Raw genomic sequence first — 72,089 nt, 5'->3', positions numbered from 1 at the left:
AATTCACTAAAATAACATAAAAGATAGGGAAAACGAGAGAAACTTAAACGATAATGAACATGAGGTTAACGTCAAGGGAAATGCGGAACAGAATTAACGTTAATTAACATTTATTACAAATAACTAGCGATGCTAGTTCAGAATTGCTCTCAGCTATTAAAAAGAAATATAACTAAAGGCAAGACTCCGCCCAATTATGGCTTACTGCAGACTAGACGAATTTAACAGAATATCCAACTTGTACGAAAGAAAGAAAAATCCTAAACTATTACTATGTTCACCGCGTAGACGCAAGAATAATTTGTTGCAAGTGTTATTAACATTAGTAGTAGTAGTAGTAGTAGTAGTAGTAGTAGTAGTAGTAGTAGTAGTAGTAGTAGTAGTAGTAGTAGAAGTAGTAGTACTTAGGAGTGATGGCAGTGGTACTAGTATTGGTATACCTTATTTTATTACAAGGAGTGCAGTTCGGTGGCTTATTTGAACACCGAACTGCACTCCTTGTAATAAATTAAGGTATAGCGATAGTAGGCCTATTAGTGCCGGTGATAGTAACAGTAATAGTACTGGTGATAATAATAGTAGTAATACTGATGGTAGTAATACTAGTACTGGTGGTAGTAGTATTATTACTGTTGGTACTGGTAATATTATTAGTACTAGTTTTAGCAGAAGTAGCAATAGTATCTCGCCTGCCTTAGGAGGTTAGGTACAGCTTAGAGCAGTAAAATGTTGGGAAATATTTAATATTTTATTCCTCCATTATTGTACCTAGTACAATAATGAAAATTAGTATGTGTAAAACACTGTCCTTCTGCTATATGAAAAAAATATTTTTACGATTAAAAAAATTATTTGTTTACAGATTTTTTTTTTTTCAAAATTCAAAATGTGCAGTTCTCTGTGCAGTGATGAAGCATTTCTCTCGTAAGTCATAAACTTGTTACTTTTTTCATGTTGTCTCTCTTTTATTTTTGAAACTTATGTTTATAATATGATGCTCTTTCAACTACATTCCTTAATAAATAATATATATTTTTTTTAATTTTGTGTTAGAAGAAAATACTGATAATTGACCATTTTGTAAAATGAATTTATTTTTTATCAGACAATGTATCAAAGGTAGAGAAGTGATCTTGCATCATATTATGCATCATACGATATGCATTAATACAAACAAGAAATTTCATCACAGAATGTTGGATAGTTTTTAAGTTATGTGGGAAACGCTTCATCACTGCACAGTGAACTGAATTTTGAAAAAAAAAGTATGTATTTTTTTTAAATCGTATTTTTTTTTTTTTTCATATAGCAGAAGGACAGTGCTTTACACATACTAACTTTCATTATTGTACAAGATACAGTAATGGAGGAAAAAATGTTGAATATTTCCAAAATTTTACTGCTGTAAGCTATATCTAACCCCTTAACACAAAGAAAACAATGTAAGATAGAGACATAAATCTATAGACTGAGATAAATGTAGGACTTTTTGCCAAAATGCTGGAGTAGTAGTAGTAGTAGTAGTAGTAGTAGTAGTAGTAGTAGTAGTAGTAGTAGTAGTAGTAGTAATAGTAGTAGTAGTAGTAATAGTAGTAGTAGTAGTAGTAGTAGTAGTAGTAGTAGTAGTAGTAGTAATAGTAGTAGTAGTAGTAGTAGTAGTAGTAATGGCATTATTAGTAATAAAGTATTAATAGTAGTATGAATGAGTTATTATTGCTTGCAGACTCTCCATCAATCCTAAACAGATGGAAAAACTATTTTGCGCAACTACTAAATATACATAGGCCACATAGAAATGATCGGGACGAAATTGAAACACAAACTGCTGAGCCATTTATACCCGAACCCACGCTTTCAGAAGTCGAAATTGCGATAGAAAATCTGAAAAAGTACAAGTCTCCAAGTATCGATCAAATTCCAGCAGAATTAATACAAGAGGGTGGAAGTGCATTATATAGCGAAATTTATAAACTTGTACTTGCTATTTGGGAAAAGGAAATTGTACCAGAACAATGGAAGGAGTCCATAATTGTACCTATTTTTAAAAAGGGGACAAAACCAACTGTGGTAACTTTCGAGGAATATCACTTTTGTTGACGTCGTACAAAATTTTATCGAATATTCTTTTGAGAAGATTAACTCCGTACGTAGATTAAATTATTGGGGATCATCAGTGCGGTTTTCGGCGTAATAGATCGACTATAGACCAGATTTTTTCTATTCGACAGATAATGGAGAAAAAATGGGAGTATAAGGGTACAGTACATCAGTTATTCATAGATTTCAAAAAGGCATATGACTCGGTTAAGAGGGAAGTATTATATGATATTCTTATTGAATTTGGTATTCCCAAGAAACTAGTTCGATTAATTAAAATGTGCCTCAGTGAAACCTACAGCAGAGTCCGTATAGGTGAGTTTCTATCTGATGCTTTTCCAATTCACTGCGGGCTAAAGCAGGGAGATGCACTATCACCTTTACTTTTTAACTTCGCTCTAGAATATGCCATTAGGAAAGTTCAGTATAACAGGCAGGGTTTGGAATTGAACGGGTTACATCAGCTTCTTGCCATGCAGATGCCGTGAACGTGTTAGGAGAAAATATACAAACGATTAGGGAAAAGACGGAAATTTTACTTGAAGCAAGTAAAGCGATCGGTTTGGAAGTAAATCCCGAAAAGACAAAGTATATGATTATGTCTCGTGACCAGAATATTGTACGAAATGGAAATATAAAAATTGGAGATTTATCCTTCGAAGGGGTGGAAAAATTCAAATATCTTGGAGCAACAGTAACAAATATAAATGACACTCGGGAGGAAATTAAACGCAGAATAAATATGGGAAATGCGTGTTATTATTCGGTTGAAAAGCTCTTATCATCCAGTCTGCTGTCCAAAAATCTGAACGTTGGAATTTATAAAACAGTTATATTACCGGTTGTTCTATATGGTTGTGAAACTTGGACTCTCACTTTGAGAGAGGAACATAGGTTAAGGGTGTTTGAGAATAAGGTGCTTAGGAAAATATTTGGGGCTAAGCGGGATGAAGTTACAGGAGAATGGAGAAAGTTCCACAACACAGAACTGCACGCATTGTATTCTTCACCTAACATAATTAGGAACTTAAAATGCAGACGTTTGAGATAGGCAGGGCATGTAGCACGTATGGGCGAATCCAGAAATGCATGTAGAGTGTTAGTTGGGACACCGGAGGGAAAAAGACCTTTAGGGAGGCCGAGACGTAGCTGGGAGGATAATATTATAATGGATTTGAGGGAGGTGGGGTGTGATGATAGAGACTGGATTAATCTTGCACAGTATAGGGACCGATGGCGGGCTTATGTGAGGGCGGCAATGAACCTTCGGGTTCCTTAAAAACCATTTGTAAGTAAGTAAGGAAGTATGAATGAGTTATTATTACTAACAGTAGTAATTCAATAATGCTTTCACTTCCATATGTGATTTTAGTCGGTTACTTAACGAGGTTTATCAATTACTCAATGAAATTGATAATATCGAGATGTTATTTCGCGATTCGATGCCCAAAATTCGCCTTAACCTCAGTTGACACTTGTCTTACAGTCGGAGAAAACCTCGCAAAATTTAACCATGCAATTTTATTAAAGTAATAAGCCCAAATGGGAATCAAACCCATTCCCGCGCGCATCTCCGGATAAGCAGGCAAAGACGCCTGCCGCCTGAGCTACGCGGGTGCTCTGCAGATGTTGTTCAGCATTCAAAGTTCGCGAGGAATGACCTACGAGTTTTGCTTGAAGCCCCTTAACAGGAATAACGTTCTTCTACGTGTCGTAAATCTATTACAGGAGCCCGTAACTTTTCTTGCTACCCAAAATGTATTCTACCCGTAGCAAGGTAACCAATACTCCGCCTAGTACCGGTGTTAGTAGGAAAAAGCAAGCATTTAATAAAGATCACGTTTCTTACGACATCATTAGGCCTATATTAGAATATCTGTTTCATACTCCTAAAACGATGCATCGATTACGCTTAAACGTCCGTCTCCTAGGCCGATTTCGAATCCGTAAGCTAAGCGTTCGTTCTAACAGTAACTACAGTAACTACATGTTATCATTTCAATTTTGTTGTATAACATCTTGTACAAATAGATTAAAGAAGATTAATGGCCTTGTAGCAGTGATTGAACCACATTATGCAATTTGTAAGTTAGGAAAATGTGACATGTTTTCAGAAACCTTACAAAATGCAAAGTCATTTGACTTTGTTTAAGATTTAGACTATCTCTTACAGTATTGTAACGACATCTCCGAGATAAAAGGCTATCTAAACATCCAGCCTCAGAAATTGTATTCTTGGGTAGGAAGGAAACACAAAACAAGTGAAATTGGATAAACGTTCTGCCATTTTCTTTACCATTCTCTTTTTCCAACAACTTCGTTATATCAGTTTTGCTTTCTTCATTTCTTTACAGACCCGACAGTTAAAAGAGACATTGAGGGAATGGTAACGACTTTTTTCTGAACTATGTATGACACTATAGTAAAAATATTTACCGTTTCTTACGAAAGAAAATAATATTAAATAATATGGAAATATCTGGCTGTGATTTGTAAATGGCCCTTATTTATCACAATTTATAGTACCAGTCAGATCTGAGACATTTCAAGTATATTGAATAGATTTCATCTGTTCTGCGAGGTAGCTACTTTTAATTAAAAAGTAAAACATTATGTAATGAAAATTCGGTTCTTTTGAAGCAGTAATAGGATTAAATGAACAACCATCGACTGAATGACTAAACGGCTTATTGACTGGATAGAAGACTAATCGATTGCATAACGACTAACAGACCAACTACAGTCCGCGTCACCGTTTTTGGTGTGTGAAATAAGTAATGGCAACGTTAAGTGCTAGTGTCTTATCTTTACCGTAGTCAGTCTGGGAACTGTGTTTGGCAAATGGCTGATGTGACGTGTATAGCAAGTGGTACCATTCTCAGCTGCACTAGCAACTTGCTCACTAACTGGCAACTATACCCCAGGACACACGCCAAAAACGCTGGCCCCAGCTGTAACTCAGGGACTGAAATTTCCTACTTAGTTGGTTAGCGAACAAGTGACTGCCTTAACAATGATAGGCAGAATTAATGACAGCTTGCATAACAGACTGACAGCCATGGCTGACACAATAATGGCTAATTATCTGGCTGGCTAACTATCTTGATGACTTAACTGATTAGATAACTCACATAATGTCTGATCATCTGCCTGGCTGATGAATATAATGACTGACTACTTTATGCCTGAGTAACATAATGACTGTTTCGCTGAGTGACACAATAAATGATCACCTGTGTGGCTGAATGACAATTATTGAATACTTAGCTGACAGGCTGGTACAATGAGTGACTACTTGGCTAACTGACTGTCATAACAATGACTACTTAGCTAGCTAACACAATGAATGTCTGAGTACCACAATGACAAGACTGCCTGACTGGCTGTTTGACAGACTGAGTGAATGATACAATAACCGACTATTTGGATGGTGGACAGAATGAGAAAATGACTCACCGATAGAATGGCGGATGTCCGATTACACTGAACAACAAAACTTTTGCTCATATTTAAAACAATGTATCCCTTACATTTTGGTGTGCGCTGAAGCGGAAAATGCATCTCTTTTCTTCATATCGCGTAAGGTTTTTAAGATATACTATGATTTCACTTTTCGATAAGCGCTTCCCAGGAAACATCTGTCGCGAGTTGTAGGTTCTAAAACCAAAACAAAAGCTAATGCATTTTATGAGTTTATGACTTATTTCCGGTTTCTTATGGTTTTTGGCATATTCTTTTGTCCTTTTAATAAATAAACAGATATTAGTCCCTTCTATTCAGTAAATCGGATAACAGTTCAAAGTGAGGTCTACGCAATGGAAAAACAAGGGTGTGGTTTTCAGTATTTAAAAGAAAAGTTTACCAGTTTGAGTGAAGGAAAATTAAAAGAGGCCATTTTCATCGGTCAACAAATTCACAAAGTTATGACTGACTCTTTGTTTGAGGAAAAACTTTCCCTTACAGAAAAAAGGCATGGCGCGCTTTCAAAGATGTTTACTCAAATTTCCTTGGAAATTCTATGTCAGACAACTGCATAGAACTTGTTGTGGAAACCAAGCCAAATGCATATGGAAAAATGGGGTGTAATATGTCTCTCAAAATACACTTTTTATGTTCTCATTTGCATTTCTTTCCTCCTAACCTTGGAGCGGTAAGCGACGAGAATAGGAAAAAATTTCATCAAGAAATATCTGAAATGGAAAGGTGATATAAAGGAAAGTCATCATACAGCATGCTTGTAGACTATTGTTAGTTCCTTGTAAAAGACAGTCCGGGGTCTAGTTATAAACAGAAGTTATCCAGAAAATTCTTTTAAATGGAAGTTCAATTTTTGAGATTTTTCTCATTATACGCATGAAATATTTTTATTGCTGTGTTTTGAATAATGTAACATAATTTTTGTATCCAATAGACATTTTTCAAGTTTTATGAGGCATTCTGAATCCCTAGTGTATTGTAATTTTATCAGAAGCAGTAAAAAAAACATTAAAAGAGCATAAAAATTTCAATTCATTTTCCCCGGAGCAATTTGGATTTTAAATTCAGATTTAGGGACACATATTAGTAATAATCATCTATTTTTATTTTGGAGCAAGACAAATGTAAATATGTAAATATTGTTCACTGTTTTGTGGCTGGCTGATTAGTACAATGACTGGCTAACCGATGACTACTGACTGGTAGGCTCTTTGTCATGAGTGACTGATTATTGGCTGGTTGACTACCAACCTGCCTATCTGGCTGGCAAACTAATAAAAGAAAATGTATCACACGCCATGGAGTCGCATGGTGGATATGTATGTATTCATGGACTGATTAACCGACCATCTGGCTGGCTTAATTTTATTACTCGCACAATAACCGGGTACTCGTGAGGCTGACTGATATGTTGACTGCCTTGCTGGCTGAATGACTAATTAACAGATTGACTGGATGACGAAATTGCTGAGTGCTTACCAGAATAACTTACTGGCTGCTTATTTGACTAATTATAAGCCAATTTTATTGATTACTTGGCTCAGTGACCGACTAGGCCTACCTAATTGGCTAACAGGCTGGTTGGTTTGGTTAATTACGTAACTCCCTCATTTATCGGCTGGCTGCTTGTCCCGAAGGATTATTTTGCTCAGTAGCGCGACTTAGGGATCTTCCCCGCTCGTTCTCGGTGATCTTTGAGGTGGTGATATTCATACTGGTGGTAGTAGTAATATTTGTGGTAATAATAGTATAGTAGTAGTAGTAGTAGTAGTAGTAGTAGTATTAGCGGTAGTAGTAGTGTTAGCAGTAGTATTAGTAGTATTAGCAGTAGTAGTAGTAGTAGTAGTAGTAGTAGCAGTAGTATTAGCAGTAGTAGAAGTAGTAGCAGTAGTAGTATTAGCAGTAGTAGTATTAGCAGTAGTAGTAGTAGTGGTGGTAGTATTAGCAGTAGTAGTAGTAGTGGTGGTAGTATTAGCAGTAGTAGTAGTAGCAGTAGTATTAGCAGTAGTAGTAGTAGCAGTAGTATTAGCAGTAGTAGTATTAGTAGTAGTAGCAGTAGTAGTATTATTAGCAGCAGTATTAGTAGTAGTATTAGCAGTATTAGTAGTTTTAGCAGCAGCAGTAGTAGTAGTATTAGCAATAATAATAATAATAATATTATTATTATTATTATTATTATTATTATTAATAGTAGTAGTAGTAGCAGCAGTAGTAGTACTAACAGTAGTAGTAGTATTAGCAGTAACAGTAGTAGTAGTAGCAGTAGTAGTAGTATTAGCAGTAGTAGTAGTATTATTAGCAGTACTAGTAGTAGTAGTAGTAGTAGTAGCAGTAGTAGTAGCATTAGCAGTAGTAGTAGTACTAGTAGTAGTAGTAATAGTAGTAGTAATAGTAGTAGTAGTAGTAGTAGTAGTAGTAGTAGTAGTAGTAGTAGTAGTAGCAGCAGCTGCTGTAGTCATTCCATAACTATGTTATATCTTTCGAATAACAAGAAAATGTGGTTAGTTCAGTACGTTTGGAAACCTATTGTACACTGTATGAGATGACACCGCGAGATTGCATTTGTGTACATTGGTGGCCAGTTGACAACACACCCAAAAGTTAGTATGCTAGAGACTGTGCTCCAAGATGGATGTAAGTAAAGTTGAACAGCAGTCATACATAAAAATTGCAGTTCTTCATGGCAGGAATGCTCGTCAGTGTCATTCTGAGCTACGAGAAGCAATAAATGAAAGATGCCTCTGCGTGCGAAGGAGTTTGCAAACAGGCAGGTCATCGTAACAGCGTTTCGATGAGAGGTGCTATTCACAGAAGAATCGCACGCAGCCGATGGTATTCAACGCCTGCTGGGGAAAGCCTTGGGGAATTATTATGAAGAGTGTTAGCTGTGAGTAATGTACCTTTCTCCTTTTGTCCCGACCGGAATTCGAAACCGGGCCACCTGGTTTTGTGATTAGACGCGCTAACCGTTACGACCAGAGCATGGTATTGGATGGGACAGAAAAATGGATTTAACGACGAAGTTAAGAGAAACAACTAGAAGCATTTAAAGTGTGGATATGGAGAAGAATGGAGTATACAAAATGGACAAACAAAATAAGAAATGAAGCTGTGCCAGAAATAGTGGGAAAGAAAGAATAATGCCGGATCTGATCAGGAAGAGGAAAAGGAATTAGTTGGGTCACTGGCTAAGAAGAAACAGCCTACTAAACGACACACTTGAAGGAGTGGTGAACATGAAAAATGTTCGGGGCAGAAGAAAATAGATAGACAGATGGATTTATTGAGTAATATTATACATACTGATTTTATATTATCATACTTTTCTCTAAAATCCAATGCACGGGTCTTCTGACCGTACGTGCTTTGTACCTAAAACAAGTCCTACTTTGTAGGTCCTCCCCCCCCCCCACACCTTTAATTATATCCAGCTACTCTCTAAAAGAACACACACATTAAAATGAAAATGGCACAACAAAACAAATTATATAATATATCCTAACCTAAAACAGACATAAAAGTGTATAGTTGGGTAGATACTATTATCCCTTCCTCAGTTCGTGTCACAAACTTCAACAGCTGAAGTTCTAATCTCTCTCGCCTTCAAGAGAAACAATCCAGTCTTTTGTTCCCATTCTCTATTCCCCATGAGGAAAGGCATGCAAGCGAACTCCTATTCTGACTTAGCATCGAGGGTGGTACATATATTCTCCCTACATGTTTCAATTCGACACACTGTAATAAAATATGTTTATAGGACTCCTTTTCTCTGCAAAGCGGACAAAAGCGCTCTCCTTTTTCGTTGACAATTTTATTAACCTTCCATGCCCCCAATCTTAGCCACGCTGAACCTGCTCTGCTGTCTTTGTTACAAGAATTTATGTAGTCACACCTCCCCCAGTTAAGCATGAGATCTGATTGTAAATGTAGTGAGGACTTTTCCGAACATTGGAGCTCAATCTCTTGCCTCTCGATATCAATTAAACGTATCTTCACATTACGCCATACACTCCTTCTGTTACTCTCTCCTTTCTCCCACACCCATCCCATTCCTATATTCAGATAGTAGGCAACATTAAGATATATGGCTCGTACGCGAAGACTAAGAGGAAGACGGAAAACAGGGAGGATGCCTGGATTTGTTGTGAGGGATCTGTCCTTGGACATAAAACTATGAATGAGCTAATGTCTAAGTATGATAATCTGCTTCATACATAGAAAGAAATAGCAGTCCTCGTGTTATGTTTTCATTTTTAATCTGACATGGTTTGTGCTATACATTAGTTCGCTAATCTGAGACACTTTTAAGGGGACTGGGTAGTGATTCCTGTACGATTAAAAAATTACAGTACAAAAGTTTAGTTCAATATTTCTAGGCTTTTAGTGCTCAGAGTGGAATCAAAATTTCCACGCTTATACAATCATACTGCAGTGGTATAAAAGACAACTACAATAATTAGTTTCGTATCCAAGTGCAAAAGAAAGGCCCCAACTGATAAACTGTCATCCCACTTTGATAAGTGTACCTCATTCTTCAGGTGCGCATTACTTGCTACAATCTTCATTCATATACCTTGTATTTTTTTAAGTTATCTAATAATGTATATTGTAAATTTTAAAGCAAAATTTAATTAAATATTTCACTCCTAGTGAATTAATATTGAACTATAACAATTTTGCAATTCTTATTTTTCCTCGTATTATGTATGTGATATTCCTAAACCCGTAGGTCTACTATGTACAGGGACATAATTTTATTTTTGCTTCAATTTTTATTGTAGGACTGAGTTTTTGAATGTACTTCACTCCCACCCTTTCTACTAATGAAGTTCAACCGTCCTCCACACAGAACCAAGGCCGCATATACAGTCATAGTAGCTTTACGGTCATAGTAAACAGTACGTTCCAAAAATATGTTCTCGTTTTCCAGTGACGCAAGAGCTCTCAATATTGAATCATTTTCCATTTGCCTACGCTGTATCCCGGTTTCCCCTACCTGCTTCTATTTGACTCTCTGTAAATGCTAGTTCTGGGCTGTCTTAACTGTTTTCTGGGAACATTAATTTCTGTTAGGAATTGGACGTCTACGTAATATTACACCCATACAATTGTTTAAAATAACTAAAAAAAAGGTCTCGTTAAGTAATTAACTGTCACGTGATTTCCTCCCTTTCTACGACGCTGCGACGTAACAACTGGGACGGACAGTAGATAGCATGTCTGAGTAATTTTATCTTTTCGGATCGTGCAGAAGTGAAGATTTAATTTACAGTACGTAAGGTCTCTTTTATAGAGTAGGTACAGAATTATTTCAACATGAGTTACTGATACGAAGTACGAGCCTGGTAATTGGAATTACGTACACTAGTCTATAGTGCGATAATATGCAAATTAGAACTGAAGCCTGTAACGAAATGAAAGGCCATCATTTTCAAAAATGTGTTTAAATATCCATATTATGATTATTTTTCAATTCAACTTCATTCTCTATACTGTACGCTAATGTGCTGTAGACAGTATAATATACACTGCATAATGAATACGTTAGCATGGACAGCTCAATTCGCGAGTAAAAACACTTATTTTTAATACCGTACTTTATTTTGATTAAACAAAGACCTAATGAAGATGATCAAACTCAAACTTGCTATATTTCCTAGTTTACGTAAATGCATGAACTACTTTTCTTCCCGCCTATACCTAATAAAGTGATTTCTTTGTATATTACGCCAGTATCATCGAACTCCAGTCGTGGAAGGGGGTAGCAAACGGTGTTTCCGGTTCTTAATCGTTGATCCAAAGGTATAGCCAGATTAATATTAGAAATGTTGGTAAAAATAACATGATGTCCCTGTAGAACACAGACTGCAGAAAACACTGTAAAATTTTATGTAAATTTATTCAGTAGTTTCGGAGAAAATGCACTTAAATATGAAAAATGTCAACTTAAGGAAAACTGCATTTAAAAAAAGAAGAATGTATGAATTACATACACCGCCAAATTTAAAGAGCCTGTTTAAAGGGCGTATCGGCAGAAATACCCACCACAATATTTATATTGTTTTAAAGAGCAAGTTTTGTACTTTTCTTTAAACACAAAATAAAAGAATCGGATTTTAAACCCCTAATCACTACCTGGTCACTTAATATCACGTGCAGTTTTACAAACAGAACTTCGCAACGAATCGGCTGAAACGAGGTACTGATTACTTCAGGCGACTAGGCTGCAGGGACCTGAGTGTATGAATGGTGTGCTAATTATGAGAATGGATTATGAAAGCGACAATGACGTTGCCTATGTGACAGCGGAGAGTGAAGGCCACACTTTAGTGCTAATAAATAAAAAGTTGCAGGAATCGATGTAAAGTCTTCATTCGCCAGTGAGGCCATGGACGCGAGCAGTTGCAGGAAGTGGGTGCGCCCGGCAAGCGTGCCGTTCCCAACAGTCTGGAGACGATCTACAGGGAGAACGAAGATGGAAGACGGGAAGTTACCCAAGTTTAGGATTCAAGATCTACCTGAGGAATTGGAAGAAGAACTTTTGGATTTGATGTGTAATGTATTCCTAAGAGATGAGCAGATCTGTGCACGATGCAGAGTGTATGAAGATCCTGTTTCATTGAAGGAGTTTCGAGAAGAGTGGAGGGAAATAATAAATCAGAAAATGACACTCGTGGCTGTAGTGGACGAAGATGGTGCAGCTAAACCCCGTATCGCGGGGGCAAACATTTTAGGAGTGACGCTTATAACAGATCCGCCGAACGATGGAAATAAGGTTAGTCTTAATTATAAGTCAGTCTGTTTAATAAATAAGAGATGATACCCTGTATCATTCAATAAACACCTTGGATTGAAAAATATGTATTATTTCTTATCCTCCTCATACAATTAGATCTATGCAAAATATAGTACATATAAGGTCCCTGAGCCAAATAACGCCATGTATACCTTTAACGCCATCCTATTAAAATTTGTTAACGACACAAGTTTTCGGTAGTGCACTACTGTAGCCTGCATTCGCTTGCAATATAGTGACGAAATGAGTTACTAGCTGTCCGCTGACATTTACGAATGACATTATATTCCATCATTTTCCTGTTGTGTGTTGATAGTCAATGGCTGTTCTTATATCAAGGTAAGAGGCAATATTTTATTTTGTGTGTTGAGCAAATAATAACTATATTAAACTATATATTTTCGTGATCCTTAAACATTCTTCTATGTCTAGAAAGTATTTGCTATCTATAAAATTTGAAAATGTTAGAGAAACATGCATGTCATGTTAACAAGTACTCAGTAGCGCTTTAACGCCATGTGGCGTTAAAGGTCTACAGACAAAATTTTAGGTTATGTTAGTACTAAGGCTGACAGTACAGCATTAGTGTGAAAACATCAGGAAAATCACTAAGCTTTCAACTTACAAATGTTCAGAATGTGCAGTGATGATATTGCTTCAATTGCTTATCGAACTCTTAATTTTTTATTTTATTTTACATAACTTAATTTTTTTGTTTTACTTATTGGAAAACATTCATATTAAACTAAGGTAAATGCTTTTGTGTTTAATAACTTTCTACTGTGTCACATTGTCTCTTTTTTTTTAAGTAAGGAGTCACTGGAAAACATATTTTCCTAATCCATCTGGTGTTTCAGTTTCAGATCAAGAATCTTTCATTAGTATTGAGTGATTTTGTATCTTTTATTAACAGAAACTCAAATTTAGTCGCTTAGTTCTATTTGTGTTGCTTAGGAAAAATAATTCACTAACAATTATAAGTGTATAGGTTACTAGAAAATAGGTGGCGTTAATTGGACAACCTGTTCCTAACGCCACTTTACAAAGTTTTCCTATTTGAGTTCTAATTCTTGTTCGGTATATAATATATCCATTTTCATTCTGGTATTTTGTAAAGATAAGATTCCAGTTTCTATTTCATAATTTGCGTGTTTGTACATAACTTATTTCCAGAGCAAAAGTGACTGAAGTGTTAAGGTGGCGTTATTTGGTACGTGTACCTTATCAATACCTTAAAAACAATATACTTTGCATACTTTCATTCGGTAATGAGTTTTGGAATAATATTCTGGGGAAATTCCACAGATAGTAACAACATATTCCTATTACAAAAATGAGTAATTAGAATAGTAGTAGGAGCCAAATCTAGGGAATCTAGTTAGGACTATTTTCAAAAAACTACAAATAATGCCCATGGCTTGTCAGTATATCTTTTCATTAATAATCTTCCTCTTATATAATCGTGAAAACGTTGTAAATAATTCAACAGTTCATAGTATAAATACACGTCCAAAAAATGACTTTCCTACTCCATCGGCAAGTCTATCATGCTATCAAAAAGAAGTGCGTTATATGGCAGTAAAAATTTTTAATAGCCTCCCTATCGACATAAAAAAATGAAACTCAAAACATAAGATTATTTAGGGCCAAATTAAAGACGTACCTAATTTCTCACGCCTTCTATTCTGTAGGTGAATTCATGACATTCAATAACGCTTCATGAAATTGATACTAAAACATTGTGTTGTACTAGTAGACTATATTGTAAATCTCGTCTGTATATATTTCATCTAGACTGTGAATATAAATTAAGACTTTATAATAGTATTAAGTTTTTTTACTTATTCCATATTCTAGCTGTGAAGCAATGTACGAATACCATGGAATGTTAATAAATATAATACAATACAAAGGAAAGAAATCAATTTACAACTGAAATTAAGAAAGAGACGTATAAGTTTCCAATAAAATTCTATATTGTAAATGAAGTGTAATTAAAACATTTATATCTCAGTATCTTTCACTCATGGTGAAATAAATTTTGTAAACTTGCAACATCTATATTCATTCTACTTTGTTATGCGTTTTAAATATTTTTATTGAAACTACGATTTCGCTACACACTACACATCTCATTTGAGTTGCGTTTCTTCACTGATTGCGAGATGAAATAACTTCACAAATATAAGCGCGGCATAAATTAAGTCAATATGTCACGTTTTATACATTACATTTCCACAATTCCACACAATAAACATTTAACACATTTATATTTCATTCCGTTACATACCTGAATTACAGTCGTAAGTATATCCAGCAAAAGACTGGACATAACAATACTGCCAATATCTGAAAAGGAAAATAAGCGATCAGTGACAGGTTGCTGTTGTTTATTGTTAGTATTGTTGTTTATATTGTTGTTTATTGTTAGTAAAATAGTATGTACAAAAATAGTCTTAATTTTTCCAAGAAGGAGTAAAAACTCATGCTCAGGGAGTTATCTAAACACATACTTAACACAAACAAAGATAATTATTTGACACAAAGAATAAATTAACTTTAAAAATACAATTTCAGTTTTAACAATTTAAATCATACAAATACATACACATATTAAATTAATATATATTCTTTAACAATTAAATTCCTAACGCTATTTTTTAAATTACTGATACTAAAATTTTCCAAATTTGGGTATTTTTCAATTATTTTATTATATAACCTTAGACCAAAGTAGGTACCATGGCTAAGAGCTGTGCTTATGAAACACTTTAGTTCCTTTAATCGTATAAAATCGGATCTTTTAGTTCCATATGATACAATTTGAATTTATTACGATTTTTATGTATTAAGTTTAATAAGGCAATATAATAAATCTGTTTAATTTTCAAAATATTAGAATCAGTGAACAAAAGCTCGGATGAGTAATCAATTGGTTTATTAAGGCATATTTTAATTATTCTTTTCTGAATAAGTATTAGTGGAGTGAGATTAGAATTACAAGCATTTCCCCATCCTAAAATTCCATATTGGAGAATGGATTGAAATAAAGCTAAATAAATGAGACGTAAAATATTAACTGGTAAATATGACCGAAGTATAACAAAGATATAAATTGTTTTACGTAAACTATTGCATAAATATATAATATATTTTTTTAGGTTTGGTTTGTCTAGGTCAGAGGTCATCAACTGATTTGCACTGTGCCTCTCCCTAGCTCGTTCGCTTGCTAAGGCCAACAAAGTGTGTGGTAAGGGAGCAGAGATTCCTGAAGTGGCGGTGTCTATGTTTTTTAATGAGCAGACATTGAACATTATTTCAATGAAGGAGCATTAACTTTATTATTGCATTAGAATATTTATATATCACATATACAAACAGCATCAAGTGTTCATGCATATTGCGAAGAAAATGTGCTGGTGTGCCATCATGCATGAACCACATCTGTAGTCTTTGCTGACAAGGCACATACTCCAGCAAGGTAGGTAATACGTTAATAAGAAATTCCTGATAATTAGCCCCAGTTAATCTCTGTGGTAGCACGTATGGCCCTTAATCTGTCGCCAAGAACTCCTGCTCATACTTTGATTGAGAATCGGTGCTGATGTTTTATTTCTTCAACTGTTGTTTACGAAAATTCACAACGCCATCTCTGTTGAACCCCGCTCATATCCGCAAAGAAACTTTTGTTTTCAGTATTCCTTGTTACGTATCAGTATTCCATCAACTACGGTATGATTATCCGGTAGTCTGATGTACTGTAGGACAGAAAACTGCATTGCCATAAATGGACGTCACATTGAGCACCTCCTATGAACAAGTGTTCATATCTCAGAAAGTATGTGTTGTAGGACCCATGTTTATTAAACACTTTTTCTTGTTTTCTTGTTTCCTAAAATACTGGCTACTTTTTTTTAACAACCAGTATATAGTACGGGCTATTCCATATGAAATCAACAACGAAATACCATGACATGTTAGAATTGTCTGAAAATTCGTACAGAGGTTTAGTGTGTGGGGACTGGAAAATTTACAAATTTTGACTTACTTTAGCTCAGAAGTTTTTCAGATAAAATTCCTTGAAATTTAGCGTATTTTGTATTTTATTCTTACTTTCAACGCGTACTACTGAGTCTGACTTCGAAATAAAAACTTAAGCTACAGCCAATTTTGTACTGCACATTTAAGTGTATCAATGGAGTATAACACATATATTTTATTGTTTGTGGAAATTATGGATATATAGTTTTTTTTGTGATTTATAACATGTTACCACCAAAAAAGTATGGATATAAAATATTATTGTTGAGACAAAAATCATACAATTTTTAAAAAAAGCTATTTTAAATGAAAAGCCTTAAAATAAATATTTAAAATCTCGCTATAGAAATACGCGCTCCCTGCACCGTCATGCGGAGAAGTGAGAGGCGCCAGAATATTCTTATCAGCTGGCCTTGAGTGGTCTTGAAACAGCTGGTGTGTTACAACACAAGGAATGAGACGATTACGTGACCCACCAGCCAATCTTCTGTGAGTAGTATTACAAGGTGACAGTGGTTATTGAATTCCAATAGGTGTCATAATATATAATAAAACGTAGTTTACAGATCCAGCAAACTAAAAATGCTGCTATATTAAGGTTAGATAGTGATTACCAGGGAACGGATTTATATGGACTAAAAATATATGAAATATGTAAATATATATGTAGTTATTTTTACCAAAATATGGAATTAAATATGGATTTTTACCAAAATATGGAATTAAATATGGACTTAAAATTATAAAAAAAATGACTATGTACGTTAAATATTGGTACATTTTAATCAAACTAAACAAAAAATATAATGGACGTACCTTATCTTCCAATGTAGTTTCAACAAAACACAATTTTTATTGTCTGTTACCATAACAATAGGTTACAAACATTTCTTTCAAGTGCTGAAAAGTGAATCTTCTTCTATTGTCTCTGAGGATAGATTTATACTGACTAAAAGAGCGTTCGACGTCACAAGAAGTAACTGGTACATAATTCAATTTCACAATGTCTGCTGGGGATAAGTCCAAGTTAATCTTCACTGTTGATTCACCACTCATCACAGCAACAACCTTTTGTAGTTCTTCATATCCAGGGTTTTTTGAAAGTACAGTGTCCACCTTAGCTCTTACTGCATCTGCAACTTTACCTCTACCACGATTCAGTTGTTCCACAGTACTATTTATAATTTCAAAACTTTCAGATAGTGAAAGGTGCCTATTTTGGAGACTTTTGAGCGTTTTTATGATGCATGAAAATGTATGCTGAATGTGAGCTAAGTCATTCTTCACACTTATGTCACAGGTAACTGTTTTCGCAGTATCAATTGAGACTGCATCTTCAGAGTCCAATGCAAGGAGAACATTGTTAATAGAATCTATATGTTCGGCATAATATTCAACTGCTTCTAGCCATGTACCCCATCTAGTTAAAATTGGCTTTGGTGGCAATGGAATTTCAGGGTACATTTCTTTCAACACGTTAACTCTACTGGGAGCTTTGAGAAATACTTTTTTCACTGATGAAATCAACAAATCTACTTTAGGGAAATTGTCTCTGACCACTTCTGCCACACGATGAAATGCATGCGCCACACAAGTAAAATGAGTCAATTTAGGATATACAACAGATAATGCTTGTCCAGCTTTGACCATATAAGGGGCAGCATCGCTAATAAAGAATAACACATTATCGTACATAATACCCTTTGGCCACAGGATACCCATAGCTTCGTTGAACAGTTTAACTATAGTTTTGTTATTGCACTTTTCTAGAACATCACAATGTAAAAGAATTCGTTCAGAATATTGTTCACTTAACAAACCGATAACTACATTACCAACAAGTCTACCTTCTTTGTCGGGAGTCTCATCAATGGAAACCCAAATTGAACTATCTTTAATTTCATCTCTTATCTTCTGTATTGTCTCATCGTAGATGGATGGAGCATACGTCTTCCTAAGTGTTGACTCATCCGGGATTGTATGTTGAGTATATTTTTCAAGGAATTCCCTGAAGACCTTATTCTTTAGTTTGTAGAGAGGAATATCAGCAGAGATGAGAGAACGGCACAGGTCGATGTTAAACTCAGATCTTACATTCGATGTTGTTGGTTGTGTTAAAAACAATTGTCTCTGCTTGGAATTTAGTTGTTTGTTGGCCTGATGTTTACTAGTTGTAATGTGTTGTTGCACCAGGAACTTTTGTGTAGATGATACTGCACACTGACACAAATTACAAAATAATATTTTATTGTCAGTTGATAAACCATCTTCTTTAAATTCTGAAATGTAACTTGTTAGTTTTGATTTTAAATTGACTGAATGACGTACTTTTGGCATATTTACCGTCTTTATAGTATGATTTACAAAACTGAACCTATGTGTACTCTGACTGGCATTTAACTGTTGAGCTGCACAACTGAAGTCTGTTAAAAATTTTAAATTAAATTAATACAGTTTTGTAACTTACTTTCCCATTGTTGATAGGACTGCTAATTTTCAAATAACTCTGATGTTAAAGGGATTACTGAACATGTGTTTAAATCTCTACTGTTGAAATGTATTTTTAAAAGTTAATGGAATTTTGTTTTGTTTTATTGTTAAACCTAATATAATATGGACTGTTTTATATGAAATATGGAAAATATATGGAAATTAACGAAAATATGTACTAAACTCTAAAATATGGAAAAATATGGAAAATAAAAGTAGGATTTTTCAACCCTACACATTGTGAAACATAAAGATAATGCAAAATATAAATTATATTAGCTTTATAAGTAAATATGTATTTACATATAAATCCTTTCCCTGGTGATTACGTATAGTCTTAAAAGCAAGAATTATACCAATCGTAACCATCATAACAGTAACGGTTAGTGTAGTGATTATGTAATATCTGTATAAAATCATTTTAGTATTCAGAAATAGGCTACATCTTTCATTTCGAGTTGTTTTACCATGGCGTGAACTGCTCGCATGACGGAACTTACGAGCTGCTAGCGTTGGCCAACTACGCGCACGCTCAGCTGGCTGTGGGATGGAGCCGCGAGGAGAAGAAATCCACAATGAGAATTCTTTTCTTTATTTTATTTTCCACCCTTACCCAAACAAAATTTCGAATCTGTAAACTGTGTTTTATTCTATATTAAGTCACCCATATTGCTTATTTTTATTTTTTAGCTATTTCGTCAAGGAAAAAAGTAATATAAATAAATCTGCCTAGTCAAGTGAATAAGAATATAAAAAAGTCCCTCCAAAGTTATTATATTACTCTCTGATTCTGCTTTAAAAAGAGACGCCGTTGAAAATCCTAACAATAAATGTCTCTGAGCAATGTTTTCCCAAAACTAAGAATTTGACGAGAGTACGACAAATTTGACGCTCTACAAAATGAAAAGTAATACTAATTAGGGATATTTTAACCCACCATTAGGCTTATCCAGTGAAGGCCTTTCAATGACAGGAGCACCTTTTTTTTTAAATTGCGAGGTCAAATTTTATGAAATTTTGTCCGATTTCATATGGAACAGCCCTTACGCCTTTTCTGCCCTGGTCCATAGCGAAGAAAGAATTGAAGGTGTATTGGGTTGTGTATATAATTATCTGACAAAAATTACCACTTTGGTACATAAGAAACGAAGCCATTTTGGAGGGCTGTGTCGTTTATAGCTTTCGCAGTGGTATGTCGTGTCTGTAGGGTGGGCTGCTGGAATTTTAGGTTACCTTCAATAATTCAATTACGTTTTTTCTTCTTGTTTGGTGTTTAGCGGGATGGAAGCATTACCTATTTACAAAGCACTCCTTTTAATTAACCTTATCTTTTGGATGAAAATTGTGCTATTATTATGCATTTCCTTGATATTTTCCAAAAAAAAAATAATAACGATTCTTATTTTCTAATGTTTCCATTAACTGCATGAACAACAAACTGACAAATATTTTTTTCTCAAATTTTTGTACAAAACATTATTTTAAATTTTCAAAAACAATACTATTTTTAAAATATAAATAATAAATGCTAGAACTAAGATTATAGTTTATGTTCGTTCACTCCTATGTTTTCTGCGTAGTGGGCAATGTATTCATAGTTGACCTCTTTGCAGAGTCTACATAAAGATAACTAAAAAATTAATACGGAATGCTGATATGTGGGCGGCAGCATGCTCAGGCCGCTTTTTAAGCCAAAATAATACTCCAAAATCTATTTTGTGCGAGATCGTGCGTATTTGCTTGGTTAGTATTCCCAACCTAACACACATAGTCTAACAATTTCCCTCTTCTTACCGCTTAAGTGACATATTGATTTTACTGCTTTAGGCTTTTAACATATTATATTTAGAGACGTTCAATATAGTAATAATTATAAATTGGAAACTTACCACTGCAATTTCACCTACATTGCACTGCTAATTATTGTTTTTAAATATTTGCAAAAATTAAGTAAACTCTATAACTCCACTGTAGTTACTGCATTCGTGATGCAAGTAACATTAAGGAAACCGTGAAAAAATCAACAAGATTCCAGACTCATCATAGACTGGGGGAAAAAAAAAGACAGACGTATATCACGGCCTGCTGGAGTATAGTAAACTCAGAAAACATTTTAAAGCAACAATGATGAAGATATATATTTTTGTTTTGCAAATTTGCCGTCATTGAACAGAAACCAAGATGGAGATTTCATTGCAACTAATTAGAAATTCCTCTTTCAGGTATGTAATAAATGATCTTCGCACAAAATAATGTAATATACACGAGCGGTATGTTTTCTTTCAATTCTCGGAAATTAAAAAAGCTCAACTGCGTTTCGCTTTTTCAAACTTTTCCTCGAACATGAAAACTTCAACATACCGCTCTTGTAACACATATTACTATTATAGCAGATTTTATAAAAGCGCGAGTAGTATAAAACTCAGAAACAAAATACGCTTCTACCTGCAGTTGAACGCGATACTGGAAGACACCAATTAGTTGCCTCGTGTGAACTATATACAAGAACAGTAATTGGTGTAATTGGAAGATTTTAACCTTCTGTGGTGATGTGAGTGGATTACACGCTCAGTCACCACGGTCAACAAGTTACAGGTCTACAATCAATTAGTTCCCCTTCGTCTGATTTCTTTCTGAAAGGACACTTTTAAACTTCCTACTCACTTTTTCCACGTTCTCTCAATTAGAGTTCAATGATGCTATGTCAACTATTCAGTTACTAGAGATTAACAAAACTAACTGCCGCTCTCGCTCGCTATGTTCGTTGTACAGGAACATCATTTTATTTTTACTTCAATTTGTATTGTACCTGAGTTTTTTAATGTACTTCACTCCCAACCCTTCTACTAATGAAGTTCCAATTGTCCTCCAAACAGAAGCAACGCAGCATATAGTAAACAGCACTGAATTAGTGAGTATAGTACGTTTCAGAAATATGTTCGCGTTTTCCAGCGACGAAAGAGCTTTCAATATTGAATCATATTTTCGCACAGGTACTGTCCGTTTGCCTACGTCGCATCCCGGTTTCCTCCACCCGCTTCTGTTCGCCCCTCTATAAAAGCTGGGCTGTCTTAGCTCTTTTCTGAAAACATTAATTTCTGTTAGGAATTGGACGTTTACGTAATATTATACACCTGTTTAAAATAACTGAAATAAAAGGGCCTCGTTAAGTAATTAACTGTCACGTGTTTTATCCCCTTTCTACGATCCTGCGGCATAACCACTTGGACTGACAGTAGATAGCATGTCTGAGTAATTTTATCTGTGTGGATCGGGCAGAATTGAAGATTGAATTTACAGTACGTAACGTACTCTTTTATAGAGTAGGCACACAATTATTTCAACATGAGTTACTGGTATGAAGGACGAAACTGGCAATTGGAATTAGATGCAATAGTCTATAGTGCGATAATATGTACGAAAGAACTTAAGCTTGTAACGAAATGAACGGCCACCATTTTAAAAAATGTGCTTAAATATCCATATTATGATTATTTTTCAATTTAACTTCTTTATCTATACTGTACTCTAATGTGCTGTAAACAGTATAATATACACTGCATAATAAATACGTTCGCATGGATAACTCAGTTCGTGAGTAAAAACAATTATTGTTAATACAGTACTATATTTTGATTAAACAAAAACCTAATGAAAATTATCGAACTCAAAATCGCGATATTTCCTAGTTTACGCAAATGGATGAACTACTTTTCTTCCCTCCTATACCTAGTAGAGTGATTTGTTTGTGTTTTACGCCAGTATCATCGAACTACAGTCGTGGAAGGGGATAGCAAACTGTGTTTCCGGTCCTCCAAAGATATAGCCAGGTTAATATTAAAAATATTAGTAAAAATAAAATGATGTCTCTTTACTTGTCTTTCGAATCTCGACTCGTAACTCTCGTGCGCTTTGAGACTCACCATTCTCGAAATAGCATTTCCAGAAATTCTTCTCTTCCAGCCAAATACCTATTCTTTTAGCCCGGGAACCCGGGCCACCTGGTCAGACGCGCTGACCGTTACTCCACAAGGTTACCCTCCGTCCGGCAAAAGGAGGACATGTCTTCTTTTTTAATCATTTTGTCCTGTCCGGCAGGCATTTAAAAAAATTGAAATGTCCGGTATTTCGCAATTCAACTAGAATTAATATGATTATTGAATAATGTGCGATATTATGCTTAGAATATCTAAAAAAATGGTGAAAACTTATAAAAAAATTAACTGCTTTCAATGGTTGAAGCTGGAGCACATAAAATTAATAAAATATGATGACCTATTGACATGCATTGAATTCTTACACTCTAAAAATGTCACTATTCATAATTCTAAGCTTTTTATCAATTTTATTCTGCAATGTACAAAGATATACCAATCAAGTTAATTTTGACAAAAAGATTTAAGTTTAGATAAACACTGGTGCAAATTCTTCAATTCCAGTAGTTCTGCGAGCAATGAACCTTTCTCAGAACTCTTAAAATATGTCAATTTTATTTATTTATCCCAAGTCACAATGGAAGTGTTGAAAGATTATTTTCCCTAATATCTGCTCAATGAACAAAAGAACTAAATCGCATGCTAACGGAGACAGTCAGAGGTATCATCATGGTGAAATATCATTTCAGTGACATGTCCTGTGAACAGTTCTATAGTTATTTGTTACAAGATATGTCTGTCTGTTCAGGCTCTTGTGCACAAAGTGGACTCCACCGATAAGTAGAATACAGATGTAATACTGATCCAGCAACTACTGAGAAAACTGACTAAGATGAGTCATTGCTTTTATCTTTAATTTTGTTCCTGCCAATTTTTAAAAGTCCTCCTTTCTTCAGTAATGTCCTCTTATTTTAGATTCCATATCCTCCTAGAGTGTCTTCTCATGGTAATACCACAGTCTATTATATACAGCCACGAAGCTTGGGTTGATATTTTGCATTTCTCGCGATAGTTGCTAGCCGCTTGGAGCGCTGTGAGTACTAGGAACAATAGACTGTGCCACTGCCATAGTGATCTAATACAGGCCGTGAGGCAGATCATGTGACTCGCTTAAATCGATCACGAAGGGCGGCGTTTCAATCATATAAATTAATTGGAATGCATAAAGAGTAACATATATTTCTCTAAAATGTAGTGTAATTGCATTAATAAAATTTAAAACAATGATTAGGAGACACTTCAGACATAATTCCTTGCGAGTTAAGGTGTAATATTATTTCTGGTGTGAAAATTACGTTGTTCGTATGTGTAATAGACCTATCTGCCTTTATTTCGATTAAATATTACGAAATTCTTGTACATTAATTTATGCACGATTCAGTAATTTTCAGTTGCACCGCACGAATATTTAGATACGTTGAAATTATAGGTTATGTTTACTGTACCAGTTGCCCATTTCTGTCTAATTTTAGTGGTCTCCAATGCTCTGCCACTACATAATTATGTATGTTATGTTATATGGAAATTATAGGTTATGTTTACTATATATAACTTATATTCCTATATACGCAATTATATACTATAATTAAACATAACTTCATGTATGACACCCGTCACATTCTATTTGTCTGTATTTTAATACTACAATTGAGTACTGAATTATTGTATTTATCTACTACCTAAGAGACGAAGTAACACAGTCGTACATACATTAATTTCATAGGAGTGGTAGGTCTATGGTAAATTTTGTGTCTACAATTAAGGAAGGTAGATGTGCTAAATTAAAATCACAATATAAATTCGTTTTTATTCAACCTCAAAATATCTTCCATTCTGAACTTAAAATGTTGATGCGAACAGATTATGTTAACACGTAAAATTCGCTTCACATTAAAATAACACAGTTTCGTAATTATTTCTGCAACATCTTATGCAACAAGAAGTAAACGGGACTTATGGACACATTACACTAAATAAAACTTAGCAATGATACGCAATAAAGTTATAATATAATATTTGACTGAGCTACATACACTGAAACAAAAAACCCGAACATACATTACGGCCTGGTCTAGATCGAAAAGGCATTGACTTTGCCGTATTTCGGTTTGTTGTGAAAAGTTGTGTAAACTGTGAAATGTTCGTTATCGGTTGTAATGACTGTAAATGGCTAAAATACAATAATTCGAATAATAATATGGGACAAGAAGACGTTTGTGGTGGTATAAATATTGTAAGAAAAAGAGGTCAGAGTTATCCTTCTTCCGAAAGATCCAGAAAAGTGAGTTTATAAAATATAATATATACTTTATGAAAATAATATGTAAATCTTATATATTTCATATTTCAATTGTGGCAGGAAGGTGTTAATTTTTTCAAAAGAATATGATGTCGAAAGTACAATACATTTTATCGTCTGCTGGGGAAAGGGTCTGTGATGAGGCGAAAGTAGCGATCCTGGTGATTAGCAACTATGTATGGATGCATATTTCAACTGTCTATGTATGCATATTTAGTAAGTATCGAGCTTCGTGACTGTATATACTAGACTGTGGTAATACTAAAGAGAAAGGATGCCTGGGTTTGCAGTGAGGAACCTGCCCTTGGTCACAAAACTATGAATGAATTAATGTCTAAGTAAGACAATTTGCTTCAGACATAGAAAGAAATAGCAGTCCTCCTGTTATGTTTTCATTTTTAATTTGACGTAGTTTGTAGATCAATTCGTTGTTCTGAGACACTTGCAACATCACGTGCAGTCTTACAAACTGATCTTCACAACGAATCGGCTGAAACGAGATACAGATTACTTCGCGCAGCGATCTGAATGTGCGAATGTTGTGCTAAAGTATGAGAAATGAGATATGAAAGCGACAATGACGTTGCCTATGTGACGGGGGAGATTAAAGTCCACACTCTAGTGCTGATTTAAAGTTACAGAAATCATTGTAACAGCTTCATTCGGCATTGAGGCCATGGACGCGAGCAGTTGCAGGAAGTGGGTGCGCCCAGCAAGCGTGCCGTTCCCAACAGTCTGGAGACGATCTACAGGGAGAACGAAGATGGAAGACGGGAAGATACCTAATTTTAGGATTCAAGATCTACCTGAGGAACTGGAAGAAGAACTTTTAGATTTGATGTGTAATATATTTGTAAGAGATGAGCAGATCAGTGCACGATGCAAAATGTGTGAAGATCCTGTTTCAGTGCAGGAAAGTCGAGAAGCCTGGAGGAAAGCAATAAATCAGAAAATGACACTCGTGGCTATAGTGGACGAGGATGGTGCAGCTAAACCCCGTATCGCGGGGGCAAACATTTTAGGAGTGACCCTTAAATCCGATCCACCGAATGATGAAAATAAGGTTAGTCTTAATTATATTAAGTTAATAAGTTATAAGAGATGATATTCTGAAAAGACTCGTTGGACTGAAAAATATGTATCATTTCCTATGCTGTGTATATACTAAGGGAAATAAATCAATTAAGGACTTTACTTAAATTGAGAGGAAAACTTATACGTTTGCAATAAAATTGAATATTATAAATTAAGCGTAATTAGTACATTTAGCCTACATCGCAGTACCTTTCTCTCCTGGTGAAATAAATTTTGCAAATTTTCAATAGGTAAGCCTACATTCACAAAGTATATAATTATGTCTCGTGACGAGAATTTTTACGAAATGGAAATATAAAAATTGGAAATTTATCTTTTCAAGAGGTGGAAAAATTCAAATACCTGGGAACAAAAGTAACAAATATAAATGATACTAGGGAGAAAATTAAACACAGAATAAATATAGGAAATGCCTGTTATTATTCGGTTGAGAAACTTTTATAATCCAGTCTGCTGTCGAAAAATCTGAAAGTTTGAATTTATAAAACTGTTATATTACCGGTTGTTCTTTATGGGTGTGAAACTTGGACTCTGACTTTGAGAAAGAAACATAGGTTAAGGGTGTTTGAGAATAAGGTGCTTAGGAAAATATTTGGGGCTAAGTGGGATGAAGTTAGAGGAGAATAGAGAAAGTTGCACAACACAGAACTGCACGCATTGTATTCTTCACCTGACATAATTAGGAACATTAAATCCAGACGTTTGAGATGGGCAGGGTATGTAGCACGTATGGCGAATCCATAAATGCATATAAAGTGTTATTTGGGAGGCCAGAGGGATAAAGACCTTTGGGGAGGCCGAGACGTAGCTGGGACAATAATATTAAATGGATTTGGGGGAGGTGGGGTATGATGATAGAGAATGGATTAATCTTGCTCAGAATAGGGACCAATGGCGGGCTTGTGTGAGGGCGGCAATGAACCTCCGGATTCCTTAAAAGCCAGTAAGTAAGTAACTAAGTAAGTAAGATATTCTGAAAAGACTCGGTCTGAAAAATATTTATCATTTCTTATCCTGCTCATATACTAAGGGAAAGAAATCAATTAAGGACTTTACTTAAATTAAGAGGGAAACTTATACGTTTGCAATAAAATTGAATATTATAAATTAAGTGTAATTAGTACATTTAGCCTACATCGCAGCATCGTTCTCTCCTGGTGAAATAAATTTGGCAAATTTGCAATAGCTACATTCACTCTGCTTGGTTCGGTCTTTCAAATATTTGTATTGAAACTACGATTTCGCTACACACCATTTTTTCATTTGCGTCGCGTTTCTTCAGCGACTGCGAGATGAGATAATCTCACAAATATACGCGCGACATACATTAAGTAATGCACCACAGTTCCACACAATAAACATATCACACATCCATATTTCAGATCGTTACATATCTGAGTGATAGTTGTGATTATATCCAGCAGAGGGCCTCTGTAATGGAAATAGCAGTGCTGCCAATATCTGGAAAGAAAAATAAGCGATCAGTGACAGGTAGAGGTCTGGTTTGTCTAGGTCAAAGGCTGTCTGGTGGGCAGGAATCAGGCATGCCTTGGGTTAGATGGGCAAGTGGATGTGTGGAAGGGCTTCAGAGAAAGTCACATATGAATTAACATGTATGTCAGTATGTCTTTTCAAATTAGAGAGTTATATTTATAATATATCTACATTACCTACACAACTAAATGTTTTCATTTTCTTTCATGTTTTTGACAATAATATTTAATTACATCAAATCAATTTTTGTGGTGAAATTAGAGAGTTATTTTTACAATATATTTACATTATGTACATAATAAAATGTGATGATTAAGCTGCGGATTTATGCCTATATGCCTATTTTAATCCTTAACCTGAAGGCGGAAGATTTTAGGTTACATATTCATTTTAAGACATCGTGATTATTATATGCGAATTCTATAGTGCCTATAATTGAGGAGTTGAATCAAAAATGGGCGTAACCCAGAAATTGAAATTTTGAGGAAAAGATCTTTGAATTATTTGCGTAGCTGTATAAATAAACATTTTTAGTCAGAGTAAACAACAGACATTCACGCTGTTATTCAATATTTTATTAATTTAAAAAACATTTTAGTTGTGATAAAAGTGAATACAGTAAGGAATAAATAGTCGTTATAAAATATCGTTGCAATTGTACTTATTCCATTCAATGGCCTTTCTTCCGTTCAATTGTCCTATGCATGGAAAAACGACAGAACAAATTTCCTTCTGCGATTTCTTGTTGAGGATTAAATGAAGAGGATTACACAAGGAATATGAACACACAATTTATACTGTTTTAAGGACAACATTGTGTTTCATCATATTTTAAAATTCGTGAGAAATGATTACAAGTAAAATGCTTTCTTTTTTGTAAACACAACCATATTTTCAGAACAATATTAAAGATTCCACTTGTGTAAAAAAAAGAAAATATGAGGAAATTAAGAAACAAAAGTACTAGATACAACAAAAGTCAAGTAAATTGATGACACTTAGCAAAGACTAGTTCAAATTTCCTAAGTGTTCTGTTCTTTTGACAGGAATACGTACAGACTCCTTACATCATTTTCCTTCCTCGATTCCACAGGGTTTGATCCTATGACATGCATAAATACACACAAAAAGTTTAATCACAGAATGTTGGATAGTTTTTGAGTCATGTGGAGAGTGGCTGGATGATTTACTGGTTGGATAACTGATATAATGACTTTTAGTTTACTATCTGGCTAGCAGAGTGGCTGGATGATTTACTGATTGGATGATTGATATAATGACGAACTAGTTTACTACTGGCTAGCAGAGTGGCTGGATGATTTACTGATTGGATGATTGATATAATGACGAACTAGTTTACTACTGGCTAGCAGAGTGGCTGGATGATTTACTGATTGGATGACTGGCATAATGACTTACTAGTTTTCTACCTGGCTAGCAGAGTGGCTGGATGATTTACTGATTGGATGACTGACATGATGACTTACTAGTTTACTACTTGGCTAGCAGAGTCGCTGGATGATTTACTGATTGGATGACTGACATAATGACTTACTAGTTTACTACCTGGCTAGCAGAGTGGCTGGATGATTTACTGATTGGATGACTGACATAATGACTTACTAGTTTACTACTTGGCTAGCAGAGTCGCTGGATGATTTACTGATTGGATGACTGACATAATGACTTACTAGTTTACTACCAGGCTAGCAGAGTGACTGGATGATTAACTGATTGGATGACTGATATAATGACTTACTAGTTTACTACCTGACTAGCAGAGTGGCTGAATGATTTACTGGTTGGATGACTGACATAATGACTTACTAGTTTACTACCTGGCTAGCAGAGTGGCTGGATGATTTACTGGTTGGATGACTGACATAGTGACTTAATAGTTTACTACCTGGCTAGCAGAGTGGCTGGATTATTTACTGATTGGATGACGACATAGTGACTTACTAGTTTACTACATGGCTAGCAGAGTGGCTGGATGATTTACTGATAGGATAACTGACATAATGACTTACTAGTTTACTACCAGGCTAGCAGAGTGACTGGATGATTAACTCATTGGATGACTGATATAATGACTTACTAGTTTAATACCTGACTAGCAGAGTGGCTGAATGATTTACTGGTTGGATGACTGACATAATGACTTACTAGTTTACTACCTGGCTAGCAGAGTGGCTGGATGATTTACTGGTTGGATGACGACATAGTGACTTACTAGTTTACTGCCTGGCTAGCAGAGTGGCTGAATGATTTACTGGTTGGATGGCTGACATAATGACTTACTAGTTTACTACCAGGCTAGCAGAGTGGCTGGATGATTTACTGGTTGGATGGCTGACATGATGACTTACTAGTTTACTACCTGGCTAGCAGAGTGGCTGGATGATTTACTGGTTGGATGGCTGACATAATGACTTACTAGTTTACTACCTGGCTAGCAGAGTGGCTGGATGGTTTACTGTTTGGATGGCTGACATAATAACTTACTATTTTACTACCTGGCTAGCAGAATGGCTGGATGATTTACTGGTTGGATGACTGACATAATGACTTACTAGTTTACTACCTGGCTATCAGAGTGGCTGGATGATTTACTGATAGGATAACTGACATAATGACTTACTTCCTGGGTAGCTGGACTTACTGATTGGAACGTAGTAGTAGTAGGGTTTAAGAAGGGCGCGTCAGCTACTATGGCTATTTGCGCCCTTATCTAAAATTCTTAATGTAACAAATACATAAATAATATAATAATCAGAGTGCTAAAAGAACTAAAAAGCGTTGTCACGATAAAACGAGGCACACAAATGCAGTATACATAAGGTGATTTCTACAGAATCATAAAAGTGAGCAATTCTACCACACTAGGTGGTATTCAAGACGAACAAATAAAACAATAAAACTAAGGCCACCGAGGATAACTTGTCAATCATATTTTAAAACCATAAAATTTTATAAAATATTCGGATGTATAAAGTCCGAAATGTCAACAATGTAAAATCAAATATAAAACAACAAATGTAACCTCCGGATGTAAAGGGTCCGGAGGATGAGTAAAACGTACTGATTGGATGACTAACATAATGACTTACTACCTGGGTAGCAGAGTGGCTGAATGATTTACTGGTTGGATTACTGATATAAAGATTTACTTCCTGGGTAGCTGGCTGGCTGGATGACTTACTGATTCGATGACTGTCATAAAGACTTACTACCTGGCTATCAGAGTGGCTGGATGATTTACTGGTTGGATAACTGACATAATGACTTAAACTTGGCTATCTGATTGGCTAGGTGATTTACTGGTTGTATAACTGACATAATTAATTACATCTTGGGTAGCTGACTGGCTGAATTACTTACTGTTTGGATGACTGACATAATGACTTACTTCTTGGGTAGCTGACTGGCTGGATGACTTAATGATTGGATGACGGACATAATGACTTACTAGTTTACTACCTGGCTAGCAGAGTGGCTGGATGATTTACTGGTTGGATAACTGACATAATAAATTACATCCTTGTTAGCTGACTAAGTGAATGATTTACTGATTGGATGACTGACATAATGACTTTCTTCTTGGGTAGCTGACTGGCTGGATGACTTAATGATTGGATGACTGACATAATGACTTACTACCTGGCTAGCAGAGTGGCTGTATGATTTACTGGTTGGATAACTGACATAATAAATTACATCCTGGTTAGCTGACTAAGTGAATGATTTACTGATTGGATGACTGACATAATGACTTACTTCTTGGGTAGCTGACTGGCTGAATGACTTACTGATTGGATGACAGACATAATGACTTACTTCTTGGGTAGCTGACTGGCTGGATGACTTAATGATTGGATGACTGACTTAATGACTTACTACTTAGCTAGCAGAGTGGCTGGATGATTTACATAAACGCTGACATTAACCTTCCCTTTAGACGTTAACATGAAAGTTTTCAAACTCCAAACTTTCATGCTTATGCTTACGTGATTTCCAAACAGTACACAATCGTGGAGTGCTGAAGTATACGAAAGAGTATGAGGAAATTACGTCGTTGTTATGTTTACATGGTTACCAAGTATCTTTGTGTTTATGTTTAGGTTCCCATCGTGAATTTTCTTGATTTTACCGTAACGCTTACATTTTAAAGTTAACGCTTACGTTATGTTTAATTTTCATTGTGAATGAGCCTTAAGACCCAGTAGCAGACTGAGTTCAACCCAGGGCCGTTCTGCAAGTTTTTGATAAGAGAAAAATTCCACCATTCTCTTAGACTAAACACGGGACCATTAAGTCCGTCACCATTTACACTACTAGCTGAAGTAACTCATATAAAGACAGAATATCTGAGAGGAAGAATAATGCCGGAAATGATCAGGACGAGGGAAAGGAATTGGCTGGGTCAATGGCCAAGAAGAAACAGCCTACTGAAGGACACATGGAAGAAGTGGTGAACGGGAAAAATGTTCGGGCCAGAAGAAAATATCAGATAATAGGCAACATTTAAGATATAGTCTATGGCTTGTACGTGAAGAATAAGAGGAAGATGGAAAAGAGGAAGGATGCATGGGTTTGCAGTGAGGAATCTGCCCTTGGGCATGAAACTATGAATGAATTAATGTCTACATAAGATAATTTGCTTCATACACAGACAGAAACAGCATTTCTCGTGTCATCTTTTTATTTTTCATTTGACTTCGTTTGTACTGTACATCAATGCGCTGTTCTGAGACACTTTCAACATCACGTGCAATTTTACAAACTGACCTTCGCAACGAATCGGCTGAAACGAGGTACAGATTACTTCAAGCGACTAGGCTGGAGTGACCTCAATGTGCGAATGGTGTGCAAAGTATGAGAATGAAATACGAAAGCGACAATGACGTTGCCTATGTAACAACGGAGAGTGAAGGCCACACTCTAGAGCTAATTTAAAGTTGCAGGAATCGTTGTAACAGCTCCATTCAGCAGTGAGGCCATGGACGCGAGCAGTTGCAGGAAGTGGGTGCGCCCAGCAAGTGTACCGTTCCCAACAGTCTGGAGACGATCTACAGGGAGAACGAAGATGGAAGACGGGAAGTTATCCAAGTTTAGGATTCAAGATCTACCTGAGGAATTGGAAGAAGAACTTTTAGATTTGATGTGTAATATATTCGTAAGAGATGAGCAGATCTGTGCACGATGCAAAGTGTATGAAGATCCTGTTTCAGTGAAGGAGTTTCGAGAAGAGTGGAGGGAAATAATAAATCAGAAAATGACACTCGTGGCTATAGTGGACGAAGATGCAGCTATACCCCGTATCGCGGGGGCAAATATTTTAGGAGTGACGCTTCAATCCGATCCACCGGACGATGGAAGTAAGGTTAGTCTTAACGAGTCTGTTCAATAAATAAGAGATGATACTCTCTATCATTCAATAGACTCCTTGTGTTGAAATTATGTATTATTTATTAACCTTCTCGTATAAGGGAAATAAATTAAGGGGAGAGGATGGTATTTTTTTTTTACTTTTTTCCTATTTGGTGTAAAATATTAATTTTTTGTATGTAGAGAGCTCATAGCTGTGGCAACTCAACCAAATAAAAATATTTTGAAAAAAAAAAATTATTTGGGGGCCCAAATTAAAAATATATATACCCAATGCAGGATTGTACTAAAACCGATATATCTAAACCGTTTTTAAAGATAGATTCAAACAGGTTTTTGCAATGTATTTGCAAAAGCATGTTCTACAAACTGTCTGTAACAGATTTTTGATATTAGTCCCTTACTTACTTACTTACAAATGGCTTTTAAGGAACCCGAAGGTTCATTGCCGCCCTCACATAAGCCCGCCAGCGGTCCCTATCCTGTGCAAGATTAATCCAGTCTCTATCATCATACCCCACCTCCCTCAAATCCATTTTAATATTATCCTCCCATCTACGTCTCGGCCTCCCTAAAGGTCTTTTTCCCTCCGGTCGATATTAGTCCCTACGTTTGTAAAATAAACAATTAAAATTTAATAACAATTTTTTTATTTCTTTTCTTGCAAACAAACGGACGTATTTTTAAAATGAAATCAATTAACAAAATTCTATTACAGAGAAAAGTTTCCTCATAGTCCAAAGAGCTGGCCTTCTATGCCCAAGGTTGCGGGTTCGATCCCGGGCCAGGTCGATGGCATTTAAGTGTGCTTAAATGTGACAGGCTCATGTCAGTAGATTTACTGGCATGTAAAAGAACTCCTGCGGGACAAAATTCCGGCACATCCGGCGACGCTGATATAACCACTGCAGTTGCGAGCGTCGTTAAATAAAACATAACATTAGTCCAAAGAATGTGTTTTCTAAATTTCATGCATTTATCTTTAATAGTTCAGAAATTATATCCATTTTTGTCTGGCAATGTAGCAAAATAAAATGAAGTTACGGGAAACCGATAAAAGCGGGCGTGTGATTTAAAAATCCATAGCGCAGGAAGTTTAAAAATGAATCTCAATAACCGATAAGGGCACTAGTACCCACAAAATGTCACGCAATGCATTCCACACATATCAAAGGGTATTTTAAAGAAAAAAAAATTGAAAATTTAATTTACCAGAAACAACAATAAAAGTGGGCGTGTGATTTAAAAATCCATAACGCAGGAAGTTTAAAAATGGCGACTCAACATCCGATAAGGGCACAAATACCCACAAAATGTTATGCTATGCATTCCACACATATCAAAGGGTATTTTAAAGAAAAAAAAATTGAAAATGTAATTTACCAGAAACAACAATAAAAGTGGGCGTGTGATTTAAAAATCCATAACGCAGGAAGTTTAAAAATGGCGACTCAACATCCGATAAGGGCACAAATACCCACAAAATGTTATGCTATGCATTCCACACATATCAAAGGGTATTTTAAAGAAAAAAAAAATTGAAAATTTAATTTACCAGAAACAACAATAAAAGTGGGCGTATGATTTAAAAATCCATAACGCAGGAAGTTTAAAAATGGCGACTCAACATCCGATAAGGGCACAAATACCCACAAAATGTTATGCTATGCATTCCACACATATCAAAGGGTATTTTAAAGAAAAAAAAAATTGAAAATTTAATTTACCAGAAACAACAATAAAAGTGGGCGTGTGATTTAAAAATCCATAACGCAGGAAGTTTAAAAATGGCGACTCAACATCCGATAAGGGCACAAATACCCACAAAATGTTATGCTATGCATTCCACACATATCAAAGGGTATTTTAAAGAAAAAAAAAATTGAAAATTTAATTTACCAGAAACAACAATAAAAGTGGGCGTGTGATTTAAAAATCCATAACGCAGGAAGTTTAAAAATGGCGACTCAACATCCGATAAGGGCACAAATACCCACAAAATGTTATGCTATGCATTCCACACATATCAAAGGGTATTTTAAAGAAAAAAAAATTTGAAAATTTAATTTACCAGAAACAACAATAAAAGTGGGCGTGTGATTTAAAAATCCATAACGCAGGAAGTTTAAAAATGGCGACTCAACATCCGATAAGGGCACAAATACCCACAAAATGTTATGCTATGCATTCCACACATATCAAAGGGTATTTTAAAGAAAAAAAAAAATTGAAAATTTAATTTACCAGAAACAACAATAAAAGTGGGCGTGTGATTTAAAAATCCATAACGCAGGAAGTTTAAAAATGGCGACTCAACATCCGATAAGGGCACAAATACCCACAAAATGTTATGCTATGCATTCCACACATATCAAAGGGTATTTTAAAGAAAAAAAAAATTGAAAATTTAATTTACCAGAAACAACAATAAAAGTGGGCGTGTGATTTAAAAATCCATAACGCAGGAAGTTTAAAAATGGCGACTCAACATCCGATAAGGGCACAAATACCCACAAAATGTTATGCTATGCATTCCACACATATCAAAGGGTATTTTAAAGAAAAAAAAAATTGAAAATTTAATTTACCAGAAACAACAATAAAAGTGGGCGTGTGATTTAAAAATCCATAACGCAGGAAGTTTAAAAATGGCGACTCAACATCCGATAAGGGCACAAATACCCACAAAATGTTATGCTATGCATTCCACACATTATCACAAAGTATTTGAAAGAATTTTTTTTTTAATTTACTCATTTTTCACCAAAAAAATACCATCCTCTCCACTTAATTTGCAACTGAAATTACGTATACGTGTCCAATAAAATTCTACATTATAAATGAAGTATAGGCCTAATTAAAACATTTATATCTCAGCATATTTCACTCTTGGTGAAATAAATTTTGTAAACTTTCAATAGCTACATGCATTCTGCTTGTTTCTGCATTTTAAATATTTTTATTGAACCTACGATCCCACTACACACCACACTTCTCAACTGCGTCGCGTTTCTTGACTGACTACGAGATGAAATAACTTCACAAATATCAGTGCGGCGTACATTAAGTAAATGTGCCACGTTTAGTGGACTACATTTCCACAATTCCACTCAATAAAAATTTCACACATTCATATTTCAATTCGTTACATACTTTAGTTAAAGTTTTTATTTATTTAAACTTCACCACCAACTGAAGCAAGCTTCCAATTAAAGATGGCTTACATTGACATTATATACAAAATATATAAAAAGAAAAAACAAAACAAGCAACACGAACGAAAGGAAAAAAGAAATGAGGAACAAAAGAAAGAAAGAAAAATAGATGCCAGAATATAATATTGCAGTTAATATTAGTGTCAAATGTCAATATAATAATGCAAAATTATTTCAAAATTAGAGTAAAAAATATTACAATACACTTATTCCTAATTTAAATATCTAAGGAAATATTGTTGTTTTATAATACTGTATGAAATTTTTTAACTGATAAACTGAAATCTAATTAAGAATCACAGTTTAAAGACAAAGAGTTGTAGGCTTATTACACATAACAAACAATGGAGAGTTCTTGAAGAAAACAGTTCTGGAATTGAAATACCAGAAGGTTACTATGACGTAATTCTGTTCTTTTTATATTGAACTAAGGGAATTTAGGAAAATCACAGTTATTCAATATACCGTTAACAGTCTTATAGAGTATAGACCCCACGATACGTTTTGAAGTAGAATTTCATCAGTCAGCCGAGGTCCACCTTGAGAAGTCGATCTATGAGCCTACAGTTAACTATTTCAAGCTGAAATATGCCTTAATGTTGAGATATTCGGCTTGCTCATAGGTGCTCGAGGGACTATACCAGCTTTTTTCGAAGAATTTCGACGGCAGTTTGCTCTGCCAACATCTCTGAGGGATGACATTGTGATAATTGTGGTAAAAAAATTCTGCCAAATCCTAATTAATCACATGATGTCACATTAATAGCAATTATAATTTTTCACGCCCTTTTCTTTGTTTCCCTTCTTTCAAATTTAATATTATGTTTACATATGTGTATTAATTTTTATTGAGGATATACTGAGTCCGTAAGGGCTACCCCCAATGGGAGACAGTTCAATATTATTATTATTATTATTATTATTAATATTATTATTATTATTATTATTATTATTATTCACTTCATGGTATGGGCAATTGCCCGTTCCGGCTTCAAAGGTCGGTCCATCTTTTCATCGGTCGTCCCTGATCTCTTCGTCCTTTTGCTTTATAATTTATTGCTTTCTTGGGAAGTCTGTAGTCGTCCATTCTCTCTACATGTAATTTCCAATCTTGTCTGTAATTGTCTATTTTACCAATAAGTGGGTATACTCCTAGTTCCTGCCTAATATCTTCATTTCTAATTCTATCCAATCTCGTGCATCCTTTTACTTTTCGCAAGAATCTCATCTCTGCCGCTTGTATTTTACTAACTTCAGGTTTTGTTGTAACCCAACTTTCACTTCCATATAAAAGAGTAGGGACTGCCATTACATTGTAGAATTATTATTATTATTATTATTATTATTATTATTATTATTATTATTATTATTATTAAGTTTATAATTAAATTCAAAAAGTAATTGATTATATGAAATTTGCTTTTCATAAGACGATACATGATGTTTTTTTTTAATATAAGTAACGTAAAAACCTTTTCTGTATCCTTTCTATTTACATCTGATGGGACTGGAACTGAGGCGACCATTGCATTGCTATTTTTCTAAGTATTAGAGTGAACGAAAGTAAGTATGAACAAATGTTATAATCTGTGTAAAAACTGCAGTATAAAATCACAAAAAATTAAACTTTTTCTGCTGCAACAGACATTTTTTTGGAATATGTATTATATGTCTTTCTCGTGTTAAATTTTACCGTACATTTTTTTGTTATCAGGGTTTAAAGGAATGAAGTAATATTGATGTTTAGATTATCAAAATCAATAAATGTTAGTTTATTACTCCGTGTATAAAACAGTTTTCTACATTACGTATTTTACATGTAAATTAAAGTAAAATACGTATAGGTAATTTACTCGCCCAACCTTGATGCTACCTAATGATGCCGGATAAGGCGAAAATACTTGTAGCCGCTACTTGGTTTTACATGCTATTCACTTATGGAGTGATTCATAATGAACAGACGGTCAAATGAAGGCTCTTTGTATCATTATTTACTTGTTTAATGTTGTGCAGTGTACAATGTGCACGAAATCAACGTCGAACAGACATGAAAGAATGGTGTTCTCGTAAAATTCCTTTCACAAAACGCAGGTTATTCACCAGTGAGCAATCTAATGTTAGTGACTTTCCAAGGCCGCTTCTACCACTGGAATGTTACCGCAAACCCACCGTTACGTAACAACAAAAACGCATTACTTGCCATTTCTTGTCATTCCATGGTATTCACAATTCGTTTATTTACAAGGTTAAAATATACAAGATGGCTACGAAACCAAAAACTATATCTACTAATATTTTATTCATTCGTAGTGTTCTTACATTGGGCAGGTCTTTCACTGCAAACTCAGCATTCTTCAGTTCTTCTATTTTCTGCCTTCCTCTTAGCCTCCGCATGTCTTATCTTAATGTCGCCCACCATCCGATATTTTCTTCTGCCCCGGACTCTTCTCCCGTTCACCATTCCTTCAAGTGTATCTTTCAGAAGGCAGTTTCTTCTCAACCATTGACCCAGCCAATTCCTTTTCCTCTTCCTGATCAGTTTTAGTATTATTCATTCTTCACCCACTATTTTCAAAACAGCTTCGTTTCTTATTCTTATTTCATACGCTCCACAGACGCTCTGAAGCTATGTAGGAAAATATCTCGAGATGTGCCAGAAAATTTAACGATATTAATTTCAAAAGCATACTCGAATTTTTATTAACATTATTTATTAGTCATAATGACATAAAATAAATCAAAGTTTTTAAAAAGTTCGACTCAATAAAGAATTAAAGCACCACATAACATTTTTAAACCACTATGGCTACCTTGCGCGCGAAATTTGTCCACCCCTGATGTTTACAATAAATAAAACAAATTTAGATACTTTAGATGTAATTAAAGTTTAGAATTAACAAATAAAAGTTATAAATGTCAGCACAAACTTAAAATAAAATATATTATGAATGCGTGCTTTACGAGTCTCCACACATTACGATCAGTGACTGTAAACATTTTAAGTGTTTCAAATGAAAACTTTGCCCTTCTTTCTGATAAAATACATTTTCTTCTTCGCTAATAAGCGCTCGCTGCCAAATTTTTCTATTGGAGCACTCATTTTCAACGGGCTACCATTTTTTTTTGTTTTCGCATGTTCATTGAACAGCAGATCTGAACTAACAATAAGTAGCGTAGGATGTCAAGCTATGCTCCATACATATCTAGATTGTTGCGGGTTGCTTGGAAGCTTAGGGAATCAAACGCAGGACTGCAGTTATGAGTTTTAACGGAAGTTGAAGTCCAGTTAGTTAAAATTCAATAATTATTTTCAATGGTATCCACCTCAAGATTGGTCAAAATCATTAGTTATTCCAATATTTAAGAAAGGAGATAGGACCAACTGTGACAATTACAGAGGGATCAGTTTATTAAATTCTGGTTATAAAATTTATTCTAGTATTATTAAGAATATATTATGTAAATATTATTAAGAACAAAATGGCTTCAGGAAGGGCAGATTATGCTGCGACGGATATTTTACAATGCAAATTTTGATTGAGAAGCATCGAGAATTTGATACAGAAACACATTTGGCATTTATTGATTTTATAAAAGCATTGGATAAAGTGAACAGAAGTTTGTTATTCGAAATTTTGACAAAGGTTCAGATTGCAAAACAGATCATATACAATATTTATAACCTTTATAAATCAAACATTATTGCATTAAAAATGAAAGAAAAGATAACTCATTGGACGGAAATAAACTCAGGAGTCAGAAAAGGCTGTGGCTTCACTCCTCTGCTTTTTAACGTTTATATGAATGCCATTGTGAAAGAGTTTAGAGAAACAAAACACGGGTATATCACTATTAACAGAAATTTAAAATTAGATGTAATAAAGTTTGCAGATGATCTTGTTTTACTAACAACATCTGAGGATGATTTTCAATGGTCAGTGCAAAATTTAAATTTAATAGCTCAAAAATATTCAATGGAAATATCCATTAACAAAACAAAAATAATGACCTTTTGTGGTAAATACCCAATACCAAGCAAAATTTCTTTAAATAATACAATTTTGGAAAGAGTTAATGAGTTTAATTATTTAGGATATAAACTTTCTTTTGTTGAAAATTTGGATTTATCAGAGAAAATGGTAAAATTCAACAAATCAATGGCCATTATTAATAGAGTTTTAAAACCTTCATTAGTACAAAAATCAACTCGTACTCGTCTTTATCAAATAATAGCTCGACCAGTCTTATGTTACGGGAGTGAAGCGTGGACTATAAGGACAAAAGATGAAAGCAGACTAACAGCTTGCGAGATGAGATTCATGCCCCCGAACAGCTGGCTACACTAAATGGAATCGAAAGAAAAATGAAGATATCCTTCAAGAACTTAATGTGTTATCACTACTGGACTACATCTCCAGATATCAGTTAAACTGGAAGGAACACGTCTCAAGAATGGTTTCATCCAGGATCCCTAAGGCAATAATGAAGTATCGTCCAAATGGTAAACGGTCACTTGGTCGACCTATGAAAAGATGGAAAGAAAATCGCTTTTTCAGGCCGTAACAGTTCTTTTGGGACTAGTACTTGACAGGATGATGATGATGATGATGATGATGATGATGATGATGGTATATCAGTGTTTGAAATAATATTAGAAGCTTAACCTCTTCAGGCCTGAATTTATATTAAACAAAACTGAAAAAAAAACTGGTCACATAATCATTCTGAGGCTCCAAAATTCCCAAATCAAGTCTTCAAGGAAAATAAAAATTTGGGGTCAATTTTGACCCCTGGGGCCCCAAATTTTTAATTCAGGTATAGAAATGTTTTAAAAATAAAATTCTCCATTTCTATCACACTGAATTTTTTCAAAATATTTAAAATTATTGAAGATATTCAAAGAAAGAGAAAAAAGAGAAACAATGTATACTATAATATACATCAGGCCTGAAGGGGTTAAAGTCGCATTACTCATTGGGATTGATTATTAGTTACATTTCAATGTGATAATGTTGTCTGTGCTAGAGTCTGGCGTTCTGCTGACTCGATTTAATGGAATGTCGCCAGAATTTTTTCTGAATAATTCCGAGTACTGGGGCAACAGAGAACTATATTATAGGCTACTAATCAAGCAACAAGTAATGCAACAATATTAATAAGCGTTAATACTGTCACGGTGTAACATACATAGTTATTTTATTTATATAATAAAATATCTGTCACAAAAAGTGGTGTAGCCTATATTTTCATGAGACGTTTTACGCGTTTACAAGAGCGACATTTTTATTTTCATATCTTTCTTTTATTTAAATTAAAAATCGCAACTGTACTTTGAAAACTGTGCGATCGCATTGCACAAAGAGATATTTTTTTTTATAATTTCAGAAGATGAATTACAATACTTATCCATTCTGTAAGCGATTTCGTCTACTGAATACCAAATGTTTTAAAGAAAAATAAATTTAATTTCCTTCACTACTCTACACTAGTTTCTAATCATGCGTAGCCACTAACATATACTCTACACACGTTTATATTCTATATTTTGTCTGAACATGCTGCCGATTTAAGGCATAGTTCTGTAGGTAATAATAAATTTTCTTCAAGCAACCGCTTTTTGAGACATAATGTCTATTTTGTTTCGTTGTTTACTTTATTCCATGTGAAAATGGTAAGAAGAAAACGGCTACCGTAAACTAGATTTACTTTGACCCACTGAAATATATTTTTAATTGTTATTTTTCTGGTTTCTTGTAAAATGTTTGGTGATAAAGCTCCAAATTTCATATGCGAGTGCGAGAATATTTCCTAAAAACATTTCAACAATCATAATAGCAGGGGTTGCCAAACACCACGAAGTTGTGACGTAATAGAAATGCAACCCGCACACCACTATCGCAGGAAGAGGTGTGGAGTGGGTATCTCCTCAGGTAATGCAGTGAATAACAGTCATAGACGGACTGTGTGACCAAAAAACAAAATCAATATAATATTCTTCTACTTATTAACTATACACTCTTTTCCATGTTAATTTTTTTATCCTCCTCTTCACTATTTTTGTATTATTGATGAAATAAAATAAATTTATTTTCTCATTTACCATAAAAACAACGTGTACTTTACATCAGCAGATATTTGAAATTAGAAAAACGCACCAGGATGGCCACGAAGTTGTAAATTACACTACATACTTCAAAAAACGTCGAAGTATTTTACTCCGATTAAGACATAGAAGCCGATACTTTTTATTGTTTATTTATTAATTAAATATTCAAATTACACTACATACGTCGAAAAAAAGTGGAAGTATTGCACACCGATTAAGACATAGAAGCCAATACTTTTTATTCTTTATTTATTAATGAAATATTCAAATTACACTACATAGGTCGAAAAAACGTTGGAATTATTTTACCCGATTAAGACATAAAAGCAGATACTTTTTATTATTCGTTATGAATGAAATATTCAAGCTACAGGTGAGGGCGTGGCAGTCTTCATAACAAGAAGAATAATGACAACGTATATTGTTCTTTTATACTTCATTAAACATTTTACAACAAATTAAGATCTCATATTTTTGCCATCTGAACAAAATAAATACTTTTCCTCCCATGCTCCTTAAAATTAAGTTTTTACTTATTATTTGTTTTGGAAAAGACATCGAAACATATTATCCTACACACTTGTAACATCACATGCGTACGTCCGGTGCTGATAAATGTCTTTACTTATATCGAAGTGATGGCTGTAAACAGAGGGTGGGGGTATGATGCCACGGTTACGCTTGAGTGGAGGCAGGGATATGTGTCGCGACACAGCTTTTGGCGATCACTGATAATAGTCACTGATAATAATACATGTGATAACATTTAGTTCAAAGCTGTAGGCAAAAGTTACCTGGCACATTAGGTTACTTTGATGGACCTATGTTTCTCATACACAGTGTGTCAAAAATGAAGTATCCAATATTTTGGGAGGTGATAGTATGCATCAAAACAAGAAAATAATGTCTAATAAACATGGGTCCTACAACACATACTTTCTAAGATATGAACATTCGTTCACAGGAGATTCTCAATGTGACGTCCATTCATGGCAATGCATTCCTCGTGAAACCGTGAACCTTAGTAAGGACATAATATAGAGTGGATCGGGGGAAGATGCCTGACTTTTTCTTTGATTGAAAATTTAAGATACTGTTCATTTAGTTTTGAACTTCATATTGAAATATCTGGAATGTATTTTGAAACTACATTTTTGCTATAAAACAGAAAACATTAATTACCTTGTTTATAGATACAGATTTTCTTCTAGCCTGCACTGTAGGCATCTTTCCCCGATAGTCAGGTAAGATGGCAAATGCAATTAACACATTTACTGATATATGTATTTTACCTGAACTTGGTTTGATACATGTATATAACAAAATTGACTTAATCTAAAGCTCACGGACACTTTTTCACTCGTTTATCACTACTTAGCAACACAGTCATTGCACATATTGTATTGCCGTGTGCAAGACTCCTGAAATCACTTCTTGCACATAACGAATTCAATCCAGTACATTTTTTTGTCATCATTCTTTTTAGGCAGCTTTTAAGGATACGGTAAGGAATCCCGTATGCTTGCGATGCTCTAAAACAGTTCGTACCCTCTGTTATAACATGCCCCATCGCAAGCTGAAGACTCTCCTCAATCTACGGACCTATATCAGAGGATCTTACGTAATATTTATACATTTCCTGCAATAAAACAAAACTCTTGCAACAAATTCCCTTCTTACGCCGAAAAAAAGTGATCGTCTTCCCCAAGTATCGGAGTAAGATGCCTAGTGCTGTGATGAAACCTAATATGGCGGAACAAGGTCGTTGGTTGTTAACAATACAAACTTTAGAACCTTTACTACAATATCCATTATAAAGGTTTGACAGTTATTACGAATTCAAGGATGTATTAAAATTTTAACATACTTTTGCAATTAATTTATAGCAGAAAAATGAGCTGTTTTCTTGCTTTTCTTCTTCTCACAACAAGAACACGTGGCAAAATGAGTTAGCTTCCACTCTACAGACATTCAACTGTCTCAGTGATTATGAAGACATGCGCGTGGCGTTCTCTCTTGGAAGAATGTGAAACTACAAAGAAATATGCATCTTCCCCCGATAGTCATCTCCCCCCGAATCACTCTACGTATAGTACAATGTATTTATCTGTGGAAATACACATGAAAAATGGAATGTACTTGAACGAAAAGAGTATAGCATTTTGAAATTACACTTTTATGCGCCATGTAGCATGTTGTTCATAGAAATCGTTCCACACAAGGGAGTAAGTAGGCCTACACGTACGTTTTTTAACATCAGGATTAAAACATAGTGAACAGACTGTACAGATTACCCTCAGTGCGAGTGCCTCCGCTCGTACAAACACACTGAGGCAACATATGTCAGAAACTGACCTATAATACCTAGCGATCGTAAGAAAACTGTCTGAACCGGGCGGAGGTAAACTACACCCACCTTTCATGTGTATTTTTCCCATACCTTTGCTATACGCTTGTGATATGTAATCTGCACACACAACAAAACCTAGGTGTTAGAGGTCGTATGTAAACTACACACTACTGACTCGGGTTACATTTTTTAATAAATTACATGTAAATCGAACGCAATGCCAACCAATGTTACGAGCGACAAGCACAATTGACTTACGTAGTTTTTAATGGAAGAAGAGGGGTATTGTATAACGAATATAAATACTTTATGCAGTGTGGATACTATTTTCATGGATGGGACATTCACATTTCGTACTAACAATTTTACACAACTCTTAACCATCTATGGAGAACAAAATAGGCATTACATACAACTAACATATTGTCTGTTTTCCGAAGAAAGCTTATACTTATGTTCAACTATTACGATCGATTTCTGACATATGCTATCATCTAAATTTACGACTGAATCCAAACACTGTAATTGTGGATTTCGAATGTGTCATCCGTGCTGCAATAAATGCTATATGGGGTGATGCCAATGTCATTGGATGTAGATTCGGCCTAAGGCAGATTAATAAATATGGTTTGATAAAGGAATATAAAAGTGATTCTGAAATCGGCAGATGGTTAAAACTTGTATTCGGGGTACCGCTCTTAGATTCACATGTGGTTGGCGACTGTTTTGTATCTGATCTAGTGGTTATTAAGCCACAAGATGAAAAACTAAATATGTTTTGTGACTATTTAGTAGACAGCTATGTAGACGATGACGCTACCTTTCCTCTTCCAATCTGGGCAGCTCAAACAGAAAGCTTGCAGCGTGGAACTAATATCTATGAGACTTTTCTTAAAAGATTCAACAAGACATTTTACTCTGCTCATCCTGATATTTATACTTTCACAAATAAGTCAATTGAATTTCAAATAGACAAATAGACTACGTAAAAATTCAGGAGATATCTACCTACTGCAGCAAAAGTTAAAAATAAGGGCTTCTTAAGGAGGAAAGATACTCTGGAGAGAAGTATAAAATATTTTCATGAGGGGCATATACCCCGATTGGAATTCATTAAGCGAGCAAAATACCACCTACCAATATAAATTATTGGTTAATATGTTAATATTGTAATAGTGAGTATATTAAAAGTAAATACATGCCAATATAATATGTATTTTTGTGTGCAATTTACATCCTGTATTTATTACTTAGGTTGTTTAAGTGTGCAGATTACATATCCAAAATCGATGTGTGCATATTACATGTGTGTAAATTACCTTCTTTTAGGTCATATATCTGAAAAGTGTGTGCAGTTTACCGCCCCCAGCTGAACCATCTCTGTAGTACAATCTTGCGATGGTGATTAATATTTGCGGACGAGAGCTATTTTATGCCTGCTGCGCGCGCGCGGAGCTCTTTTACCTGTAAACATTGCTAAAGGATGTACAGATCTTAGAACACAGAGCATCATGACGGAACGGAAGCGCTTAAAGCTTTCAACGAAGAGTGAAAAATACAATATTTATGCTTCGAACATGGTGATGAAGTCCAGTGTTTGTTGTGTAAAAAAAATATCATTTGCAAAAAAGCAACATAAAATGGCATTATGAGACGCAACATGAAAGAATATAGGCATTATTCAGGAGAAGAGATAAATAAATTCATTTCAGAATTGACATCGAAGGTAAATTAATTTACATTTGGGTCAGCAGATAGTATCTAGATTCCTTTTATTCCTTTATTTTAAATGTATTATTGATGTTTTATTTGTTGCTTGTTTCTGGATATTTACTTTTATTAGACTATGTGTTTCTTTAATTTAGAAATAATATTTTATCTTTGATTGCACTTTAACTTATACTATTACTAAACTCAAAATGCTAATTCACTTTTATTCCAATAACTATTTTCAGGATTTTTATCAAATATGAACTAAACATTTTGAAAACTTTGATGCAAGGAGCTTTTTTAATAACGTCAATATAAAATATACTTAAACATATAATTTCAAAAATATTAGACCTAATTGCACAAAATTTTGTACAGATGATATTATTATAGATCTGTTTATATAGTTTAAATTTCACAAATTTTGGCCGAAATTGTGGAAGTTTTAAAAGTCATACATATCCTCTTAAATGACTGACCCCAAAAATTACGATGGCTCTCAATATCTTAATTTAATCAATTTGTTTTTTTTTTGTGTTACGTGCATCTCACAAATCACTCTAAGAAAACTCATTACATAATCACGAGTGGAGTGTAAGGACTACATTTTTACAATCACACATCAATATACTCTATTTCAATCAATATTGCCATTATTATTTTTTCAACAAATACTCAAAAGTACTTAGAGATCACACACGTCGAGCAGATAGACCCTATTAGTTTCTCCTAACCAATGAAGTGAAGTATTTACATAATAAATAATTGCTTTCAACAATAAAATGGTTTACATACAATTAACTTTTCCTATTTCTCTTTTTGTCCCTAAAAACCCTTCCCTTTGGGATTTGTTTATATATGTACATGTATATTAAATAACTGAGTAATTAACCCTATTACATAGCCAGAAATTTAGTAAGGCAAGTTATTGTAATAATTGCTGCCTTTACTCGCTGCATGTGCATGTACATCCCTGTTGTCTACGTTACAGTGAATGCGCTATGTGCTCGTGATCAAGGTCGAGCTCTTCTACCATGAGTGGGAACTAATATCGTCTCATCCCTGCTGTAGTATCTCCCGAGGGTAAAAATTTAAAAATTCATTTGTAGGAATTTCATTAGTCTCACTCTGCCTCCAAGGAGACCCTACACCCAAATGGACCAACTTTGATCTCAATGCTGTTGGATTTCCGTCAGTTATCTCTGTGAATAGAAATGGAAACTCCTCTGTGAAAGTCTCAAATATTATGAAGCTAATACATTTTAATTTCTTATTTTGCAGTACAAAGGAAAAGCAGTAAGAGAGACATGGAAGTTCATCAACTGGGCGCTGGAACCCGTGGATGTTTTCAAAACGTACGGCGTAGATGAATATATGTCGGCCCTGGGACTTCTGGTGGTTCCGGAATTTCGAGGCCAGGGACTCAGTGTCGAACTCCTGAAGGCGAGATTCCCCCTGGCAAAGGCTGTCGGTTTGAAGGCTACAATGACATTCTTCTCTCCGGCAGCGGCTCAAGCTGCATCACTGAAAGCCGGGATGGAGCTGCTGCACGAGGTGTTATATGAAGACTACAAGAAAGACGGCGAAGTTGTGTTCCCTAACATGAAGAATAAGGCATTCCGAGTCATGGGTGCAAGAATAACTTAGGATGTGCAATGCTATGGACTACTATGCGAAAATATCCACGTTGTTCTTCTGTTTCTTCTCGTAATCTTCGTTTCATTCCACTTTTCCTTTTTATTAACCACTTCATTTCAGTTTCTCCTTGGTCTGCTGTCCTCACTTTTTGTACATACTCTTCTCATTTCTAAAAATATTTCTCTATCACTTCTCTTCTTTCTCTTTTGGTATTCCTTTGTCTTAATTTTCTTTTCTCTTATTTCCGCGGCTCCTGCTTCTGTTCTTCTTCGTCTGAGTCATTCTATACTTTCTCAATTTCTCTACTTTTGTTCCTTCTTCCTTTCTTCTCTCATTCCTCTTTCTTCTCTTTTTCTCTCGTCTTATTCACTTTTCGTCCTATTAAATTTGTTAGTTTGGTCATTCATCAAGTTATTCATTTGTAATATTACCTTTGTTTTCATTTTCCGTTTCTTTTTTTAACTTCTCGTTCATTCTTTACATCTCAAATTATTTCTATTTTGTTTTTCTTCTAATTCTTTTTCAAATTTCAATTGCTTTCTCGTACTTATACTCTGCAACTTCTTTCATTTTCACAATTTCTCCTCAGTCCTTTTTCTTCTTACATTCTTGCATTCTCATACTTTTTCTTTATCCTTCTCAAAATTAATATTTTTTATGCTCGACCATGCCGAAATGTAGTAATTATACACCTGGTAGCAGCCCTTTAATGATCCTCATTAAAGTACACCTATTCATTAAAGTTCAGGTGTTCCACCAATCAGAAAACACCATTGTAGCAATATGAAAGCGCAAGTATCGATTATTCTCGGATATGCAATCGAAAGACAACTAGCGAAACGTCACGGAGGCTGGGAATCCAATACTGTCGCAGAAGGTTATGTTCTGTTACTATAATAATTAGCGTAAATTGTAAATAATATTCAAATAAATTCAATTTGTCATCTCGTTTTTCAATTCTAAATCAATTTCCAGGTTATATCAAAATTAGTTCATGTTATTCTCTACATTACATCAAGGTCAATGACATTATTGTTCCTCGGAAAAAATCAATACTTTCGCGTCTGCGCACATCTCACAATTTACGAGCTATGCACAAGGTCACTTCCGATCTTCAGTCAGATACAAATAAAATGAATACGTCTTCTGAATAATTTCAAGTTAGAAATATGGTCGAGCATAAAAAGTCGTATGAAAGTTGTCTATAATGGTAATTAAGACGCTCGTATGAAAATTATGAAACGAGCGCAAGCTCGTTTCATAAACAAACATACTCGCGTCTTAATTACTATCATTATAGGCTCGTTGCATAATGTACTATTTTCGCCTCCTCTTTGAATTGTACTTGGTCCGTACTGTGTTGTTAGTATTATTTTGATCGAGTCCGATATTCCTGAGTTCAGAACTCGCCAAGAATAATAACAATCCTTATCATATTCCATGCATGAAAAAAAGCAGGAAAGTCTGTGCCTTATGTTTACGGCACATAAAAGAATCTTCATTGCTTCAGACAAAATATACCACCTATTTAGCCTCCACGTTAAAATTTCAAAGCTGCTTCTCTCCTTCCGTCACTTCAACATATATCCCCCGTACCTTCAGTCATTACTAACACCATCACCATCATGCTACCAGTTCAACTAACACCGGCTGTCACGAAGTTTGATTTAGCGGGCAATTACGCTTAAGTATTTCACACTTTAACACTACGAAATTACACATAAGCATATCGTCGTTGTTTCTGCAATAACTCCTATGTGACATATTTATCGATTTTCAGATTTTTGCTCTATTAAATAACTTAAATGGTGACACAGCAAATAATAAAATCTCCTATATGTAATTGTATTTCTTTCTTTCGAAAATTTAAGAATTCCCAGTCTCCTATGTACTGCTGCCATAGAATGAATAAATGTGTTTTTCTTCCTACTGAACAATTTTGTATTTTGCACATAGGAGTTATTGCAGGAACAACGACGATATATTCAAAGGGAAAAGCACTTCCCACAAAACCGAGTAGTGTAAGAGAAAGGCCCAGATAGTACGAATTGCAATTATTTGTAAATATGTTACCATAGATTTAATAATTTGAATTTGTCACAGTATTGTCTTTGTAGACACAATTAAATAAATTACTGCAAAGTTTTAAAAAAGTGTACTATGTGTTTTTGTTCAGAAATAAATTAAATAAAACTTCATGTAAACGTGAAGGTGAAGTTACCCGTATTACGGTCTATGACGTCTCACAGGGTAGCGCTAGATTGCTTCTACTGTTGCAAATAATTGACAATGGTAACACTAGGGATGTCAGTCCTAGGAGCGGCTTTAGGGGTAGTGCCCTCGTGCCTTGGCACTGCCTAAATGAAGTATAATTAAACCTTATTATTAACTAACATTCAGACTGCTATAAGATCACAAATATTATAACAAATATGGATTTATCATGGAGTGAAACCAGCAGAACATCGATTTGAACTACCGCGCCGCGCCGTGTCAGATTAACAATGCCGTTCGCCCGCTCATGCGCTGTTGTATAGCTGTACACTGTACATATCTTTGTCATTCGAGCCAGTTGCTAACTACCTCTGTATGGGCATGCGCAGAAGTGTTTTGTAATCCATTCGATGGAGCTTCAGGTGGTGCAAAGGGCAAGGGGAAAGGTCTTATCCGTGCCATTCAGTTCATAACTCGATTCGAGGTGGCAGCACTAAATAACGAATATTAAATTTGTTCCACACATTTTCACACAAAAGAAAAAATTAAGATCATGGGATGATGAAATTAAGGAGATCACAAAAAGTAAAAACAGAGCTTATAGAAAATACCTTCAAACAAAATCCGTCAATGATGAAATAGATTATAAATATAAAAAGGGCAATCGCTAACAGAGAAATTAGAAAACGACACAGGCAATCATGGAAAGAGTTTATATGTTTTTTAGAAGCTGACATTTATAAAATGAAACCCAATACATATAAAATTTTAAAATACATGAACAAAGACATAAAGGAATCCGCCAAGATAAACCCTCGCCCCAAAATAGAAATATTCCTAGATTTTTACAAAAACTTCTGGGACACAAAAAACTTAGATGAACAATGCATTACAAAAGAAGAACTGTAAGAAGCATTAAAGAAGACGAAAAACAGTAAATCACCTGAGAAGATAACCTAAATTCAGAATTGTATAAATATGCAGGAGATCTATTTCAAGAAAGATTACTAAGATTTCTAAACAGAATATATCTGACTGCTACTTTACCGGAAGAATGGAAAAATAGTGTAATTATTCCCATATATAAAGCAGGAAATAAACAAAATGTTGAAAACTATAGAGGGATTAGTATCCTCAACACATGTTATAAGATATTTAGTAGGATTGTAAATGAAAAATAAAAAAAAAATGCTGAAACTTTTCTTCTGAAGTGTCAAAATGGCTTTAGAAAAGGAAGATTATGTGTAGATCTATTTTTTATAGAACTTTATTGCCGATGGCATAATGTATGCATAGACATGGTCGAATATATACAACTACAATTTAATTTAAAATAAGTCAAATATAAAAAAAATATTCATTACGAGGATCCATGCGTGCATCCTCAAGACTGTAGGGACACAATTTTATTAATTTCGTTTTTATATAATTCCTAATTTGAGAGAATTTTTTGTATATTTGATGTCAACAGGCAAACTGTTGTATATTTTGATATCAAAGACCATATATGTTCATATATGCTTGTAAGATTGTGAGCTGGAATAGTTAAACTATTTTTGTTACGAGTATCGTAGGTATGGAAATCACAATTTTGGTGAAAATCGGACAGATTTTTATAAATTAGTAGTAAAACATTAAAAATGTATAAACCATAAACAGTAAGAATATTATATTGTAAAAAATGTTCCCTACAAGAGGTCCTACTGTCAACACCCGCTATGCATCTGGCAATACGCTTTTGAGCAATAAATATATCATTCAGCATGGTTCCAGATCTCCAAAAACAAATACCATAAGAAAGTCTTGACTCGACGTGTGCGAAATAATAAGACATTAATACATTGTGATTTATTATCGTCCTCAAAATTCTGATTTGATAGCAAATGCTATTGAGTTTAGAAATTAAACTTGTGCAATGGGGTGTCCAAGATAAACAATCATCAAATGTAACGCCCAAGAATTTAGTAGTTTCCCATTTACATAAGTATTGATCTTGAATAGAAATATTAATGTCCTTCAAATTTCTCTTTTGAGAATTTTGAAAGTGAATACAGTGTGTTTCAAAAATACGGGGCATAATTTCAGGTATGTATTTCCCACATGTAGACAATCAAAATAGTTCATTACAACATGTGTCCGGAAATGCTTCATTTCCGAGTTATGGCCTTCACAACATTGAAATTCACCGGAACGTTCTTCTTTCTGCAGGTCGTTGTCATTACAGAAGATGTTCAAAATGTCCACCTCCTGCTTGAATACAGACCTCACATCGATGTCTCATTGACCTGCGAACACGATACCAAAATCCAGAGTATTGCGTATGTCCTCAGAACATGCCACAATTCGATTCCGAAGGGATTCCAAATCAGACACCGGAGACGAATAAACCAATGATTTTAAATGGCCCCACAAGTAGAAATCGAGAGGGTTCAGATTAGGTGAGCGTGGAGGCCAAGCAATTGGGCCACCTCTACCTATCCATCGATCAGGAAACCTTCGATCCAAGTCCCGGCGAGCCGTACGACTGAAGTGTGCAGGAGCGCCATCATGCAAGAAGTGAATGTGTTGACGATTGATCAGTGGAGTGTCTTCTAAAACATGAGGTATGGTGTTTTCCGGGAAGTTTGTGTACGCTTGCCCCTTAAGTCTGTTTACAAGTATATGGGGTCCAACTAATCGATCACCTATGATACCGGCCCACATGTATTCAAGCAGGAGGTGGACATTTTGAACATCTTCTGTAATGACAACGACCTGCGGAAAGAAAAACTTTCCGGTGAATTTCAATGTTGTGAAGGCCATAACTCGGAAATAAAGCATTTCCGGACACATGTTGTAATGAACTATTTTGATTGTCCTAATGTGGGAAATACATACCTGAAATTATGCCCCGTATTTTTTAAACACCCTGTATATCCGATCTTATTAACCCTAGATGGACCAAGGGAGGGTCAATTTATGTCCACACTTTTTTAGAACTATTGCTGTTGTAGTATAGAACATGTTCAGACCATGGTGTTCTCATTTTGTGTCAGAAATAGTATAAAGTTAATGAATCAATAAAGAAAATCAAGTTTTTTTGGTTGAAAACCGAATTATATGGACCAAATTTCGAAGTGGTCACAAAATAACCCTCCCTTGGTCCAACTCGTAACAATTTTTTTTTATTCGAAATTATAAATATATGTTACAACAAAAAAAGTAAATCCATGCCACTACAGCCCATGAAGAGCAAAGACCGACCAGCTGGCTGCTAGCCTCACGTCCACATGCCGAAGCAGAGGTGGACGATCATCCAACCAGAACGGAGGTATCTTGTGGTTAGCACGATGATCCCCTCAGCCGTTATAGCTGGTTTGAGGAACCGGTTTTTCGCTACTTATCGTAGCTCCCCAAGAGCATCACGATGCTAGGTAGGCACTGGTCCATACACTGACCGAAATTTGATGAAGAAATTTCTTCTTCCATGAGAACTCGAAGTAGCGCGCATTCTGTAATGCGAGTCCTAGGCAGGAAGCCTTAGACCACGACGCCACGCCGCGGGACTATGTTACGATAATGAACTTATTATTCGCAACTCCAAACATATGTTGCAACAATGGACTTATTTGGAAACCAACATTATACTACGAGGCGCATCCATAAAGTAACATTTCCACTCGTCCCACAGCTAGCAAACCATATGTTGCAGGAAGCGACTGCGTGTACGTGATAGAGTAATGTCCTGGCATGGCGCATGAGCTAGCGGAACTTCCCGAGTGCTCTCAGTAGCTTCGTTTCATTGGTTGAAGATGGACGCTCCTATTCCAGCTCCCGCTGTGTGTGAAGTGCGATCAGTGATAAGGTTTTGAATGCACAGGGCATAGCGCCGATTGAAATTTATCGTCATCTGTGCCAGGTCATGACCAAGCAGATGGTGCATCGCTGCTGTAGACAATTTTCAGCAGGTCGCCAAAATGTGCAGGACGAGGAGCGTAGTGGGAGGCCAACCATCATTACAGACGACCTTGTGGAGCAACGCACCATCTGCTTGCTCATGATCTTGGGCCCATAGACCTGGCACAGCTGACGATCAATTTCAATCGGCGCTATGCCCTGTGCATTCAAATCTTTATCACTGATCGCACTTCACACGCGGCGGGAGCTGGAATAGGAGCGTCCATCTTCAACCAATGAAACGAAGCTACTGAGAGCACTCGGGAAGTTCCGCTAGAGCATGCGCCATGCCAGGACAGTACTCCATCACGTACACGCAGTCGCTTCGCGCAACATAATGTTTGCTAGCTGTGGGACGAGTGGGAAAGTTATTTTATGGACGCGCCTCGTACATTGTTGGAATTGCTGTATGGATTGAAAACTCATTTTATAAACAGTGTTATTCTGTCTCTGACCGTGGTCTGATTCAGAAATATGAGCAGATAATTATATAATATGGAAAGTGAAACGGAAGCAGTTTTAGAACATTCCGAGGAAGAAAGTTATGATATTGTTGATGAGTGTCTTAGTGAAAATGAAGATGAATTTCAACAAATTGAAGACCTGGACTGCGATTATGATAATGGTGCTAATGATGGGTTTACTGATGAAGTTGCGTCTAAAATTGTGCAACACACAAACGAGGAAGCAAAATGTCCACCTCCTGTTCGACAAGGTTGTCCACTATCACAAACTTTATTTAATATTCATATAAATGAAATTATTTTAAAACGGAACCAAATCTACACATCAGGAATCAAAATAACCAGTGCTTAACATTAAACCTTACTCTATGCCGATGATCAAGTCATAATTTCCAATTCAGAGGATAATTTACGAAGAGGATTATATACATTAAATAAAATATTAAAAGATTTTGGGATGGAAATTTCAGCACAAAAGTCAAAAGTAATGACATTTTTAGGAGTAAGATAATACACAATAACCAATGCCTCGAACAAGTACAAAATTTCAATTATCTGGGTTTTGAAATATCTTATCAAAATGAAAAAAAATGTGAGCAAGAAAATTACCAAATTTACACAAATTCTAGGAATAATAAACAATACATTAAAAGCTAAATTAATACAAAAATCTACAAGAATAAAAATATATAATACACTAGCATTACCCTCCCTTTTATACGGAAGCGAGATTTGGAAATTAAAGAAAAAATACATGAACAGAATCAAAGCAACGGAAATGAAATTTTTCAGGAAGACAGCAGGATATACTCTTTTAGACCGAAAAAGGAATGAAGAAATTTTAGAACAATTAGAAGCAGAGTCAGTAGAAGAAAAAATCAACAGATACAAATTAAATTGGCTAGATCATGTAAGAGGAATGTAAAATTCAAGAATGCCAAAAATTATGATGCAGTATAAACCCAGAGGACATCGTCGACCAGGAAGACCTTTTAGAAGACTGCTAGATGGGGCCGAAAGAGGTCTACAGAGGCCTAATTCGTGAAGGATGATGATGAAATTTCTTATTGAAAAGAGCGTGAGCGTAGCAAAAACAGTGCGATATATGGCTCATATAATATTATGCATGTAGTTGTGCTGTGTTGATGAGAAACAGTAAATTATGAATAAAATAAATATTCCATTATAAAATACACTTTCATCATCATGTGAAGACAAACAGAAAGGAAATACATATGGAAAGATTAACTCTAGATTTGAACATAAATATCTAAATAAAAGGCACTAAAATGTTTATGCAGAAAAAAAAAAACAAATAGATTTTTTGATGTGATATTAAAAATTCTTTCTTCTGTTTTCGTGTTCTTTTTGAATGCATCTGGCATTGGTTTAAGAAAGGTTTGATGGATTTAGTTCACTTGTGGTAACAAGATATCGTAAAAAGGCTATAGAATCCTGAAAATCGGTGTAAGAAGATGTTCTAGGACATTGTAAAATCTGATTATAATAATGATGATGATGATGATAATAATAATAATAATCATCATCATCATCATCGTTCTTGCAGGTATTAGGCCTAGTGGCCTGTTACGGTCTCCGTCCATCTTTTCAGGCGGCGTCCCAAAGATCGTTTTCCATGTGGTATATAGCGGTGAATTTGTCTTGGGAGTCTGGAACGGTCCGTTCTATTGACATGGTTAAGCTATTTTTGTCTATAGTGATTGAGATGTTCATAAACAGGTGTAATTTTCAATTCTTTTGTAATTAGTTCATTCCTTTTGTAAGCTGTAGACGGTTTTCGTAGCTTCTTCGTAATGACGTAATCAATAAAAGCCAAGTGAGTTTCTTTATTAAATTCCCTATGTTTTTCGATCAAAATCTTAAAAGTAAAATATCCATCTGCGCAAGATCTGCCTTTTCGAAAACCGTTTTGCTCTTCAAATAATAATAATAATAATAATAATAATAATAATAATAATAATAATAATAATAATAATAATGTACAGTATATTATTATTGGACTGATCTGAAATCGAAATCCGGAGGGTACGAAAGGAAACACTAATACTGGAAACAAGTTTTGCTGAGAATACAAGTTATAACTTTCTCCTGCAGGGCGCGAGTTTACATACATCACTTGAGCGCTGCAGTATTCAATTGTGTTGCTATCATCTGGCTGAGTGGCGCGCGCTATTCTGAGTTTAGTGTGATGAGCGATTTGATTTGTTCCCCTTGATTGCCCCTCGCGATGTATGTGCTACACCGTCCTATCTTTCCCATTTCTAATTCCCTGCAGCAGACAGGAAAATTTAACCAGACGTAAATAAAACACTTTTTGTTGACTATTTTTCCTTGTTTCTTTAATTAAGCGTGTAGAAAAGAATAATGTTTACTTTAATTACTACCTGGATTCTTTAAATTAAATGAATACATTAGCACTACAAATTCTATATAACGACTCTAGAAATATAAAGCACCTGTTTAAACATTCCAATTTTTCAGTGGTTGTGCATAGAATATATACAGGGACATAATTTTATTTTTACTTCAATTTTTATTGTACCTGAGTTTTTTAATATACTTCACTCCCACCTCTTCTACTAATGAAGTTCAACCGTCCTCCACACAGATCGGAGACCGCATATAAGTCATAGTAGCCTTACGGTCATAGTAAACAGTACGTTCCAAAAATATGTTCGCGTTTTCCAGAGACGAAAGAGGTTTCAATATTGAATCATTTTCGCACAGGTACTGTCGTCCATTTGCTTACGTCGTATCCCGGTTTCCCTCACCAGCTTTTATACGCCAGCTAGTGGCTGGGCTGTCTTAGCTCTTTTCTGAAAACATTAATTTCTGTTAGGAATTGGACGTCTACGTAATATTATACGACTGTTTAATATAACTTAAGTAAAAGGGTCTCGTTAAGCAATTAACTGTCACGTGATTTCCTCCCTTTCTACGACCCTACGACATAGGACGGACAGTAGATAGCATGTCTGAGTAATTTTATCTTTTCGGATCGGGCAGAAGTGAAGATTGAATTTACAGTACGTAAGGTTCTCTTTTATAGAGTAGGTACAGAATTATTTCAACATGGGTTACTAGTATGAAGGACGAAACTGGTAATCGGAATTTCGTACAATAGTCTATAGTGCAATAATATGCACATTAGAACGGAAGCCTGTATCGAAATGAACGGCCACCATTTTCAAAAATGTGTTTAAATATCCATATTATGATTATTTTTCAATTTACCTTCATTCTCTATACTGTACACTAATGTGCTGTAGACAGTATAATATACACAGCATAATGAATACGTCCACGTTCGTGAGTAAAAACACTCATTGTTAATACTGTACTGTATTTTGATTAAAAAAAAACCTAATGAAAATGATCAAACTCAAAAGCGCGATATTTCCTAGTTTACGTAAATGAATGAACTATTTTTCTTCCCTCCTTTACCCAGTAAAGTGATTTGTTTGTACATTACGCCAGTATCATCGAACTCCATTCGTGGAAGGGGGTAGCAAACGGCGTCGATCCAGAGATATAGCCAGGTTAGTATTAAAAATGTTAGTAAAAATAAAATGATGTCCCTGTATATGTTACGTACCGGTATAGGCTATTATTTATATACCATCCACAGAATAAAAATAGTTTCTAACTTAAATTCTACATACAAGCACACATCCTACTCCAGGAACGAAACAGAATATTTTCTTCTTCCGTTGGTGTTATGAATTTCTTTATCTGTGCATGCATATGGACGAAAGAACGAACGAAATGCATGGAATGTATTTAAGAAGTATACAGGGTGTTTCCGAGATGGTGTTACAAATGTTCAGGAATGATGGCGAAGGTCACATGTATCAATTTGAGATAAGGAACCCTGGTCCGGAAATGACCGACGCGAAAGTTACAAGCAAAAAATTCTGGGGAAATGAAATAATTTTATTCCTCTGTATACCTTATTTATTTGTATTTATCTGTACAGCTTACAAATATTGTATTCACCTGACGTTGTTTACGTTGTCTATCTACAGTATTCCATTCAGTGCGCTGTCTGACAGGTGGGGACAGGAAACTACACTAAAGCAATGCAGATAGCGTAATGAGTAACGGACATGGTCGGTCTATCGCGAATCCTAGACTTCAACTCGCCGGATACCATCTGTCAACAATTTCATCGACTTTAAATAACTTAGTATTTGACAATAAATCTATACTAATAATAAATCTGTAGCCACAATTTTTCTCGTAATTTTCGATTTTCCGAAAATAATTGGTGTTAACATGTATAATTAACCATCCTGAAACCGAATATCGCTCTTTTGAAATTTTTGTTTGTATGTCTGTCTGTCTGTCTGGATGTTTGTTACCTTTTCACGCGATAATGGCTGAACCGATTTATATGAAAATAGGAATATAAATTAAGTTCGTTGTAACTTAGATTTTAGGCTATATAGCATTCAAAATACTTTATTTAAAAGGGGGGTTATAAGGGGGCCTGAATTAAATAAATCGAAATATCTCGCTTATTATTGATTTTCATGAAAAATATTACATAACAAACGTTTCCTTAAAAATAATTTCCGATAAGTTTTATTCTATACAAAATTTTGATATCACTGATATTTAATGAGATAAATGAATTTTAAAATTATAATAACAACGCCATCTAAGGCGCTGTACTGAAATAAAAACAAATGACTTCGTCTATAAGGGGCCTTGGACAACAACAATCGAAAGCTATTAAACATAGCCTAAGAGAATGTTTCTGTGTTTGTATGAAGTAATATCGGAAGCTAATTAATTGTTTAACTATTATTTCACCATTGGAAAATGTAGTTTCTCTAGATGGACATAACTCTACAATGTTATTCTGAAACATATAGCAAGTAATATAAAGTATACACATTAAAACTAAATGATATGTCAATCTTCATTAAACTATGGTTGCATGTAGTAACAATTAAGAAACATGTTAAAGAAATTATTGTCATTGCACCAAATAATTTCTCTCTGGAACAAAATGACCGCATTTTAATTATTTAAATACAATTTAAATTAAGTAACATATTAAACGATTTATCCTTCTATCAAACACGAATGTTCCCTGGATCAAACGTCCTATTTTAATTATGTAATTACTTTATATTTATTTCTAACAGGTGCAGCGGAGCGCACGGGTACGGCTAGTAATAAATAAAAAAGCATTCGTATGTAAATATTCAACACAAGACCCAAACCTTTACGTCTCCTCTGAAAGAAGCCACGCGAGGGATTTTTCACTGCTCAAAGTCTATCACCTTATCCCGGGTCTGAACTCGCGAACATCAGACCCAGTGGCCAGCGTAGTACCGCAAGACCACACAACTATTATACAGAAGTGCTGTAAGGACCTGACTTCGAACAAAACAATGGATTGCGAATGATGCCGGGCTCGCAGGCAATTAGCAGGACACGTGAGGAGGTGAGGGAACACTTCATCATGTATAAATCTGAGAGCTCGGTTAGCCGCTATTTCAGAAGCGTGAAGCTAGAATGTGTTAGCGCATTCGAATTAATCACGACCAACTTAAGGATCATGAGCAATTAATCAAGCTGCAATTAGCCAGCCCTTCTCCTTATAGCCCTCGTACAGTCAGGTTGGCGAGAAAACGACTACAAGGCTGGCAGATTCCAGTGCGAACTCTGATCCAGAAGTAGCTGAGCCCGTCAGCTGACTGCTTCTTACGAAAATGCATTATGACTCCTAGCACATACTCTGGGATATATGGCGCTTTAAGTGGATGTGGACCAGACTTTCATTCTGATTGCCAATTTTGCCTTTAATTGTCATTAATTTTTCTTCTTACAACCACATTACCCCCCCTTATACAGAATGTCCAGGCTAAAGGTATACAGCGTATAAAGGCTCGTCTCCACTATTAAACATTTAACAACATCATGTTAAATGTTAAATTGTTTACCGCTAACATCCCAACATGTTTATTGAACATGTTAATGCTAATTTCATTTAACACTTTGTCCACAATGTTAAACATGTGTTCGTTTCCTTTGTAATGTCCGCTACTACGATCACATTTCGCCTTCCTTCGATAAATTATTGTGGCTCAGGTTAAATGAGAGGAGAAAGTTACATTCCCTTTCCCTCTTATACCGAATTTTGCACACCTCTACTCCCTCTTACTTATCTGTCAGATTCTACAGTCTTTCTCGGTATCATAACTTAAATACTCGGTCACAGCATGATAACACGCTAGAAATACCAGTGCACACATCATCTCTTTATTCTTGATCTTTCACTGTTGCTACTTCTCGTCACTGGAATTCTCTGCCACCTGAAGTCAAGGGCTGCCGAACTTAAATTTCCTTTAAATGTAAATTTGAAAAATATCTTATGATGAGTTGCCAGACCTAACGCGTTGCAAATATTTAATGGAATGTGTTCCACTGTATTTATTTTTATTTATTTTTTTGTTTCTTATGTTTATTGTGTAATCATGTAAATCGTGTTTATTTATCACTTAACGCCAATATGTATCCCACTGTATTGTTTTTTATTATTAATCTATTTTTTGTGTACATTTTATTCAATTGTCGGTTTCTGGTTTAATTATGTAAATCCTACTTAATTGTAATCTAATACTAATATGTATACTAATGTGTTTATTTTTATTTTTACTGTGTACATTTTTTTATTGAATTATCGGCTTCTGTTTTTATGTGATTCGTATTTGATTCTAACAACATTAATATGTATTTCACTATGTTTATTTTTATTTTATGAGGTAAATTTTATGTAACTACCTCTTTTGATCTCATTATGTACCTAAATTGTATTAGTATGTAATTACTTAATTGCGATCCAGTTTTATGTTCAACTATGTAAGCAAGTTTTAATCCTGGTTGAGTGTAAGAGAAGGCTTTACGGCCTTAACTCTGCCAGGTTAAATAAATCCATTATTATTATTATTATTATTATTATTATTATTATTATTATTAGTATTATTATTGTTATGTTAAACTTGACTTTCTTTACGTAGTCCGCCATAAACAGTCTATGAGATTATAATATAGGTAGTGTTTTATTTTCAAACCTCGGACAATGGACTCAGATGATGATATGACTTTTGTAATAGCCTCTATTGCTTGTTACAAGGCTTTGGAAAGGAAGAAAATGAGAATGTGGATGCGGCAATATCTTAGTAAAAGACACTATGCAGGATACATTCTAAACGAACTTAAAGTTGAATGCAGTATCGATTTGGATTTAAAAACTTGCTGAGCATGTCAGAACACGATTTTAATATAGTCTGCAAAAATACTTCCTGTTACATCAAAGAAATACACACTTTAAGAGCAGTCATTTCATCTCAATTAAAAAAATTACAGCGCAATTGATTATCATAAGACCTACGACATGATAGATGTTAAAGGAGTGGGTAATATCGTATAATTATTCTTTCCGAAGTTTCACGAACGTTAACATACATCACCAAATACGACCATTACTGACGTCAACATAGCATTAACGTTTAGCGTACCATGAGAGTGCGAAAACTCTCTATTGTATTCTCGAGAACAGTTAAAAAATAATTCCAGTTCTCTAAAACAGTCGGCCTTCTTAGTTTTGCCCGTGTACTCTTTTGCAGACACATCACACAAACAAGGCCTTTCCATCAGTGCATTAATTTTATTCTAATGTATTTTCTTTCGTCCACTCCATTACTTCGAACAACTTACAGCCAACACCAAGGACCAGTGACAGTATAAAAATGATCAAGATACGCGCCACAAAATCGGAACTTATAGTTGTTGCTATGGAAACTGTACGAACTTTGCCGAACTGTACCGATGCTGCACGGGCAAATGAATTGACTTGACATATTTTCCATTTCTGCTGGAAAACACGCCAACATGTTAAAAGTGTTAAATTCAACATACTTCGTTGTCAATTGAGACTTGAAATGCTCATATACATGTTCTTAAATGTTTAATAGTGGAGACGCGCCTTAATGCGATAATATTGTACGTTGTAATTTTGTAACGTAAAGCGTAATCAAATCCATACAAAATCTCTGCGAAATTTGTTCTCTCTCAGATGTATTATTTGTTGCAATAACTGCCAATGCCGGGTTTACGCCTAGGCAACCTAGGCAGCTGCCTAGAGCGGCAATTTCCAGGAGGGCGGCATTTTCTCTCTTTTTTTTTTCTCTTTTTTTTTTTAACAGTGATATTTATTTTTAAAACACTTGTTGGTAAATCATTTCTGAAGTTTGTTCTTGAACACCTTGTGGAAGTCGGATATTGTTTTGTTATTTCATTGTCGCGGTCGAGGCAAGAGTAAAAGGAAAGTGTGCAGCTGCATAATTATATTGTGACGCCACTATGGTATCACGTTATTATACATATTATCGCCGCGCTCTCATGGTTAACATTTGGAGGTGCAGCGGCCTCGTGCATGACATTCGGCAGGTCTTTGAAATTTAATTGCATTATTGTTTTCAATTTCTTATGTCGCCGCTTCAATCACTCGCCTCAATTTCAATATTGCAACCAATAAGCTGCTTCCATTATTAAATGGCATCTACTTGTATAATCCACGTGAACTAAAACCGAGGTTGCAATGTCTTGTGCTGAGGACGAACATTAAGGTATGTGATTAAAAATTATTATTAAAGAGTTATTATTAAGAGTTAAGAATGTCAACATACTCATATATGAAATAATAATAATAATTATAATTATAATTATAATAATAATAGCCATTTATCAATATAACAAACTAGTGCTTATTCTTATCGAGGAAGTAGACGTGACAACGTGACGCTTAGAGTGAAACCTACAGAGCAACAATCGGTCGGCAAAATTATGTTTTAAAAGCATACCGCACGTTATTCTATGATGCCGACATGTTAACCATGAGAGCGCGGCGATAATACTATGAAGCTGCTTAAATTTAACTGCTTGTATAAACAAGAATGTATTGTTGAAAATAATATCGGAGGCCTATATTATGCTATAAATTGTGTTAATGTCTATTTTCTTACAAAATATTTACAGTACAGAATTAGGTTTATACCATACTTAAAAGTATGTTAATATTACAAAATTTATTATGACTATTACACTTTTACTACGTCACACTACTTTTGACCAATAAAACGGTACGAAAGGACGTCTTTCAAACAATCATGGCTGCTTATCGCACAATTTTATCGCTTCCCTAGCATTTGTTTAATTCGCGTCCCTAGCATTTGTTTATTTTTATCACTACCCTAGCATTTGTTTCTTTGTTTGCCAACAACATTTAAAACTGCGCTGTTCTGGACGTCAAAAAAAAAACAAAACAAAACAAAAAACAAACAAAAAAAAAAACAAAAAAAAACCAGAAAATTACAAACCACTCCAGTTGATGCACAGCACTTTCTAATACGACTCGCACTGGCATTCAAGAACAAGAATTAATAAAGATCACTGGTCATAGCTATGCATTTTCCCTGAAATCTTATTTACAAATAAATGAAGAGCACCATTCGGAAATCCTGAATAAGTTGAGGAATAAACCATTTACATTAACGAGTTCCACTTCTTTTAAGCACACGTCTAATATAAAACACTAACACCAACCACTAAAACATTCAAATTTGAAAATTGTACTTTCAATAATTGTTTCTTTTAAATTTATTCATGTTTATTTTTTATGTCATCGTTAAATAGAACTTTTTTGTTTATTTCATCATCCCTAATTAAAACTTTTCTAACACTTGTTTATGTTATTTAGGTTATGTTATAGCTTCTGCTATATGATATTATGGATAGTCACGTATCAGAGATTGTTTAATACTAAGATTTATTGAAAATCATCTGTAAAGTGACGTAGATTACTGGGATCCGGTTAAATTGAAATGGAATGCAAATGTTTTAATAAAAATGCAATTGAATCAACAAAGTCTTCTTGGCTATTAACCGTCTACAGCAGGTATGCTCAAAATTGTAAAAGCCCCGATTACACGGATGATGCTGCACTGCATAACACACACTGTGTACGGACTGGGCTCCGCAACTACGTTGCAGCACCGCCTGTGGCATAGTTCGTACACTCTTACAAATACGGATAATAAACTGAATTTGAAAAAGGAAAGAGTATACACTGCAATATTCAGTTATTACATTATTTATTATACAGTATTTAATATAGTTATGATATAATAATATCATAGATAATATCATTTTCATATTCCACCATATAGTCTACTTTGCGGTTTATTCAACATCTGCATTCTTTTCTGCAAGTAATCGGGAATCTATTTCCAACGAATTTACTGCAATGCGCTAAAGATGCTCATCTGTTAATCGGGATCTATGTTTGGATTTAGTAACCTTCATTCTCGAAAATAATTGTTCGCACACAAATGCGAGGCGAAGGTAGCTAACATAGTGGCAGCGAATAAGCTCATCTTGTAATATTTAGTTTTGTTCATTTTTTAAATAATTCTATGCTTGTCAAGTCATATTCTCTGCATTTAGTTCTGAATTCTACGTTACTTAGTAAATCAATTAACTTGTCCTGGAACTGCACTCTCACTGATTGTACTAAATTTATGAAAAGATTAACAAAAATACTAACATCACTCTCCGTACGTCTAAAATCACTAAATCTATGTTCTGTAATTCACATTTGAACTGTTGCAGTACAGAGACATAATTAACTATATTTTGTTCATGCACCTACATCTCTTTACAAGTTCACCATCCGTGAAGGGTTTTAGTGCCTTAGCTAATTCCCAACATACTACATAGGCTAACTTGCTCCAAAGCATAGACTCTAAATTGTTCGACTCTCTTCAATGTTTGGCCTTTCATGAAGTGCTTTCAATTCTTGAAGCTGTAGTGCACGCTGCATCCCTGAAAAATTATTTTATCAAAATATCTATTTCTGCTGGAATAAAATCACCACAATAACAATAATAATAGTAATAATAATAATAATAATAATAATAATAATAATAATAATAACGTTGGTATATGAAAATAGGCTATATTAATCTACAGAAAACAGCTTCCCTGTCACTTCGGCATGTTCTGGGTAGCAGAGCCTATAATGTCGTTTTACATTGCTCAGTAGTATTCCTGACAGTACCTTACAATATAGTAATCACTTTCCGTTGTCACCGAACGTACAACAAAAATAGGCTTCCTCCCACACTGTACGGAATGATAATTTGCCTGTGTCATTGTCCCGCACTGTTCGTGCGTTTACTAAGTACTTGAACTGCCTTCTGCAGCCATCCGTCGAGCTTCGAACGGGATTACAGAACGTAATCGGGAGTCAGAGAATGAGCATACCTGGTCTACAGAGTTCAATGAAGATTCTATAGTAGGAACACCTGATATCACATAATCATAACACACTACTGCCATCTAGCATGCATCTAGCGTAATATTTGTAATGTTGAGATGGTACAATAATACATTTGAAGACAGTTGTAGTTTTTTAGTTGGTTATTTAACGACGCTGTATCAACTACTAGGTTATTTAGCGTCGATGAGGCTGGTGATCGCGAGATGATATTTGGCGAGATGAGGCCGAGGATTCGCCATAGATTACCTTGCATTCACATTACGGTTGGGGAAAACCTCGGAAAAAACCCAACCAGGTAATCAGCCCAAGCGGGGATCGAACCCGCACCCGAACGCAACTTCAGACCGGCAGGCAAGCGCCTTAACCGACTTAGCCACGCCGGTGGCTAGACAGTTGTATTTTCGTAAGTCAATATTTTTTATTGTATTGGAGTACTTCGTTACTTATAATCTTTATATACTTTCTTCTAATCGTGTAATAGTCAATTAAATCCCACTCGAGTTTTGATTTTCTCTAGATAAATCAAAACCTCTAGTGAGATTACCGTTGATAAAACTTAATAATACTGTAATGCTTTTACAGATAGCTGCATATGAAAGGCAAGGGAACTATAATAATTATTAAAGTGGACAGAAATTATCTACCCTATTTAGATTTAGGCTTAGGCCTATATCATACTTGCAATTATGTCAATATCTATTTTATTACAGTATAGTTATGATAAAACTTAATAATATAAATGATTTTACAGTTAACTACATATGAAAACCAGGGGAACTATTATTATTATCAAAGTACATAAAAATGTGAATTTCATATTATTTTGCATGCAGAGACAGTTATGATCGTTGTCAAAGAGTATATTCTGTCTATGCTACTGTCACCTACAGGAAAATTACTTGAAAAAAGCATCAAATTAGATAATTTCAAAATATCAGACATACACGTTACGAAAAGGTGGACATTTCTTGATTTTTTTAAATCCACCCGGACACCGGATAAAGGTCTAAAATGCAGGATATGTCCGGACAAAAGAGGACGTCTGGTCACCCTAACTTGATGACACTCAATGCTTTCTCTGTGAACAAAGTGCGAAGGAAATCTTTTTAATTCACAAGTAAGAAGCATGTATTTTCTTTGCAGTATTTTTTCTTCTGAATTGTAACATTTCATTTAGAACTAATTTGAACTAAATATGGCCACCATAATAGCTGCTGATAAACTGTTAGGTGTTGGGAGACGGCAAGTTTTAGCACTGCCTAGGGGCGGAACTATATCTAAATCTGGCCCTCATACATGCCGTGCAAGCACAGAAACTAAATGAGGACATATAATAATATTAAATTGGGCTAACCGTCTTTACTTATCTAGTTTATATTTGGATTAAACATTAACGTTTTCGGCACTTATGTGCCATTTTCAAATGTATGGATTTGCCTTATTACATGATCAAATAGATACACCTTATGTGTGTGAAATATATGGTGTGTACCCTTGATGATCTACCATCGTTTACAAAATAATATATAAATTAAATTAAAAACACTTACTAATAATTAAAATATATACTAATTTACATCTACAATAAAAGTCCCATTGTTTTATGTGACAATATGGTTATCTTGAAGTTGTTATCACATGCAGTTCCTATATTTATTAAAATGTTTTTAAGTTGCACTGTGTTGCACGTATTAAAATGTTAAAATTCTGTTTGTTATATATTAACACACCAACGATTCATGTTGTTTCACTTACGCAAGTCTAAGCACTGTACCACTATGAAATGTTGCGTAATATCAGTTACATTGATGCTTGTTATTGTATTCCTTCGGTTTGCCAAGGTTGGATGTTACAAATTCATCATTGTCACCATACGATTTTCAGTTAAGTCTTTTACACTGCAAACATAAAATGTTGTTGTTACTTGTTTGAATGTACTGGTGTTTAAATGCATTGATTGAAATATTAACTTACTTACATTGGTTGAACGTGTTGTGTGCTCGACGTTAGTCAGGCTGTTACTGAGAATCATTCGGTGCTCACAATAGTTCTTATTTTAATGAACGTCTGGCGGAACCGGAAGTGATGTAGGGGTAGAGCGATGTGATGTAATATATTATGGGATGATGTCCGATTTTTCGAGATTAATTTAAATAAACTGAATAGTGGGTTATTGGGATTAACTATTTGTTCGTTTAAAAGGTGTTTTTCTTCGTTGAAATTCTTTGCAATATAAAATTGCTCCGCAATGTCTATTAAGGGGCTGTTAATGGTTTTTATAACGTTTAGTGTATCTTTTATATTACATAATTCATGTCCTTCTTCTATGAGGTGATGGGCATATTTCGACTTGTTTCTATTGTATTTAAAATCTGTAACGTGTTCTTTATATCTTATTTCTTTATATCGTAATTTCAAAATAAGATATAAAGAACACATTACAGATTTTAAATACAATAGAAACAAGTCGAAATATGCCCATCACCTCATAGAAGAAGGACATGAATTATGTAATATAAAATATACACTAAAAGTTATAAAAACCATTAACAGCTACTTAATAGACATTGCAGAGCAATTTTATATTGTAAATAATTTCAACGAAGGAAAACACCTTTTAAACGAACAAATAGTTAATCCCAATAATCCACTATTCAATTTATTTAAATTAATCTCGAAAAATCGGACATCATCCCATAATATTACATCACATCCCCCTACCCCTACATCACTTCCGGTTCCGCCAGATGTTCATTAAAATAAGAACTATTGTGAGCACCGAACGATTCTCAGTAACAGCCTGACTAACGTCGAGCACACAACACGTTCAACCAATGTAAGTAAGTTAATATTTCAATCAATGCATTTAAACACCAGTACATTCAAACAAGTAACAACAACATTTTATGTTTGCAGTGTAAAAGGCTTAACTGAAAATCGTATGGTGACAATGATGAATTTGTAACATCCAACCTTGGCAAACCGAAGGAATACAATAACAAGCATCAATGTAACTGATATTACGCAACATTTCATAGTGGTACAGTGCTTCGACTTGCGTAAGTGAAACAACATGAATCGTTGGTGTGTTAATATATAACAAACAGAATTTTAACATTTTAATACGTGCAACACAGTGCAACTTAAAAACATTTTAATAAATATAGGAACTACATGTGATAATAACTTCAAGATAACCATACTGTTGCATAAAACAATGGGACTTTTATTGTAGATGTAAATTAGTATATATTTTAATTATTAGTAAGTGTTTTTAATTTAATTTATATATTATTTTGTAAACGATGGTAGATCATCAAGGATACATACCATATATTTCACACACATAAGGTGTATCTATTTGATCATGTAATAAGGCAAATCCATACATTTGAAAATGGCACATAAGTGCCGAAAACGTTAATGTTTAATCCAAATATAAAGTAGATAAGTAAAGACGGTTAGCCCAATTTAATATTATTATATTACAACTTGCTTATCGGAGAATTATACAAAATGAAAATAATAAATGAGAACAGTTATGCATCAGTTGTTTCGTTGTCAGTCAACATATGAACGCCACAACGTAAAGTGCAGTGCGTTCTCTGGTTTGCAGAATGTTACACGTGTTCAGTGGTGTGCACGGAGTGTGAAGCTTCCCACAAGCAAATCCATTTATTTTTGGGATAGATCTCTACGAGAGATTGAAAACTTGATTTCAAAAACAGGAAAACATCCTAAAAGCATGAGACCGAATAGAATGTGAATCAGCTGCATCAATCATTCATAGAAGGCCACGTAAGGCAATTAGATAGGCTAGCAGTGAATTGCAATTCCTCATTCAAAAGTTCACGATATTGTTCTCAAGCGTCTCCGGTTGCGTTCTTACAAGCTCGAGTTCCTTGAACATCTTAAACCAGACGATTGCCACAACAGAGTTGATTTCGGTGCTGAGATGATCCGCCATATGGATGAAAATCAGCACGCATTGCATTTTACGCTGTGGCAGCCTCATCTTCAATGGCAAGGAATTGACTGTTGCATAGTCATTTCTTCTCTGCTCTTGCGCGTCAGGTGATGCAACAATCATCTTTAAGTGAGACAGAACAAATAATTATAATGTAGATTCTCGCATTATACGCTTTTATGTTTACCTTTAGCCCTGATACTGTATTTTAATGTACCAGTAGTTTAAATGAGCTTTTTAAATGTAGAATTTCTATGATTAATTAATTATTAGCTCATAAATTCGGAAAACTCCATGGCGCTTTACAATGGCACCAAGTAAGGAGTATCAGTTACAGTTAAAATTAACTTAATAATTATGAACACCGTATCCCGACTTCTTTTCTTTCCTGAACAAAGAATTGTTATTTAACTAGTTTTTAAAAGGTTCCGTCTTAAACCGAATTCGAAACGGAGAGTTACAGTATATAACAAATAACAGTGGTATTCACTGGATTAGAGAGAGATAGAAGTAACGAATAATAATTTGTTATAAGTAGGGAGCGGATTTTTATGTGCAAAAAAATGTAAATATATTTATTTTTTATATGCTAAAAGGGTACTAAAATATTTACTAAAAATAAAAAATAAAATATATATATATTTTTTTAAATATGACAAAAATATCTTACTTAGCTTGAAAAAAAATGTTACTAGGTACTCACCTACCACACTTGAGTGCTAGTAGTTGGCCGAGAATTGAACAACAAAGGTCATCTCCAAATTCTCCATCACAAATGCATGCCGATTATCTCTGAACGACGACTTATTCTGTGAAAACGATCTTTCCACATCACAGGACGTCAAACGTGCACATTTAAAGAGAGGAATGACACAAACACAAACACCGTCAATTTCACCTACAGGCACATCCTCCAATGCTTGAGCAACTTTACACATTTTTTTATATCCACTGTTTTTCCCAAACACATTCTGGAATTTATCCCTTAGTAATTGTGCTTCTGAACCTTTTAGCGAGTCTAGTTTAATTTTCACGGAACGCAACTCCCTGTTTCAGACAACAGGTTTTTGGATGTTTCGAGTTTTTTTATGGTGTCACACAAAAAGCTTAAATTTGCTAATAGGAAAGCCAAATCGTTTTTTAAATAACCATCTTTCAGTATATCTTGAAGGATATCGATTGACAAAGCCAGATAACAGGGAATCACAACAAGATAATAGACTATATATTGCCTTACTTGATAGACACGATCGAGAGGCGAGAGATTTGTTTAAATTAAATAATGTTCATATCTGAGCTCTTATCTGTGGTGTTTCACAAAAAAAAAGCGTGGAATGAAATCATTTTCAGCAACAATAAACATTCCTAATTATGTGTTGCAAGATTTCTCCTCCTTGTCCATGTTAATTTAATCTCTAATAATAATATTGATATGCTGCCTAGCAGTTCTCAGAACTTGAGGCGATACTATTACGAAAATGGATCACGGATACACCACACAGCGCTTAGAAACACGAAGCAACCAAGATTTCATAAAAAAAGATAACGTACTTCTGAGTGATATAATAGCTTTAGTTTTAAAATATTAAAAGTTCTTGTAAAAATTATTTAAGTAAAAAATCTCCAAGATTTATGTGTTTATAATAGATTTCCTGAAAATATGTATTTACATAATTTTCTTGTGAAAATATGTGTTTTATGTGAAATAAAATTCGGGTTTTAAACTTGAAACTTCATATTCGGAATTTTTAACCTTGTTAATTGTGTTTTATCACACGCAAAAAGAATATTTAATTGCATATGAATCCGCTCCTTAGTTATAAGCAAAGCTCGGAACTTGGGGACTTGTGTCTTTGCACGTGACTAAGCGATCGGACTTCAATGTCAACATATTCCCTCTTCCAGCACGGAGGTACTGTCAGGTCTGCTACAAAAGTGGTTTCTGGCTCCAACAACATATTGATAATATTATGGTAGGTTGAAACACGTAATTTCATAGCATA

General features: G+C 34.8%; 1 protein-coding gene across 3 annotated transcripts; it reads left to right on the top strand.

The window, feature by feature from the left end:
* The first annotated feature begins 11,938 nt into the window (after positions 1 to 11,938).
* On the top strand, positions 11,939 to 50,287 carry LOC138691201 (uncharacterized). Of its 3 annotated transcripts, none has more exons than XM_069812988.1 (2): positions 11,939 to 12,349; positions 47,775 to 50,287. In XM_069812988.1, the coding sequence occupies exons 1-2, from the start codon at positions 11,963 to 11,965 to the stop codon at positions 48,138 to 48,140; spliced, it is 753 nt and encodes a 250-aa protein (XP_069669089.1). In that variant the 5' UTR covers positions 11,939 to 11,962; the 3' UTR covers positions 48,141 to 50,287. The 3 variants fall into 3 exon arrangements, with proteins under 3 accessions (XP_069669089.1, XP_069669088.1, XP_069669090.1); XM_069812987.1 differs by lacking the exon at positions 11,939 to 12,349 and adding an exon at positions 25,789 to 26,198; XM_069812989.1 differs by lacking the exon at positions 11,939 to 12,349 and adding an exon at positions 32,691 to 33,107.
* Positions 50,288 to 72,089: the final 21,802 nt, after the last annotated feature.

Source organism: Periplaneta americana, chromosome 16 (genome assembly GCF_040183065.1).
Source record: "Periplaneta americana isolate PAMFEO1 chromosome 16, P.americana_PAMFEO1_priV1, whole genome shotgun sequence".
Lineage (NCBI taxonomy): Eukaryota > Metazoa > Arthropoda > Insecta > Blattodea > Blattidae > Periplaneta > Periplaneta americana.
The sequence above is the reverse complement of the archived record's forward strand: the minus strand, read 5'-3'. Positions and strand labels throughout refer to the sequence as shown.

Bases quoted from the DNA above. Each gene is read 5' to 3' on its own strand.
- LOC138691201 (XM_069812988.1), top strand. From the start codon at position 11,963: ATGGACGCGAGCAGTTGCAGGAAGTGGGTGCGCCCGGCAAGCGTGCCG. The intron at 12,350-47,774 runs GTTAGTCTTAAT...CTTATTTTGCAG, and splicing joins CGCCGAACGATGGAAATAAG to TACAAAGGAAAAGCAGTAAG.